Below are 60,948 nucleotides of genomic sequence, written 5' to 3'. Positions count from 1 at the left end.
CCTTCAAAGGTATGTGAACATTGCTTAGTTAGCAAACAATCTAGGACATCATTCAGTTCTTATACACCTGCTAGATCTAAAGCTGTGCTTGATGTGATATACTCTGATGTGTGTGGCCCTTTTGAAACTACATCAAAGGGTGGAAGTAGATATTTTGTGTCTTTTATTGATGAGTTCAGTAGGAAAATGTGGGTTTATCTGCTGAAAGCTAAGAGTGAAGTGTTCTCAACTTTTAAATTGTTTAAAATCATGGCTGAGAAACAAGCTGGGAGAAGTATTAAAGTGTTTAGAACTGATGGTGGTGGGGAATTTTGCTCAAATGAGATGGAAGATTTCTGCAAAGAGAATGGGATTGTACATGAAATTACAGCACCATACACACCACAACACAATGGTGTTGCTGAGAGAAGGAATAGAACTGTTCTGAATATGGTAAGGAGCATGCTTAAGGGTAAAAATTTACCACATAGCTTCTGGGGTGAAGCTGTTATGACAGCTGTGTATGTTTTAAATTTGTGCCCAACCAAGTTTCTTGGTTCACAAGTTCCTGAAGCTGTGTGGACTGGAAAGAAGCCCTCAGTTAAGCATCTCAGAGTTTTTGGATGTCTATGCCACAAACATATACCTGATCAGAAAAGAAAGAAATTGGATGATAAGAGTGAATCTATGGTGTTCATTGGATATAACTCAACTGGAGCTTATAAATTGTACAACCCAAGAACAGGAAAAGTTGAATTTAGCAGAGATGTTTTGTTTGAGGAAAACAGTGTCTGGAAGGGCAAAGAGATTGAAGTTTCTGCTGGACAGATGCAGAAATTGCAACTGGAATTGGGTCATTCAGATGCTGCAGATTCTGATATGGATGATGATCAAGGTTTACAGCAGTTAGAACCTCATGATCCACAGCTAGTTCAGAATTCCAGACCATTTAGAGTTAGAACTCTACCTGCACGGTTCAGTGACTATTTAATGCTTGCAGAACATGAGTTTGATAAAGAAGGAAACATTTTTCATATGGCTCTGCTAGCTGATTCAGATCCAGTGAGTTTTGAAGAGGCCATAAAGAATGAGACTTGGAGGATAGCCATGAAGGAAGAAATCAACTCAATTGAGAAGAATCAAACATGGGAACTGGTCAATTTACCAGTCAAGAAAACTCCTATTTCAGTGAAATGGGTGTTTAAAATCAAGCTTAATCCGGATGGCTCAATTTCTAAACATAAAGCCAGATTGGTTGCAAGGGGTTTTATGCAGAAGGCAGGTCTAGACTATTCTGAAGTCTTTGCTCCTGTTGCTAGAATGGAAACAGTCAGGTTGCTTGTTGCTTTGGCTAGTTGGAAAGGTTGGAATCTATGGCAGCTTGATGTCAAGTCTGCCTTCCTTAATGGCCCTTTGGAAGAAGAAGTTTATATCACCCAACCTCCTGGATTTGAAGTGAAAGGGAGTGAGCATAAAGTTCTCAAACTTAAGAAGGCACTCTATGGCTTAAAACAAGCTCCTCGAGCTTGGAATAGAAGGATTGATCAGTTCTTGTCTCACACTGGATTTCATAAATGTACAGTTGAGCATGGAGTCTATGTCAAATCTTTTCCTTCTGGTAGCTTGATTTTTTTGTGTCTCTATGTGGATGACTTACTCATCACTGGCAGTAGCTCTCAAGAAATTGAAGCTGTGAAAAAGAGCTTGAAAGGTGAATTTGAAATGACAGATTTGGGCAAACTGTCTTATTTCCTGGGAATTGAATTTGTTCAAACCAGTAAGGGAATTCTTATGCATCAGAGGAAGTATGCTTCAGAGGTTTTGAAGAGATTCAATTTGTTGAACTGTAATGCTTCAGAAACTCCAGTTGAGGGTAATTTGAAGTTGGGACTTTGTGAAACTGAGGCAGAAGTTGATAGCACACAGTTTAGACAATTGGTTGGTTGTCTAAGGTTTTTGTGTCACACTAGACCAGAGATTTCTTATGGTGTTGGCTTGGTCAGTAGGTTTATGAGCTGTCCTAGGCAGTCACATCTTGCTGCAGCCAAGAAAATTCTCAGATACCTAAAGGGAACACTTAATCACGGAGTCTTCTTTCCTAGACACTTGCCAGATCAGGAAGGGGATGGTAATCTGCATCTTGTAGCTTACACTGACTCTGATTGGTGTGGTGATCAAGTGGATAGGCGTAGCACAATGGGATATGTGTTTTACTTTGGGAAAGCACCAGTCTCATGGTCATCAAAGAAACAAGCTGTAGTTGCTTTATCAACTTGTGAAGCGGAATATATAGCAGCATGTAGTGCTGCATGTCAAGGTCTGTGGTTGCTGTCTTTGATTGAAGAATTAGGACTGAAGACTGATGAAGCTGTCCTTCTGAAGATTGACAACAAGTCAGCAATAGATCTTGCGAAGAATCCAGTTAGTCATGGTAGGTCCAAACATATAGAGACCAAATACCATTTTCTGAGAGATCAAGTCTGCAAAGGTCGGATTAAATTGCAGCATTGTGGTACAAATTTGCAGATAGCTGATGTTTTGGCAAAGGCCTTGAAGATTGACAAGTTCAAGTATATGAGAGAACAATTGAATGTCAAGAATTTCTGAATTGTGCAGCTGAACTAATTGTTGAACTGTTTTGTAGTTTTTTCCCTTTCATTAGGTTTTTCTGCAATATCTGGTTTAGCATTGTTGTGATAGTTTAGCTTTGTTACATGTTTTGTTGTAAGCTTCTTGGATTAGGAGGGGATGTTAAGTAATAATCCAAGTTAGCAGTAGTAGTTAGTTAGTGGGCCTGGTTAAATGTAAAAGCCTAGTGGAGTGTGAGCCCAAGTTATGGGTTGTATATAGCTGCATATTGCAGTGTTGTGTAACTAATAAATCAATAATCAGTTTTCATTTGTTATCTCTAATCTTCCAGCACTCTCTCTTTCTCTCTCGTTCTGTTATTCTTCTCTGAACTCCAACAGACTTTATATTTTTTTTTTAGAAAATTGGCAAAGAACTGCAGCTAGATCTGTCTATGAACTGGTAGTGAAAGGAATTAAGATGCCATGCTTTTTATATTTGTCCAGAAATCCTTACCTGCAAAGTTGTATGATTAACATTTAACACACTTGAGTTGGTGGGGTGGTGGTTAGACAAAACAAAATACCATATTTTTTTGTTTTGATTTGGAATCACGTAAAGAAGTTGAATACAACACTTCCAACTCAAGATTACTTGTGAAACTAATTATCTTGAGCGGATTCACGATCTTTTGATGAATCGTTTTTTCTCTGTTTTGACATTCATATCTTTCTAATTAATTAATCCAATTAGAAAAATAAGCATTGGGAAAAAAAGTTGTACATAGAGCTTAGACAAAGAAACTGAAAAACCAAAGCTAGCTACCGTTAGCGTCATTTGATATATAGCATGCAAATAATTTTTTTAATCCGTTATCTGTGAACAATTATGAAAAATTATTAGGTGCGTTTATAATTTTAAATTAGACGATTCCCAGCATACGAATATCAATCATGAAGGTTTTCAAAAAAAAATATCAATCATGAAGGGGAAGTTTTTTATTTTTTATTTTTTATTTTTCTGTAGAAAGGGGAAGTTGTTCGATGAATCATTGATAATACTTATAATGACGCATGAAAAATTTTGCATTAAATAACTCATCGTTCAATCAGATCGAAGATAAGTGGATTACAATTTATATATTTAATTTACTTATAAAAAATTATATTGGTTAATTTAGTTGTGGGTTCCTAAACCCACTTGGATTTCCTTTACACAACCCATATTGTGTATGTACTCAAAGAATATTGTGAGATTAAATGACAATTTATAGTTTTCTACCATATACAACACATCATAAATAAACACACGTATTAGTTCAAATTGAATGGGCCTATGTTAAGCATTTAACTTTGGGAAAAAACTAATATGCACAATTTTTAGGTGGTGTAAAATTACATCACCTACTTTGACTTGGTATAGTAGGTCAACACATTATATTTTTTAAGAAAAAACATCATTAAAAATTTATCATATATTAAATATCTTTAAAAAAATGTGTTAACCTGTTATAGTAGGTTAAAAAAAATTGTCTAAAATTAGACCACTTTAAAAGTGGCCCACACTAGGGGTCACATGCCAGTATTAGAATTCCCTTCGAAAAGTCTCTGAAATAATAACGGCTCACACTTACCATTTGAAATTAATTAAAAATTTAAAAGGAGTAATTTTTATTGATAATGTAAAGTTTTTCACACCGTCAATCAATTAGATTTTAATGAAATAAATTAATTGTGTTTTTTTATACATAAAAAAAAACTAATTAGATTTTAAAGATGTGAGAAAATTAATTTTTAATTAATTGACGTGACACATTTTTAAATTTGATAAATTAACCATATTAAAAAGAAACGTTAATTACACAATAAGTGCATATATCTTTTTCTCTTAGTTAAATACGTTGCATAAATCACTTAAAAATAATAACAAATGATCAACATTAAAATAAACAAATAAAAATGAGTGGAATAACACTTGTATAATTTCAGGGACATGGAAAAAGTCTCGAAAATTAAATATGAGATAAAATTGCTTTAATTTTAGGTAGTTAAATAATATTTTAACATGTGTTATAAACTAAAATACTATGTGTTAAAGATTTTTACAAATATTTTCTTAGGCTGATTTGGGGAAATGTTTTATTTTGTTAAGTTAACAAGTGTAATTCAATTGACAACTACACACTTGGTAGTTATGAAGGGATAAGGTTTTCAATTGGATTACATACACAAATGTGACTGTTAATATTGTTGTCTCGGATTGACATCCCACGTCACTGTCATTATTTAGCCATTGGACGCAACTTGTAAAATTGATTTATACAATCTTAAAAAAGGTAAGTAATTTGTTATTTTCCTATTTCTTTTAATCAAGACTCTTTTTTTCTAAAGATTTTTTAATCAAGACTTAACTTCAAATAATAGTTGGATAATTAATTGTAGACGTTGACTTTATGCATATTTTATGAGACTTTTTTTTGGTTTGATAGGTGTTACTTCTGTTGAAGAAACTATAGTTCCCCCCTCTCTCCATAAATCTCTCAAACTTGTGTTCTCACACATTTAAGGTCCAATTTATTTACCATCAATAACACATTATTGATATTAAGGGTTTAATTTTTTTAATTTTTCAATATAGTATCTCACAAGACTAATTTATCAATACTTTAAAATTATATTAAGTGAGTAAGTTTTTCTCAACAAATGTTTTTTTATACACATCACCCAAGGATGCAACCTTGGACAAGATGCATTAACATTTAATTTTGGTACATTATACTTATGGGCATACATAAAAAGTAGGGTTAATCCTCTAATTGGTCCCTGTAGTTGTGTGGCCGTCTGAAATTAGTCCCTCCCGTAAAATCTAAGTCCTCGCGTTTGAAAAAGTGTGTGTAGCAGGTCCTCGCCGGAGGGACTAATTTCCACACACTTTTCAAACGCGAGGACTTAGATTTTACGGGAGGGACTAATTTCAGACGGTCACACAACCACAGGGACCAATTAGAGGATTATCCCTAAAAAGTAGTTATGTTGCTTTTTATTTCAATTTAATTCAATTTAGTTTTTTGGCAACAATTTACAGTGTGGATAGACATGAAATCCATATTTAAAATCAACAGTTTCGATTTAAGAAATCTGTATCATTGTACACTGTACCACTTTAATATCTTGTCATTATCCATTCATCAAAATTCAATTAAAATTAATTATTATTGGATATAACAATCAACCAGTCACGGACGTTGACTATGTACCTTATAAATATGCATCATACGCATTTCCCCATTCTGAACTCACTGACAAAACTCAGAGAAAGAGAAGAAGAAGAAGACATAAATGGCTGGTGGAGGTATAGCAGATGGAGGACCTGGCAAAAGGGCTCATCTGTACGAGCACAGGTTCACTCCCTATTTCGCTTTCACTTGCTTCGTTGGAGCTCTTGGTGGCTCTCTTTTTGGCTATGATCTCGGAGTTTCAGGTCTGTTTTCTATGATCTCGGTTATGAATTTCTTTTTGACACTGTTTATCTGATTCAATTTTTTCCTTGTTTTCTTTTTAATTTCACAGTAATCTCTTTGTGATCATCATTGAGATCTACAACCTCTCTTAATTTTTTTATATTCAAACCAAATTCATGTGTTTGTCGTCATCATTGCTGTTGATGAGACCTTTTTGTATATGTTTATTATAATGAAAACCATAAATAAATAAACAAATAAAAAAGTATAAAGTATTAGATATTGATCGCTCTTTTGATGCTGACTCAGGATTTAATCACAATTAAGACTTTCTATACTTGGTTCAACCAGAGAGCTATTATTGCACACTCTATGTGTGTTGCTCACTAACTAAGCGGCCCTAGTGGGTAATGGAAACCATATAATAATACACCTTTGGTAATTGGTGTACTATATTGTATAGTCCTAGCCAGTTGATTTTCAATATTTGGACTTTTTGATGTTCTGTTCACATGGGATATTGAATGCCTGACCTGTGTGTTTTGGGAGAGTATATGAAAAGTCTAGCTATGACGTATATGAAGACAAATGAATTGATGATTACTTTTAGGCTCTGTACCTTGTTTGTTTTTGGGATATTCCATCCAATGTGTGCATTTTCCAATCTGCCCTGGAAAACTTGTGCCGGGGTTTGGAAATATTTTTTAAAGTTGATTTTAAAATAAAAAATCAAATCAATTATAGGAAAAAGTTTCTGCGAGTAGCATCTAGGTGCTGAATGAGTTTTGAGAAAGAAACTGATCCAAACATGCTAGAACCACATCCAGTTTCTTTTTGGTGCAAGAACCGAACCCTGTTTCTGCATTGTCTCTTTCTATTTATTTATATATTTACTGATTAATGGTTATTTTTTTTTTTTATTATTAGAAAATTCACCAAAAATCATTGCAGAAAGGGTTCCTGGTTCTAATATGGATCATAAGAGTTACCTGAATGAAAAATCAAATATATCGGCTAAAAAACATTGTGGATATTCAATGTAATTTGCTAATGCAGTAGCTTCAAATTCTAAGTTTGGTACTTTACCTGCATTTTTTCCGAATGCAGAATCTATGGACTTTTAATTTTAAAGGCTTCTTCTAATATAACTTACTTTACTTGTTGTGCTCATTTGTCAGGTGGAGTGACTTCAATGGATGATTTCCTCAAGGAATTCTTTCCAAAAGTCTACAGAAGGAAGCACACGCATCTGAAGGAGACTGATTATTGTAAATATGATGATCAAATTCTGACACTGTTTACATCATCTCTCTATATCTCAGCACTATTCATGACTTTCTTTGCCTCCTACTTAACAAGAAATAAGGGAAGAAAGGCCAGTATCATAGTGGGAGCACTTAGCTTCTTGCTTGGAGCACTCCTCAATGCATTTGCAAAGAACATTGAAATGTTGATCATTGGTAGGATCTTTCTTGGTGGAGGCATTGGATTTGACAACCAAGTAAGTGAATTGCTACAAAATACATAGATCATTAGCATTGACAAATTAATTAGTAGAATCCAAGATTAACATGTGTATGCTTGGTTCCTCACCTCAGAATCAACTTTCACCGAGTGAAATCACTTTTGGATTATATATGCATGTTTGAATATACGGTGGAAAACCAGTGAGGCCAAATGCATGGTGCACTGTTGCAAAAGCTAAGGAAAGTTGTTTATGTCAACGTTATTTTGACATGCACATAGAGGCTTGGGAGTCATCTTAGAGAATTGATTCCAGTCCTAGAAACAATTATTTGTAGAAGCTAAAGAGAGTAGCTTCTAAGTTAGATGTAATCAATTGTGAGATTTCACAATTGGATTTTACGACACGACCTTACTGAAATCACTTTTTTTAATGAATATATCCAAATAAATCACTTCACTCTGAACTCACTTTTACCAAAATCATTTTTATCCAAAATCTATTGTGAGAAAGCCTCTCCAAACAGGCACATATATATGTTGAAAAATCTTGTTACATATTTTCTTACTGACACATCTAATTGTGCAGGCTGTTCCCTTGTACCTATCTGAAATGGCTCCAGCTAAAACCCGTGGAGCAGTGAACCAATTGTTTCAGTTCACAACCTGTGCTGGAATTCTAATTGCAAACCTTGTGAATTATTTCACTGAAAAAATTCATCCCCATGGATGGAGAATATCACTGGGTTTGGCAGGTCTTCCAGCAGTTCTTATGCTTATTGGAGGTATTCTTTGTGCTGAGACACCTAACAGTCTTGTGGAGCAAGGAAGGTTAGAGGAAGCAAGGAGGGTATTGGAGAAAGTTAGAGGAACCAAGAATGTTGATGCTGAATTTGAAGATCTTAAAGATGCAAGTGAACAGGCAAGAGCCATCACTAGTCCATTTAGGACACTCCTTAAGAGGAAGTACAGGCCCCAACTAGTAATAGGTGCCTTGGCGATTCCAGCATTCCAGCAACTAACTGGGAACAACTCCATCCTCTTCTATGCCCCTGTCATTTTCCAGAGTTTGGGGTTTGGTAACAATGCATCTCTCATTTCATCTTTCATTACCAATGGAGCTCTCCTTGTTGCCACAGTGATCTCAATGTTTTTAGTTGACAAGTTTGGTAGAAGAAAATTCTTTCTGGAAGCTGGTTTTGAAATGATATGCAGCATGGTAACTAACTTGTTTTTGTCATTTATAGCATGTGCAGATCAACTTAATTTTTCTCACAAACAATTCTGTCCCACAAGCTACTTACTTATGACTTTAGAATCAATTGTACTGCATGTTTGGAAATTCTTATGCAGTTGATTCTGAAGTCAAAATCAATTCTAGATAGAAACTTCTGAGTGCTAGAATTGATTCTCATGAAAAAGAAGTTGATCCAAACATGCTAGTCTCATTGAACAAATGCAATACTAATCAGTGTTGATATTGAATTGTTTATTGGACTTTTTTTTTGTTGATTTGCAGATTTGTGTTGCTGTGGTTTTGGCTGTGAAGTTTGGACATGGCGAAGAGCTTTCTAAAGGTATCAGTGCCTTCCTTGTTGTGGCAATTTTCTTGTTTGTGTTGGCATATGGAAGATCTTGGGGTCCCTTAGGGTGGTTGGTTCCAAGTGAGTTGTTCCCATTGGAGATAAGATCAGCTGCGCAGAGTATTGTGGTCTGTGTCAACATGACCTTCACTGCTCTTGTTGCACAATTGTTCCTCATGTCACTCTGTAACCTCAAATATGGAATCTTCTTGCTATTTGGTGGCTTAATTGTGGTCATGAGTTGCTTCATCTTCTTCCTTTTGCCAGAAACAAAACAAGTTCCAATCGAGGAGATTTATCTTCTTTTTGAAAACCATTGGTTCTGGAAGAAAATTGTGAGGACAAACCAAGACTTTGAGGCATCAAACGGGAAGCCAGCAATTGTTTAAGATTCCCAACAAAATAGATTGAACATTTTTTGTTTTTGGTCAATTGTGTATGCTTTCTTTATAGGCATTTCTTATAAATATGGTTGTTTTTATGATTATTGAGACTCTTATCTTCAACAATGAGAATCTGTTAATAGTAAAACGACCATTTAATTAAGCTATTCTAAATTGAAAGAAAAATGAACAATGTAAAAAAATATTAGTTACGGAAATGCAAAAATCAGTTTTTGAAAGAAAAATAGTTGGGTCGTGAAGCCCAGTTTTTTCATAAGTTTTTGGATCTGAAGAAAGGCCAGGCCCTATGCATGCATATACATGATAACACAACATCAGAATTGTGAGCCTCTCTGATTTTACGTTGATTGAAGCATGACTCTCTTATTGACCAAAAAAAAAAAAAACATGACTCTCTTCTGTTAAACGTGTTAGACTCGCCTTTCTCTGATTGTGTAGTCCCTCTCACTATTCTTCTTCAATGATCACCTTTCTCTTCCTTTTTTTTCTGCTCTTATTTGTAAGTTGTAAGCTGTCTTTTGTGCAATTTTGGCATTAACCCAGCAAGAGATGCTCACCCCCAATGCAAGAAAATTTCTCATTTGAAAAAGGACGTGAGAGAAGGAAATAATCCCTTTTGTATATATTTTAAATTTCTTTTATTTGAAAGTTAGATTTTACATTAAAAGAAATTACAATACTAAGATGCATGTTAAATTTATATTTTTGGAATTTAACCTTGATTAACTAATTATTTTTTTCTTAACATTGATGAATCAAATAAAAAAGTGAAAATAAAAGAAAGAATATATAAATGTGCGTGTGTGAAATAAGTGATATGATAAAAAATAAAAAAATAAAGGAAAATGATTGTCGGAGGTAGTTGCCCGTGGTCTCTAATGAAATATTTAACAAAATCCAACAGGAATAAACCTCAAAAGTCAGTCTTTGGTTGACTTTTAATTCCTAAATCTTCAATTATGAACATAGTAATCATTATGATCATTATGTTAACAAATGATTACTGGCCAAGAAATCATATTAAGACAATACGTGAATAATACTGTGTAAAGTCAGTCACCTAAGTAATGCAAAGGACAGGGACATCAGAATAACATGCTATCATTATATGGTTAACAAATGCACTAGTATTATACAAATGAAAAGAATACACTCTGATGGCGTGGGAAATTCTGATAATTACAGCTAGTATCATGTTAAAAGTTTAGCAAGTTCATCAACTCCTAATGTTCCCTGTGGTACAATATTCAGTAATTGCTCATCAAAGTTATCTCTTCTTGGAATTTTAGAACTCTTCTCCCTTTTACCCTTTTGCATGCCAATTTTTGGAATTTTAGAGCTATTCTCCCATTTACCTATCTCCATGCCACTAGTTTTAGCTACAACAGTGGTAGTTTCTTTTGTCTCCAGAGTTGAACCTTGTCGCTTGTCACTTCTTTGCTCCGCAACCTTCCAATGTTTTGTGAAAATCGGTTCAGGTGGAGCTGATTTGGCAAGGGAAACTGTGGTTTGATAAATATTGTCGGCATCCAAAGAATCATTATCTAAGACAAGAGCACTGCCTTTCTCAACAGCTTGCTCCAACAGTAATGTAATTCTCTCCATACACGGGGCATCAGACCTTGATGGCCGACTAACATCTGAAGTACCTGAATTACCTAGCAGACTATCAGCATGAGGGTCTACCATGCCATTAATATCATTCTCACTAGATGATAGCATCCGATCTGATCCCGAAAATGAAGCAGAAAGACCATCACTGCAGCTGCTTTTGCTATCCATTATATCCTCAGTTCCATGGCTATGACTCGTAGCTTTTGAGGGGCGCTCAGCATGGCTATCATAGTATGATGTGGTCACACTTGGACTGGTACTACTGCAAGGTTCTGGCTCACCATAGGAACCCGTGGCATCATTTGTTGTTTCAGCTTCGGAGGTTTTTGTAAGTGAAGCATTAATAGTCACACACGCAGACTGCTCGCTCTTTTCGGTGGGATGTGGTACCTCAACCTTATCCAAAGTCACATCATTTGAAGTAGAGGAAATGCTAGTCTCAACCGATAAATTGCTCACATGCTCTGCTGGATTTTTCGGTGGACACGGTGCTGAGAATTCTGGGGATTCTGAAGGTAGTGTTTTGAAACTTCTACTGTCATTATCAATTTTATTATTGGATTCCCCACAGTCATCTCCAAGATCAGCTAAAGAGGACTTCCAATTTAGTCCTCTCCACATAAGTATGTGCTCATTTTCAAATGAAATCAATGTGCATGGAACAAGATCCTACAGTCAAATAATAGATGGGGAAAAAAGGTGTAAAAATAGCATCCTCATACCTCATTAACAAAAACAAAAAGACATGTGCCAATTCTATAACATAAAACCAAAACTAAACAAAAACTAAACTAAAAATTTTAATAAATTGGTTATACCCTTAGTTTTGCTCCAATCCTGCGATAGTCACTTCTATTTAGTCCTTGACAGTTTATACGCACTAGTTCACACTCTTCAAATGCCTCTCTGACATTATTTGCAAGGTTAAAATAAACACCATTTTTACCTGCAACAAGAAAAATAATCAGCCCATAAACAAGTATGTGCATCAGAAAAATGACAGACAGGATGAAGATAACTAGTACAACATATGTTTCTTTCATTGTTAAACTGTAATGAACATCCTTAAAAGATACCTAGCTTGCATATGGGAGTCAATGTCCTTCCCTTTTGACGCATTTCATATGCTTGTTCTGGTGTTAGACCTTCCGGAACTCGCGGAATTAGCCTGGGGTATACTGGAGGAACAGGTTTCCATAACATCAGAGGAAAATGCGGACGGGTTTTATAATTGTAGTTTCTGCCTCGGAAAAGGTACAGTATACCACCCATTCTGCGAATGACTTTCCCTCCTGTCTTTTCCTGGCAAAGCAGATAACATATGACAAAAGAACATAATAATAAAGGGCAAACATCGTTTGGATATCTTCATTTCCTCAGAGATCTAGCATTTCCCTGATCACCATCTCCCCTCGCCCCCCCCCCCTTTTGTTTCTCCCTCACTCCCTTACGTCATCACCAGCAATGGTGGTAATTGAGGGATGTAAGATATATGAGGAAATGAGTATATCCACCCAAAGAAACTTGCTCTACAAATAAACAAGATTGAGTTCTTTAAATCGAAGAATATCATGGAGCATAGCCAATGCACACAAGTAAATTATAGCAAAGTCAATCATCATGAAGAATAAGAAACAAAACCAAAGAAAGGAAGTTGCCAATGAAGAGTTTTCCAGGCATCAGCAAAAAAATCAAGATACCAATGGTCAAGGGTATCTCCAGTATGAGTATGACTAGCCGACCTATTATCATGAATGTATAGAAAGACAAGCAACAAAAAGTAAAATACTATGCAGAAACACACATTGGGAACCCGCTGAATTATTATCTCCAAAACTTCTTAGTTCTCAAGATAAATTGATTTAGCCTATTAAAGTAGTGGTTTTAAAAGAGTTTATTTGAGCTTATACTTTAGTGTAAGCGCCTACGCAAGTGTTTGTGTGAACTTATGAAAATGACTTATGACCTACCTATAAGCTTTTGAGTTTATTTTCATATGTTGTTCTGATGTTCATATTAGCTTATGAATAAGTACTAATGCAGTTATGCCTACATGTAAGCTATTTCGAGCTTATTTCAAAAAGATTCTCAAATAATCTTATGAATTAGTTATGCGATAAGTGTTTATTACCCCCAACCCAAACACTTAACTAAGCTGTTTCAAAACACACCTAGCTAATGAATAATCATCAGAGAATTAAAAGCAGAAGAAACTAACCTCTAACTGCTGGCACACATTATCCATGTCAACTGTGCACACTCCTATGCACTTTATCTTGCACACCCTCCGCCGCTTCCAATGAGCATGTATATTATCCAACATGTTATGCGTGAAACCATCCCTGCCTGAAGCAGAAAAACACAGAACCATGCATTCCATTAGCACCCTCAGTAAAGTGAATACAGAACTCTCAATTCAAAATTAGCACACAAAAGAATGAACAACAAGAAGAAGATAAAGAAAAAGTAGCAGACCCATATGGAGTATGCGGTCAGATTTCATGGAGCTTTTAACCAAGTCATTAACCTCCTCCTTCGTCAATGGCTCACCCAAAACCTCCTCCCTGGACCGCACGTACCTGGGGCTGCTCCCCGGAACAAATGGACCAGGCGACTGAACCGGCTTAACACCCTTCTTGTGCGGAGGCGGAAGCACGAAGGAATCGAACTCCTTCAGCTTCTTCTTGCTCGGAGGAAGCGGGGCACGGCCAGTCCACGGTCTGGGCATGGTGACCGGTCCGAACGGAACATATGGCGCTTCACGCATTTTGAGAGGCTTAACCTTGGGGGTTTCGGTGTAGCTATACTTGAACTCGAAGGGGGCACCGTCAACCACGTAGGAGAGTCCGTCGTCGCTGATCTTGATGTTTTCCGGTGCGGTGGTCAACGGTCTCGGTTTAGATTTGGGGATGTTCGAAAACCTAAACGCCGGGTGCGATTGCTGGTCGACGGTGGGGTTTCGTGGGTCTTTGCTGGTGGGGTGGGATGTTTGGCCGGCATTGTTGGCGGTGGCGGAGGTTGAGAGGGAGAATCGGAGCTCCGTGGATGGGTTCGGATTCGGGTTCGGGTAGAGTGGTGGCGGGAAGATGGAGAAACGAGTGGCGAGCTTCAGAGCCATGGAGAAGAAGATAATCAACTTCCCATTTCTCAGTTGAGTTATAGAGGGAAGTGTGAAAACGTTGTCGTTTTAAGCTAATCCACAACAAAAAGCAGTGTTTTTGGCGAACTGGTAGAGTGATGTCGATTCCACACTTCACATAAATACGTTTTTAGTCCTTATAAAACATGTGTCTTTCAGTTTTGGTCTCTCCATTTTCATTTCTTTGGTTAGTCTTTATTTACCAAGAAAGAAATATGTGGTTTTAGTCCATACCGTTAACGTCTGTTATAAAAAGAACTGAGATAGCTAATAGAGAGACATGTTGTCTTGACATTTCATCAGTTACTTCCTAATAGCACCCTACTTAGCTTTGTGGGAACTGTGTGACTCACCACGTAAAATGTTTCGTATCACGGTTAAAAGTCTCAAATGTTGAAAATTGCAATTCATGCAAAGTGAGGATTCAAACTCCCAACATGCAAGATATCAGGCCAAGCCATCACCACTTGCTCTATTTACGTGGTAGGATGATGTTTGGCTTGCGTGTTTATGTTGGTTCTTACTCATGCTCTTATTGACACAAGAATGAGGTTCATTGTGTTGCATGTGAGAGATATTCCTTGAGAAATCATGAGGATGAGTTGGTTGACACAGTTATCTTGGATTTTTTTGCGTATGAGTCGGATGTCATTGTTGTCTCAAATGACCCAATACGAGTTGACTGTCCTTGTTGTCTCAAATGTCCAATACGAGTGACTACCCTTGTTGTCTCGCATGTTATGTGTTGGAGTTGGCTTCCTTGTTTTCTCAAATCCTACAAGTATAAGTCATTTGTCCTCAGGGTCTCAGATGCTTTGCGTACGAGTCAATTTTCCTTAGTGTCTTGGTGCATTGGAGACGTGTAGCAATGTAATTCCCTAGTTTTGGCTAAAAATAACACAGTTGGTCAAAGCTAGATGAATTATTCCGAGCGAAAGGGATTTAGGACCTTCACGACACCACTAATAATTGATGAATTTTGGTTTTTAATGAGATATAATAAAATTATGGCTTAATTGCACTTTTGGTCCCCCAACTATTGTCTTCCTGCGAAAATCGTCCTCAAACTTCAAAATTAGCAAAAACGTCCTCCAAGTATACATGTCGTTGCACTTTTGGTTTGTTGTTTGCCTTCCGTGAGAAAACTAACGTGAGAAGCTGATGTGGCTCCCTCACGCGTGTCTCACATGACTTTCTTTCGAGAGCTTCATGACTGGACAAGTCACATGCTTCTCACGTGACTCTAAAAACCCCTCTTTTAAGGGATCCATGGTGAAGAATACGATGGAGGAGAGAGATGATTGTTGGAGTCTTTTAGAGTCACGTGAGAAGCAGGTGACTTGTCCAGTCATCAAGCTCTCTGAAGAAAGTCACGCGACACACGCATGAGGGAGTCACATCAACTTCTCACGTTAGTTTTGTCACGGAAGGCAAACGACAGACCAAAAGTGCAACGACATGTATACTTGGAGGACATTTTTTACTAATTTTGAAGTGTGGGGACAATTTTTGCAGGAAGGCAATACTTGGGGGACCAAAAGTGCAATTAAGCATGTCCTTCTTCTATAATTAAAGTCATAACATCATAATAAGTAAATCTATTTTATCCTTGCTGCGCCATCGATCAACATTCGATGCTATACATAAAGCCAGGAAACTCAAATAAACAATACCAAACTGGGTTAAGAATCTAAAACAAGGTGGGGCCCCAAAAATTCAACAAGTTAATGTTTTTGTCTGAATTATTGGATCATGACGTATGTAAAGTTAAATTAACAAGTTTTTTTAATTTTTTATTGCTAGTTGGAGCTCGCATCATACTAGTATTAGCAGTTTATTACTGGAGTAACATGTTTCTCTTTGAGATTCGTGCAAAGTTTGTAACTTTGATCTCCTCTGCTTGTTGGGTAGATAGCAAAACGGAAAAACAAGAAGCTTCAAGTACTACAACAGTACAACTCTTCATTCTTCCCTGCATTGAGGTTAGTACTGTGCTGTGCTGCTTCATGTTTGTCTCTATTCAAGTTGATTTAGATGAAGAATGATTCAAGTTAATTTGGTTTTATATGGGTAATCGGAGATTGCTTTTGTTGTTGGGGGTACTTGCTGTTATTTATTTACTGTTTCAGTCAATCTTGGTTCCATATGGAAATGGAAGAGCCCCATGGTCTTCACAAAAGCATTTTCCTAATTGGAATCATATCAAAGGCAATGCTTCAGAATTTTCTGAATCTTCTGGTTTCAATGCAATGGGGAAAAAAGTGCATACACCACCAATTATGGGAGATGAAACTGAGAAGGGTAATTGGATGAATGGAATGCACAGCAATGAGAAGAGGGTTTTAGTCTCTGTGAGAAACAGGTCTAATTATGTTTCTGAACTTGAGGCAAATAGAAACCGTGTTCATAGTTTACCAGAGAAGATAGGAAAAAGTTTTGGTTCCAAGAAAAGTTTTATAGAAGAGGATGGTAAGGTGGACTTTTCAGTGAAACAAAATGTGGAGAAAAAAGGGAGAATTTCTACAATTTCTCAGATGGTGAAAAATCAAAATATGGATTCAAGGGAACAACATGATAGAGCTGGTGTTGGTACCCCAGACAGAGTAACTCCATCTACTAATCTGAGCCATCCTGAAAATTCTCCCCAGAAAAATGGGCATTTTGCCTCAAATATCAGTAATGCAGTTAGTGTGACTAGAAGAAAGATGAGGTGTCTGATGCCACCCAAGTCAAGAACATTAATAGATGAGATGAATCGTATACTAGTTCGCCGCCGTGCTTCTTCTCGTGCAATGGTAATAATATCTCTTTCAATTATGAACTTGCTACCTGGACAAGTTATTGTGGTTGTTTCAATCTCGATTTCTACTCTTTGATTGCAGAGACCACGGTGGTCATCCAAACTTGACCTGGAAATTCTTGCTGCAAGGTCTGAGATTGAGCATGCTCCTATGATAACACATGACAAAGAACTTTATGCTCCTCTCTTTCGCAATCTTTCTATGTTCAAAAGGTAAGTATAATGTTGTTAAAGGAAATGTGAATTCTACTAAAGTAATACCTAGTTTTACATGCATTGGTTCAGTCACATTTTGTTCAGACCTGTTTCTCCAATTGATCCTTAAAAGGTTTGGCCTTGGCTGCTCCCCTTAGGGATTAAAAGGGGCTGGAAACAAAAAGATATTAACTTCTTGAATGACTCACTCTTTAAGTCCCTATGATTTTACTCATGCCATTGTATGCCATGTTTGGATAAGTTTCTCTTTAATCATAATCAATTTTGAAACTCAAAAGCTACTCACAGAAGTTTTTTTGCATAATTGATTATGCGTTCTGAGTCAACTGTACAAAGATTTCTTAACATGCACTTAGTACATTGAGATTCTGTAAATATGATGGGCTTCACTTGCTTGCTTCTACATGTCTTTTCTTTGTCCTTCCATATCTGTGTTATGTCTGAGCTACTATGACCTAAGTTCAAAGTCATTCAACTTTTTTATTGTTGCATTTTCAGGAGCTATGAACTCATGGAACGCACTCTCAAGGTTTACATATACAAGGAAGGAAATAAACCCATCTTTCATCAACCTATACTTAGGGGACTATATGCCTCAGAGGGTTGGTTTATGAAATTGATGGAGGAAAATAAGCATTTTGTTGTGAAGGATCCTGCAAAAGCTCACCTGTTTTATATGCCATTTAGTTCACGTATGTTACAGCACTCCCTTTATGTTCGTAACTCTCATAATCGGACAAATCTCCGTCAGTATTTGAAGGACTATACAGATACAATTTCAGCAAAATATAGATACTTTAACCGAACTGGTGGTGCAGACCATTTTCTTGCTGCTTGCCATGATTGGGTATGGTGTGTACTCTTTTTTGTTTTTTGTTTTTTGTTTTCCCCTTTATTCCACTTGAATGTTGACAATTTACTTTTCAATCCGGTTATATCATGGCCATTTTTTTTGGGACTTCATGTTCTAGAATTGACCATTTTTCGTGCATGTTTGGAAACCCTTCTACAATTGATTTTGGTGCCTGTATAAATTCTGAGAAGAAACTTCTGTGAATAGCTTCTGGATTTCATAATTGATTCCGGTGAAAGAGAAACTGATCCAAACATGCTATAAATATAAAGTGATCTGCTGGGGTGCATCTTATTTAGTTGTCTAGGACAGTTTGTACGTCATTTAATAAATTAGAAATTTGTGTAGCATCTTCATAAAACATACTTTTGTCTACACATAGCTAAAAGATTTGTAACTGGTTGTTGCAGGCTCCATATGAAACAAGGCACCACATGGAATACTGCATAAAGGCCCTCTGCATTGCTGATGTAACTCAAGGCTTTAAGATCGGAAGGGACGTTTCTCTTCCGGAAGCTCATGTCCGGTCAGCAAAAAACCCTCAGAGAGATATAGGAGGAAAGCCTCCTCATGAAAGATTCATTCTTGCTTTCTATGCCGGAAGCATGCATGGTTATTTGCGTCCCATACTACTTAAGCACTGGAAGGACAAAGACCCTGACATGAAGATATTTGGCCCAATGCCTCCTGGTGTTGCAAGCAAAATGAGCTACATGCAGCACATGAAGACTAGCAAGTACTGCATATGCCCTAAAGGGTATGAGGTCAATAGTCCAAGGATTGTTGAAGCCATGTTTTACGAGTGTGTGCCAGTGATAATATCTGACAACTTTGTGCCACCTTTTTTTGAGGTTTTAAATTGGGATGCGTTCTCAATAATCCTTGCAGAGAAAGATATTCCCAACTTGAGAAACATTCTTCTTTCAGTGCCTGAAGAGAAGTATCTGAAGTTGCAACTTGGGGTCAGAAGGGTTCAGAAGCATTTTTTGTGGCATAAAAATCCCTTGAAGCATGACCTCTTCCACATGACCCTTCACTCAATTTGGTATAATAGAGTGTTTCAAATCAAAGTGAGAAAATAATGCATGAGTCTTCTGAACTAGAAAGCAGAAGCACATATTGACAAAGAGCATATGAACAGAAACCAAGACTTAACCATGCGAGACACAACTGCTGAAGCTGTAGAGGGAGCTTTTGATTATGAGAACTTGAGAAAGAACATGGTTGGACTAGTAATTTGAATTCACTGTCCTAGTTTGTTGCGAGTCCCGAATGTATCAAAAAGAAAATGTTATCGGATCATGTTACATCTTAGTAATCTTACTCTTCATTTTCATTGATTATAAATGAGTGGGACTTCATCACAGATCTATGAAAATTTATAAAGTGAACCAACAAGATCATGAGCAATACTATAGAAGCATACTACCTTTGAAAATTAGAATAAAATCTTATTCATCAAGTGTTAAAGCTTACTTATCAAGTTGTATATATTTAGTTTCTTTAAGTAATATCTCGGGTTTGAGTTTTGTGTGAATTTGGATCTTCTGCTTCTGCAGGCTGCAGCCGACAAATAACCATAATTTTTTTAATTTAGACTGGTTTCCAACCATTAATTGTGAAAATCAATGGCTATGATTGTGCAGTAGAGAATATCTGCGGCAGAGGATTTAAATTCACCTTGTGTATTGGAAAACTCCACCAAAATATAAATGTTCTACTCGAACAAAATTACCTTCCGGAAAAGATGCTTATGGTTAAACTAAAAAGTTTAGTTAATCAACATGACAAGCAAGAATAGTTTGCTGATTACTATGTTTAGAAATAGCGTGTAGAACTTTTCTTATTCAGCATCATCTCTATGGTGCTTGCTTGCCACCTCATGTAAGAGAAAGCAGAGCTGAGATAAACATGTTATTCTCCTCCTCAAGAAAACTAGGGAAGATGAAATGTGCATGTCCACGAAGGCCATGCTCTTTTCCGATTTTGCTCCCATCACTGCACGTGTCCCCATCCAGCAAGCATCCCTGTCTTATCCACTCCACTGGGCTTATGTTATGAGATTTAGGTCCCACATCGATTTGACTAAACTTGCTTCATCTATAAATCTTGCACCTTTGGAGAAAGAAAGAAAAAAAGGCCCTTCTTGTGGTTCTTATGATCCACAAAGGCTTTTTCAAATATCTGCAAACTAACCCCTTGTCCATTAAGTGCGGTTTCTGAAGCTAGAATCAATTATAGTGAGAAGTTTATGCAAGTAGTCATTAGTTGATTCTGATGAAATAGAAACTGATTCAAACATGGTATAAATATTGTCATTTAGCAAGTAAGGAAGGTAAGTCAGTACTTATAATTAGCTTATGATTTATATATTTCTTTAGGCAATAGGGAGAAACTCTAATTAATGATAGTCATAGTGTTTAGCTCCTCTAGTTCCTTGTTAAATTTTGTCAGAGATCATAAGAATGAATTGCTTATAGCTTTAGCTTGATCATCAATCACTCAGAAGTTTATTTTTGCCACATACATTTAGGTGTAATTTTTGTAACATGACTCTCAAATCTGACATGGTTCCTCATTTCAGACACATGGAAATGATGTGATTGGATGATGATGATAATTCATGGATCAAATACTCACAAGTCTTTCAAGATTGACAAGTTATATTAGTAATAGATTTATACAATTTATAGGTGAGTTCTTGATTTGGTCTCTACATGCTTCTTTTCACCATAGCATATTACACAAATATATAAAGCTATGATTTTCCAATTATTATTTTCTACATGAAGTTTATTATTAAACATAACATCGCAATATTTTCCATGATGCCAATGCTGCAGAGGAACTAGTACTTAGAGATGCAATTAGGTGGACAGAGAGTTTGACGGGCACTCCGGTGTTCATCTCGGTAGAACTCAGTTCCGAAGGTTACACCGGAAACACATCCTGGCAGCCTCCTCAAGTTGGAAGTGAAAACCATGGCTGTGAAAGAAGAGACTTTAACAAGAGTAATGAACTGTATGTAGATACAAGATCTATAATCCCAAATGCAAGTTATATCTCAGAAGTTGTTCCTTCATTTTTATTAAAAAGGTAAATCCTTCATGCTTAACTACACTACAATGTAACAACAATACAATATGAATTGAAATTTGAGTCTAGATGTTCAAATTAGATGAAGTTAAATGATCTATTTGTTTATTTTTAATTTCAAACTTTTTTGCAAGAATTGTTCATTCTGTTTTAATTCTTTGAAAAATAACATTTTGCATCTATATAATTGCTATTGATTATCCTCATCTGTGTGCAGTTTGACACTCCCATTACTTGGTGTACAATATGCTTGGAGTTTGGGAATGGCCCCATGGAGATATTATTTCTCATGCATTAGATGTGCTTATGTTCACATTCATAGGTAACACAAGCAGATTTATGGAAACAAACTGATGAGGATGATTATTTGAAATTTCTTATTGCAGAATTCACTTAGTTCTTAGTCTAATGACAGCGTATTTTTCAAAAATCAATTTTAGCACCCAGAAGCTACTCACTAAAGCTTCTCCTCAGAATTGATTTTGGTTTTAGAGTAAATTTTAGAAAGATTTTCAAGTTCTGATTCACATCTCTTAACCAGAAAGAGTTTTTGAATAGATAGTTGATAATTATTAGCATTTCTCAGAACTGCAACTCGTCTGTTGAAAACCTTGCGCGGTTCTTCTGATGATATCGGGTGGTTGCAGCGTGATCCTGAAATGCCTCCTGTACAGGATGAAACTTCAAGATTCTTGGAATTGCTGTCAGACATAAGGTCCCCAATTTTTTTATAAGGTTTATATTCAAATGAACTAGACAACATATTTCTTTCTGTAATGCTAATTTTCCTTCTAAAGAACATCATTTTCTTGCTGATTCTTTCATATGTAACATTTGGTACTGTTGAACTTCAGATAGAACTTATTCCCAATTTCATATGACCATGTTGTCTACTTCTCTTTAAGTTTCACATTATCTAAGATCATGGTATTGCTTGTTTTGTTTCTTTTCATATAATCATATGACAGTTTTTTGAATCAGAGCTATAATTGAGATGTTTACTTTATTTTAAAATTATGCTTCCCATGAAGTCAAAATATAGTTGATTTCTTGTTCATTTTTCTTTAGGAGAATTTGTTACATAATGTTTTTGGGTTTTATTTTACAGGAATGGAAAGCACTCACTACCTGATTCATTTGTATATCTGCTGGTTCCAGGTATGACAATGATATGTTACCTATAGTGTGTGTTTGAATACCAAACAGACTTTCATCCAAATCTATAAGAAGAATTTCGCTTACTTTTTATCTTGCAGTGAGTGTTAACTTCCGTTTGTACGGATAACAACAAGTTTCTGAACATTGTCGTACATCTGCTGTTGAGATTAATGTAGATGTCCATTTTGTTAAGATCGGAACTTTCACATGTTACAGGTCTCTTTAGCAATCATGGACCCTTGTATTTTGTTGACACAAAGAAGTTCTTTTCAAAGATGGGTCTAGCCTGTCATATTGCAAAAGTTCATAGTGAGGTAATTGATCATTAGTTTATAGTTTATAGCTTCATATATATTAGATTATCAGTCAACCAATTTTAACCAATTCAAAAAAAAAATCCATTTTACATTTCAAAACATGACCCTATTCTTCTTCTTCTAAATTTCCAATATATATTTGTTTCTGTTTCAAGGCATCAGTAGAACACAATGCCTCAGAACTCAAGCTATATATTGAGGAGATATACTGGGGATCTGGCAAACCTGTCATGCTACTGGGACACAGTAAAGGTGGGATTGATGCTGCAGCTGCATTGTCTCTTTATTGGTCGGACCTGAAGGACAAAGTTGCTGGTTTGGCACTGGTTCAGAGTCCATACGGCGGCACCCCCATCGCTTCCGATATTCTCCGTGAAGGCCAGATCGGTGACAAAGAAACCCGCAGGATCTTGGAACTTTTAATATGCAAAATAATCAAGGTAATCATTTCCTCTGCTATAAAGTGAGCTTGTGTGTTTCACTTTAGATCATCATATCCTCAAGATTGTTAGGATCCAATTGCAATGTTCTGCCTTAATCCCACATTAAAAGTATGAAATTCTAGCATAAGTTTCATAACACCTTGGTGTGGGAATTTTGTCCCACATTGAAATTGAAAGTGCTATATTCTAGTTCTGGTGAGTTTTATTAGTCCTTTGGGATGGTTATTAGTCCCACATCGTAAGTGTAGTAGTCTAGCGTGGGTTTTATTAATTGTTCGGTGTGGGACTTGAGTCCCAGATTACTTATGAGATTCTATTTTGAACTTTGGTTTGGTTTCCTAATCTTTGTCAAGGATGAAATTTGATATTTATGAGGAACATTATTAGCCAATTGTATCTGATTTGATCATTTTGTGGACACACACATCCAAGTCCACATTGTTAAATTCTAATTGTGAGTTATGTATGTCAGGGTGACATGCAGGCATTGGAGGATCTCACATATGAGAAGAGGAAAGAGTTCATCATGAAGCACAAGCTCCCCTTGGATATTCCTCTACTCTCCTTCCATTCTGAAGCGAGCATTGCCCCTGCAGTTTTCGCAACAATGACTCAGATAGCTCATGCCGAAGTCCCACCACTCCTACCAAAATTCAGGACCACAGAGCCCGACTCGTTAGTTGAATCGCTACGAGTTCCGGTATTGGTGCCTATATCTGCTGCTATGGCTGTCTGTGCTCTCCACCTGCAGCTGAGATATGGAGAAAAAAGCGATGGCCTAGTGACATGCCGCGACGCTGAAGTTCCGGGATCAGTTGTTGTGAGGCCCAAAATGAAGCTTGATCATACCTGGATGGTGTACTCTTCAAAGAAGAAGAATCCTGATGAACCTGATGCTCGTGAAATGTGTGAAGCTCTATTGACTTTACTTGTAGAGCTTGGTAAAAATACCAAAAGGGAAGTGCATCAAGTTTCATAGTGAGATCTAATTCAATGCCTCTTAAACCCATGTTATCTAAAATTTTGTTCAGCTTAATTGTAAACATTTTTAATACTACACATTCATTTTGTCTGGAAATTTTATATAAGTAATGGTAAAGCAATAAATAAACAAAGGAAATAATTGACAACAATTTAACAATCTAACCAATTTAATTTTCATCCGAGTATTTTCTTATTTATTTTAACAACCCCAGCTCCAACAAAAAAATACAATGATTCTTAATGAAACATTTAATCCCAAGCAGTAAATTGAAAAAATAGTAAATTTTAGACTAGAATTGCGGTGTCCTTCAAAGAAGGACACCTCCAAAAATATAGGCGTATGCCGCTTAGCGTGACATGCACACGGTATTCTTTAGTAAAAGGCGAAAGAATAGTTCGCTCTGTGCATAACACACGGCGCCGTGCATTAACATTTCGTTAGCTTTATTTATTTATAATGAAGGAACTAGGCTACTGTAACTACTCTACCCGATGTGGGCTTTAATAGATAACACTTTTCTTTGCATAGTTGCTTCAGCGTTTTTCAGTCAGGACACTGAAGCGAATCTCCATTCTCACAAAGTGTTCCTATCGTATTATTTGCGTCTCTCACCTTTCTCTGCAATGTTGCTTCGTTCTTACTAAGTGGCGTAGTATTGTTGTTAGAACTTATAAGTAAACCAATGCTTTTCAATTATAATCATGTTTGATGATGCACCAGTAGACAAAAAAAAAAAAAACCTTCCAAAACTTCACTTCTGTTCTGTATGCTTCTAGTACGGGATGAAACTTCCGGGTTCTTGGAATTATAATCATGTTTGCTCCGTCAGCGCCTTCTTCGCTAACTCCAGCTTAGCGCGCAATGTTGCGAGCTCCGACTCCTTAGCAACCAGCATCTCACCTCTGGCGATCAGGTCCTTCTCAGCTTGCTCTTTTTCCTTCTTGCAAGCTTGAAGACTTGCGTCAAGATCATCCGCTTCTTCCTTCATCAGCACCAGCTGATCCTCCAGTTCGCCGATTTTAATCCCCGCTGTGCCAATCATCTTGTCGGCATAGACTTTGTCTTTTCCTGCCTGTGTCGCCAGTTTGTCGAAACGCTTTTCCCAAGCAGCGGCGGCTTCTTGATGCTTAGCACTCTCGACCTTCAACCGCTCAGCTTCAACGGCGGCGGCGTTGAACTTCTCAAACGCGTGGGCAAAGATGCACCCAGCACGTAAAAGACTGGCAAGGGTTTCCTCCTTAGTCTCGTTGATGCCTCGGCTCAACACTTCTTTTTCTATGGCGTCGTGGTTGAGGCCAGTGAGCAGGAATTCTGAGGGTTCGATGGCGTTAGGGAGCATATTGTAATAGCTTGAAGAGCCGCCCTCGGGAGCAGGAGCTTGCTCAATCCGGGCTGCTTCAGAGGTAATGGTGGCGCCAGGGCAGGATCTTTCCTCTTGATGAGGCGGGGAGAGCATGGAGCCCCCATCATTTGTTGGGGGTGGGCTAGGTGGTGCGTCCTGGTGGGTGGGAGATTTCGGTGTTTCATTTTCTTTTTCTTTCTCCCCAGCAGGAGTATCGGAAGACGCAGCAGCATTGGTGGCAGCGGGTTTCTCAGCAGCCGGAGATTGGGAAATGTTGGTGTTTGTGTCAGCGGAGGAGGCTATGGCACCGGAGGAGGCGATTGTGGCGCCAGCGGTGGACTCGGCGCCAGCAGTGGACTCGGCGGCGGCAGTGGCAGAAGTAGGAGCCGGGACGGTGGTTGTCTCGGTGACCGCGGCGACGGAGGCTTCAGCGACATTTTTGCCTTTAGGCGCAGCAGCAGTGGAGGTCTGAGCGCCAGGGTTGGAGGTGCCGGCGCCGGAGGAGGCTTTGACCAATTTTCTCCTCTTGGGAGCTTTGGCGCCCTCAGCTTGGTTCTCGGCACCGCCCCGCTTTTTCACGTCGCCCTCAGTGTTGAACTTTGGGGAAAAGCGAGCCATTCTCCTCTCGCGGGCTTTCAGGAGCTCGGCGTTCGTGAAATTCATATCCTCTGCAACAATAAAAAACATCAGTGACAACTCAGAAGACGAGAAAAGAAGGTGTCGATAAGAAAACCAAGCTATGGACAACCTAGGTATTTGGGAGTCCTTGAGTGGTCAGCGCCCTCAAGGACTGTTGAGCAGTCAAGGATGGGGAGCGGGGCAAGGAGATTCAGAAAAGCTTTGTCGTTGGGGGACAAGGATTCCTCTGAGGGATCAGTAATCCCATTAGGCTTCTCCGTCCAGTAAAGAGGGAAAAGGGCGGTCCCATCCCTAAGGGTAAAGGCCTCTGGATAGGCAGGGTGAACCGCCACGCGAAAGTACTTCCGCGCGAAGGAGGACTTCACGTTACTTTTGTGGGGATTCAAGCACTTCCGGCCGGCTCGGGCCTTTAAGGAAATCCATCCTCTGTTTTTGATGGACTTGGGGTCAACATCGTAGAGGTAGAAGAAACTTGTGGGAGAGGGGGCGATGCCAACTGCGGCGCATAAGATTTCAAAACACCGAATGAAGGCCCAGGCGTTGGGGTGGAGTTGGCAGGGAGCCGCGTTGATGTCGCGGAGGACGGTTTGGACGAAGGGCGAGAAAGGAAGCCTGATGTCAAGCTCGCTAAACATGTATTCATACGCAAAGAAAAAGTGGGATCTCTTTACGTCGCCGTTTGGCTTATGAAGCCAGGGGCGATCCCCGGGACTGCAAATCCAGATCCTGAGTTTGGCGTTAAACTCATCGTCATTGGACAAGCCACCCAGGGAGTTCACGAATTGCACAATGAGATCGCTATCTTGAAAGATGGAGGGTTGGTCTATAGCCTCGTGTTTGGGGGCTACTTGGACTGGAAGGGGCAGAGTGGCGTAGGTTTTTAGTCGGTAAGCAGGGATCTCCGGAACCTCTAAACGGAGGCCGTCGGCGGCGGTGGAATCAGGGTCGCTTTTGGAGGAGGAAGAGGAGTGATTAGGGGAGGTAGGGTTTGAAGCCATTTTTAGAAGGCAGCGAAGTGAAAGAAAGGAAAAGATGAGTATGTGTATGATGCAGAGATAAGGACAGTGGGACTCACCGGAGTAAGATGTGAAGAGTGGGTAGCGGAAGGGGTGATAAGCGATGGCTCCGGAACGGAAGTTGGCAGAAGGAGTCTGGTAAGCGATTAGGGAGGTGAAGAGGGGTTTCGGAAAGGGGTGATGGTAGGAAAGAAGGGTTTTTATAGGGAAAGGAGGGAGTCTGGAAGGGTGACGCGTGTTGGACGCGTGTGGAAGGTTGGAAGTCATGATGGTTTTGGGAAGGTGGGTCGCGTGTAATGGGGAGTTACTGCGCACGATGGGACGGTTATGAAAAGGTGAAGTGACGGTTCCGGAGAAAGAGGGAAATTGATGTAACTGACACATCACGTGGGGCAGTCACGTGGGGCAGTTAGGGATTTGAAAGAGTTTTGAAATAAGGGAAAGCGCGAAAGGCCTCGCCACTGAAGAAACCAAACGCTATCGCCTGACAGGTGATACTAGCAACAAAGTTTAGTCGCTCCGGAATGATGCCCGCCGGCGAACGATCATGTACCTGCTCCAGCTAATCGCCAGCACGGAGCAATCGCTCTCGCCGCTTGTGGACTTGTGGACTTGCCGGCTCGGGTTGCTCGCCAAGTCAGTGGACTGGGTGGCTAAAGATGTTAGTTCCCTTTTGCTCACGCCATGTTGGCGATATAGTTTACCACACTTTTCTCAAGTCATGTTGACAGCTTAGATCCCAGTGTACAATAGGACGCATGTAAAGGCATTTAAAAGACACACTTAGCTCTCATACTTCGAGCTCGGTGTCTTGTGGACTAGTGGACTGGACGAGCCCCTAGAGGGCAACGCCCAGCATGTAGCCCGCCCTGTGGCGGGGCCCTGGCCTTAAAATTGGGCCTTGATCTCGGAGGCCCAATTGGCCCAATAGGTAGTACCCAAGCTCTATAAATAGGAGGTAGTTACCAATTGGAAGGGACTTTTGCTCATTTGATAAAATCATACATGAAATTCAGCATTCTCTCTCTAGCGCAATTCTCCACTCTCTAGGTACTATACCTTTCATCAATGTTCATTGCAAGAACATGTTCCTATCGTATTATTTGCGTCTCTCACCTTTCTCTGCAATGTTGCTTCGTTCTTACTAAGTGGCGTAGTATTGTTGTTAGAACTTATAAGTAAACCAATGCTTTTCAATTATAATCATGTTTGATGATGCACCAGTAGACAAAAAAAAAAAAAAAACCTTCCAAAACTTCACTTCTGTTCTGTATGCTTCTAGTACGGGATGAAACTTCCGGGTGTAGGTTTCTAACAAATAAGGATTTGTTCCTAACATGCTTTTCTACCCATATAGAAAATAGGAGCATAATCCTAAACCACACTTGATTAACCCATACCCGAAAAACATAATGAAGATCTAGAGCGGAAGCGTACCTGAATGAGCCATGGGAATCGCTGAAGGATCTGGGGTTGTGATCTTCCAATTGTAGATCACCCTTAGGGTTTCCTGATGTTTTCCTCTGATGGGGATGAAGAGAAACTTTTCACGTTACTGTGTTGTTGTCTACAATTGGGGACCATAACCCTATAAGTAACTGCATCAGTTACAATTCTGTTTTCAATATTTCTAATTTGGCCCCTCATCAAATTAGAATATTGCCTTATGGTATCTGCACAATACCTTTTCATAACACATATGCCCTTAGCCATAAGATCAATATTAAATAGACCACTTTAGTTTTGGCTAATTAAATAATGGCCCTAACACAATTAGAAGTTACATTTGTGACCCAAAATTCTAACAATCTCCCACTGGTCACATATGTAACTCTACACATGTGTTAGACTTTATGAGCTCAAAAATGCCATTATATACCTTGAGCATATCCAAATAATCTCGTCCATTAGCCATGCCAGTACATAGAACCAAAGTGATTTTCGTTATATCAATCATAACTAAACCCATCAATGATTACTAGTACTGACATAACTAAATGACATAGATTCATTATGAAATGTGCAGCATGAAAATCACAAGAAGGTGGCCTGTACTTGTCAATTTTCAACTGGTCCTACTTTACTTTAGTGAGATCATTCAATAACCTTATTGTACAAAGCATAAATAACAGAATATCAAACTTTATAATTAACCAAAAAATATCCAAATACTAGAGTATGCATGCATAATACCAAACATAGAACACAAAATTTATATATGAGTAACTCCCACTAAACTAAGCATTCCTCACACTGCAAAACACCCATGTGAGCAGTGTGCTCATGAAAGACCTTAGGCGGAAGACCTTTTGTAAGAGGATCCGCTATCATGGAGTTTGTCCCTATGTGTTCTATAGAAATCTGTCCACTTTGTACCCTTTCCTTAACAACTAGGAACTTGATGTCAATATGTTTTGACTTGGTCGAGCTCCTATTATTGTTGGAAAATAAGACGGCTGATTTATTGTCACAGTATAACTTAAGCGGTCTTTCAATTCCTTCCACAATTCGCAGCCCAGTGACAAGATTCCTCAGCCAAATCCCATGGTTAGATGCCTCAAAACAAGCTACAAATTCTGCTGCCATGGTGGATGAAGCTATGAGAGTTTGCTTGGCACTACGCCAAGAAACTGCACCACCAGCCAACATGTAGATATAGCCTGAAGTGGATCTCTTACTATCTTGGCATCCAGCAAAATCAGAGTCAGAATATCCAATGATCTCCAATTGGTCTGACCTCCTATATGTGAGTATATAATCTTTTGTTCTCTGTAAATACCTCATAGCCCTTTTGGCTGCTTTCCAATGATCCATTCCTGGATTGCTCAAATATCTGCCTAACATCCCAACTATGAACGCTATATCTGGACGCGTACAAACTTGGGCATACATAAGACTCCCTACAGCTGATGCATAAGGAATCTTTTGCATTTCCTGAATTTCTAAGTTTCCTTCTGGGCATTGACTGAGACTAAATTTGTCTCCCTTAGCAACTGGAGTATCCCCTGATGTACAATTCTGCATGCCAAACCTTTTAAGTACCTTTTCGATATAGCTCCTTTGTGACAATCCCAGAATACCCCGAGATCGGTCTCGGTGTATCTGAATTCCTAATACAAAGGAAGCGTCACCAAGATCTTTCATTTCAAATTTTCTTGATAGAAATCTCTTGGTTTCGTGCAACATGCCTATATCATTAGTGGCAAGCAGTATGTCATCAACATACAGAACCAGGAAAATATATTTGCTCCCACTGAATTTGTGATACACACAATCTTCAACAACATTCACCTCAAAACCGAATGAGAGAATTACTTCATGAAATTTGTGGTACCACTGACGAGATGCCTGCTTTAGTCCATAAATGGATTTTGTCAATTTGCAAACCGTATTCTTTGGGTCTCCTGACACAAAGTTTTCTGGTTGTACCATATAGATTGTCTCATCAATGTTTCCATTGAGAAACGCTGTCTTGACATCCATTTGATGGAGTTCCAAATCATAATGTGCAACAAGAGCCATGATTGTCCTAAAAGAGTCTTTCGATGAAACTGGAGAGAAAGTCTCTTTAAAGTCAATCCCTTCCTTTTGAGTATAACCCTTAGCCACAAGACGAGCCTTATACCTCTCCACATTACCATTAGAATCCCGCTTGGTCTTAAATATCCATTTGCAACCAATGGGTTTCACACCTTCCGGTAATGGGACAAGTTCCCAAACCTTATTGTCTTGCATGGACTTATACTCTTCCTTCATTGCTTCAATCCACTTTTCAGAGTTGGAATCCTGCATGGCTTGCTGGAAGTTGATTGGATCAGCTTCCATCATACCATTATTTTCCTCATGTTCTTGGAGAAAGACTATGTAATCATCTGGAATAGCATTTCTCTTTTCTCTAGTGGATCTCCGCAAAGGTATTGGTTCTTGTAACACTTGTTCTTGAGGATCTTGAGTTTGTTCTTCATGAACCACCATATCATCTTGAGTAGGAGGAGATTCAACAACAATGTCTTGTAGAGGTTCCGTACTTGCTTCATCAGAAGCAACTGTATGAATCAGTTTTGGAATTGTTACCGACTCTTCCTCTAAAGCAAAGTCCCTAATCTTGTTCTCCCCTCCAAACTCAATTTCCTCAAAGAACATGGCTGTTCCCGTCTCAAAAATTGTCTTTAATTTGGGATCATAAAATTTATAGCCCCTGGATCTTTCAGAATAACCAATAAAGTAGCTGCTCACTGTTCGGGATTCCAATTTCTTTTCATTTGGCCTATAAGGCCTTGCCTCAGATGGACATCCCCATACATGAAAATGTTTCAAACTAGGCTTTCGCCCAGTCCAAAGCTCATAAGGTGTTTTGGCAGCTGCTTTAGTTGGCACTCTATTTAGAATGTAAGCTGCAGTCTTTAGTGCCTCTCCCCAGAGTGACTCTGGCAAAGTAGAATGACAAATCATACTCCTTACCATATCCTTAAGAGTCCGGTTTCGTCTTTCAGCCACACCATTCATGCTAGGTGACCCTGGCATGGTGTACTGTGGGTCGATTCCACATTCCTCTAGGTATTTGGCAAAAGGCCCTGGACGTTGTTCACCTGAACCATCATATCTACCGTAATATTCACCACCACGGTCAGATTTGATACTCTTAATTCTTTTGTTGAGTTGGTTCTCAACTTCAGCCTTAAATGATTTGAACACATCCAGTGATTGAGATTTTTCATGTATAAGAAATAAGTATGCATATCTCGAATAATCATCTATGAATGATATAAAATATTGTTGACCATTCCAAGAAGGTGTTGGAAATGGTCCACAAATATCCGTATGTATCAATTCCAAGACGCCTGTAGCTCTATATGCACCAAATTTCTTTGTTTTGGTCTGTTTACCTTTAACGCATTCAACACAAACATCAAAGTTTGTGAAGTCAATGGAATCCAAAATTCCATCTGACACTAGCCGCTCAACTCTATTTTTAGAGATGTGACCTAGGCGCTTGTGCCATAATGCTCCTGAATTGTTATTATCAATTTTACGCTTAGTACCACGTGATTCCACATTCAGGGATTCACTATAGGTGGCTACAGTGCTCAGCAAATACAGATTATCATATCCAATAAGTGAACCGGTTCCAACAATATTTGAATTAAAAGACAACTCGGCTTTACTGTTTCCAAATGAACATGAATAACCTGATTTGTCCAAATTAGAAACTGAAATTAAATTCCGTCTAAATGACGGTACCACAAAAGTGTCTTTCAAATCCAAATAAAATCCAGTACACAATAATAATCTAAAATGCCCTATAGCTTCCACCTCCACCGTCTTGCCATCTCCAACATAGATGTATCTTTCAACATCATTTGGCTTCCGGTAGCTTAGGCAACCCTGCATTGAAACACTGATGTTAGTAGTTGCACCAGAGTCTAACCACCAAGTGTTTCTAGGTACTGAAGCTAAATTGACCTCAGAACAGACCAAAGCAAAAAATGTACCTTTCCTTGCACACCAAGCGTGATATTTAGTACATTTCTTTTTCATATGCCCAGACACATTGCAAAAGTAACAGGTATCATCCTCTTTCTGTTTCTTTTGTGCTGGAGCATCTGCAGCTTCATTCTTGGGCTCAACAGTTTTCTTTCTTTTGCCCTTGTCTTTAGAGGTGCTAACAAAATGAGCACTTTCTTTCCTTTCTTGCTTCAACCTTTCCTCTTCTTGCACACAAAATGAAATGAGCTCGTTAAGAGACCATTTCTCCTTTTGACAGTTATAAGATATCTTAAACTGACTGAATTGTGCAGGAAGAGAAAGCAATACTAAATGAATGAGCAAGTCATCCGACAGCTCAAGCTTTAGCGCCTTAAGTTTTGAAGCAATATTTGACATGCCCATAATGTATTCCCTTATATTTCCTTTGCCCTGATATTTCATGGAAATCAAGTTCTGAAGAAGAGTACTTGTTTCCGCCTTATCGCTTTTTGCAAAGCGCTTTTCAATTTCAGCAAGGAAATCTTTGGCACCTTTTATCTCTTCCGAGATAGTACCCCTAAAGACCTCAGGAATGCCGCGCTTAATGATCATAAGACTCATGCGATTGGAGCGATCCCACTTCTCATAATCTTTCCTCTGTTCAGAGGTACTAGATTCCGTAGGAGAAGCGGGTTTCTCCACCCTTAGTGCAAGGTCAAGATCCATGCAGCCAAGAACAATTTCCATGTTCTCTTTCCAATCCTTAAAATTTGTTCCATCAAGGATCGGAACCGAATTCAGATTAGCAGATATCGAACCAATAGTTGCTAAAAGTAGAACAAAAACAAATGCTGTAAATATACTCACATTAAGAAAAATTGAATCATTAATATGTTCAAATAATGGCATAACCCATCTCAAGATACCTAGTGCACCATCAATATCATGTCTTTTGACAGTAATACTAATTGCTAGTGGTACTCTTGTTGTAATGATCAAACATTGATAATAAATCATGTCAAATAACAAATCCTTCTTTGGATTGATTTATCATTCACATGTAAGCCTTTAAAATTATCACATGTTTATCATCACAGGTGTGTATGAAATCCGGCCAAGCATTAACTTTTCCTTTGGGGTCCATTAATACTCGCATGGATAAACATATACACGCACAAACTTTTAATATTTCTTATGAGTAATCTCAATAAAAAGAGGTCACTTTTGTGACTTTCTTATTTTAATTGACTCATTTAAAATATTAAACAATTGTATAAAAAATATATACCAAGCCAAAATTTTGAACACACACTGAATTTTCCATATATTCAAACGAGTATATGTAACTGAATTATCAACCAAACAGCTTTTGATCAATAACATGATTCACAATTGTGTTATCTCTTTTATATATATATAAGAATAAAACAAAAGAATTCATGATTCACATGAACCCAGAAAATAGAATTTTTCATACTAAAACCAGCATATATGATTCGTGAATTTCAAAAAAAAAAAAACGAATTATATATGATCAATAACAAATCCAGCATGTATAGTTCGTGAGTATCCAAATCGAAAAATTCAACAAAGATCTGGTTTAGAAAATACATTCATCCAACAGTTTCGTTTTACATTCATTCAACAACGTGAATATCAAAATCTTGACACACATGGATAACCGATAAATAATTCACCGATAACGGCAATCACGAAATTATAACCCAATATTTATTCAAAAACGAAACTGAAAACCTGAATCAATAACCCAATAAACTCAAAAACAGAAACCCTAATATTTCAAGAACTACCCAATTTCATACATGAATCAGGTATGGGTGGCTCTGATACCACTTGTAGGTTTCTAACAAATAAGGATTTGTTCCTAACCACATGCTTTTCTACCCATATAGAAAATAGGAGCATAATCCGAAACCACACTTGATTAACCCATACCCGAAAAACATGATGATGATCTAGAGCGGAAGCGTACCTGAATGAGCCATGAGAATCGTTGAAGGATCTGGGGTTGTGATCTTCCAATTGTAGATCACCCTTAGGGTTTCCTGATGTTCTTCTCTGATGGGGATGAGGAGAAACTTTTCACGTTACTGTGTTGCTGTCTACAATTGGGGACCATAACCCTATAAGTAACTGCATCAGTTACAATTCTGTTTTCAATATTTCTAATTTGGCCCCTCATCAAATTAGAATATTGCCTTATGGTATCTGCACAATACCTTTTCATAACACATATGCCCTTAGCCATAAGATCAATATTAAATAGACCACTTTAGTTTTGGCTAATTAAATAATGGCCCTAACACAATTAAAAGTTACATTTGTGACCCAAAATTCTAACACCGGGTTCTTGGAATTTCTTTCAGACATAAGGTCCCTATTTTACCATAGGTTCAAATCCATGATTTTCTCGGTGATACTTTCACATGTCACATTTGATACTGTTGAACTTGAGATAGAACTTATTCCCAATTTTATGTTACTATGTTATCCTACTTCTCTTAAGTTTTTCATTATCTAACTTCATGGTATTGCTTGTTATGTTACTATGTAATATTACTTTCATCTGGTTCTGTCGTTGATGTTTGCTGCAATTCATTTAGATTTTAGTAATTTAGTTCTACGGTTATGCACTTTTGCCAACTTGCCCTGCACTAAGATTGCCCAGTGTGGTGCGGCATCAAGCAAGGGTGCATGAATCAACAATTATAACCTTTAATGAGAGGGTTTTCTAGGAAGCGGCCCAATTTAATTCGTGGGATGGGAAAGAGGACATCATACGGTGCAAATAATTTTAATCTAAACAATAGCAATATGGCTTAATTGCAACTTTGGTCCCCCACTTATACATTTCTTACGATTTATGGTCCACGCCAAAAATAAAACACATATGCACATGACAAAGCAAATGGCATAGATCGGGTAATTAGTTGAGAGGGGCCTTTCCTCCCATAGTCTTTAGTCTATTTAGTCTACTTAAGTGGTGCTGTCACTCTGTCGAGGAACTTTTTGCATGAATCATCTCCTTTCCATTATGGAGATTCAGATGGACTTGGCGGCCACTTATCATCCTCTTCAAAGTCACCCTGCATACAAAATTTCAAAATCAAATGGCTTAAATACTCTGTAGGTCCCTGAAATTGTACCCCGTATCAAAATAAGTCCCTGAAATTTTTTTTTCCGATTCCGGGTCCCTAGAAAAATTTGTTTGATCAAAATAAGTCCCTACGCCGGAGAAGATAGTGGTTGCCTCCTCATTGTTTCCACAAACCATGAAATAACATGTTTAAAACACTCCTAGACCTTCATATATCTGATCTGGGCGAAGAAATCGCAAGAAACAAAGCTAAAACGAAGAAACCGAGAAGCTCCATAAATTCCGGCGAGAAGAAATCAACTTGCGACTGACCTTTTCTCTTCAACTGTGACGACCCAGCCCACGAGACCACCACCACTGAGTTCCTGAGGACGAGACGAAGCCGGCCCAACACCCTGGTCGTAGCGCCGCCATGACCGCCGTCGTCAACCACCGTCTTCTCCGGCGTAGGGACTTATTCTGATTAAAAAAACAATTCCAGGGATCCGGAATCGGAAAAAAAAATTTCAGGACTTATTTTGATACGGGGTACAATTTCAGGGACCCCTAGAGTATTTAAGCCTAATCAAATTCAATATTCAAGCATGTCCCTTTTGCTTTGCTTCTTAGTAAGGAAAAGACAACACAGTCAATCTTAGAGGGAAGGCTGGCTCCATTTATTGTTTTAGTAATTAAGAGCTATCCAAAAATTTCAAACTATTGCTCTCAATATATAATATACCTCTATCACCATTTTCCCTTCCAGAGCATCTTTTAATCCTCGTTGAATAAAGATTTCTTCGGTCATCTCACCCTCACGGATTTGCCTCAAAAATTCTTTTTTGCTTTCAGTGTAATTAGGATCGTCCTCTTCTTCAGCATCTTGTACCCACAATGCATACGATGAAGCAGCAGCCCTGTGAATGAAACGAATGAATCATATATGTTGTGAAAAATGCGACAATACAGTAGAAATAAAACAAACTAAATGACTCACTTTCTTATACCTTGTGTCAACTCTGCCAATCGTTCCTACAATACAAATAACAGAATAGTATCATTGAGAACATGAACCAAAACAACAATCACATTGATTGAAATTAAACATACCTTCTCACGAGTCTTGATCAATTTCTTTAAACGAGTGAGAAAAAGAGAGACACGACGCTGCAGATTCATAATTTGTTTTGCTTTTCGAGGATCTCTCTTCGACTTGGGAACCTCGTCGGTGATGGTGGCGGCGGCGAGTTGGTCCGTCGGCGGAGAAGAAGGGTCTGCCATTGTTAGCGCCGGCGAGAATAAACCCTAAAAATTGTGTGTTGGAAATGTAACTGTAATGTTACTTAGTGTCGTTACCTTTTTAATAGTGGAGTGAAAGAATAATTACTGGTAGTAATTAACGCAAATCACCGTTTTTCGTTATGCTCTGCATTTAGTAACAGTTAGCCTAACAGTTAATCTATATAATGTCCTTGAAATTAACAGCATGTCCATCGCTTTCATCATAAATCTAAGTGTAATCAATCAGACACATTTTCATATTCATTAATGTGTATTTAGAGGGATTTAGACTTGACAAAGAGTTGATTATGTGGATGTTTGTACACACATTGGAATGGTGAAGCCAAAGTCAAGGTTAACAGAACTAAATTCCCTTAGCTTTTGTGTCTGCCCACCATGATTTTTGCCTCACCATGGTTAATTTTTCACTGTGTTACTGTGTATCCAAACATGCACTATAAGTACCTAATGAGGTAAGAAGGATCTCATCTTCCCATCCTCTATCCTGAGACTGAACTTTGGCAATATTCAAGACTAGCTTAGTTTTCTCAGATTTTTGTGTGAACATTTCTATTTTATCTGGCACTTGAATTCCTAAGAAATTATGATCAAATACAATGCACATGTATAGGGGCAACTCTCAGCAAGGGGTTTGCTCTTGGAGTGGCAGAGTCATCAGTAATGGCTGGAGAATGGGAAGAACTTATAATTATTATCAGCATCTTCATTACAGGTTCCAATTTCACAATGATTTTTCTTTCATTGTATTCATGTCCATGTCTTTCTGGCTCATCCGTAGTTCTCTAATTACCTCTGTGATTGACAGGATTTTGTGCAGTACCCGACTTTGAAGCCTTATGAATATGGGTTCCGTGTGTTCTTGATCACATATTGCTTCATCACAGTATCTGGGTATCGAACAGGGGAATTTTTGAATACAGCTATACATAGATTTTTGCTTATTGCACTTGGTGCTGCTGTGTCTTTGGGAGTAAACATCTTTATATTCCCAATCTGGGCTGGTGAGGATCTGCACAATCTCGTGGCAAAAAATTTCATGGGTGTTGCTACATCTTTGGAAGGTTCTCTCTAACATTTTGTTCACCATCACATTTTGTGCATGTTGGTTGGATACACGGTAGAAAACCACAGCGAGCCAAAATCACGGTGTACAGAAGCAACTTCCCTTAGCTTTTATGACTGTTCAATGTCCATTGTGATTTTAACTTCACTTTGATTTTATACCTGTATCTAAACATACACTTAACTTGTAGTTGTTATCCCACTTAGTTTGTTGCTTCTCAAATTCTGTTTCCAACAAGTTACAACTCTGTTGAACCTCTTTTTCAGGAGTTGTCAATCACTACCTCAATTGTGTTGAATATTTTGTTGATTGTTCTGTATTAGAACATTCCTTGGGGATTGTAAAATTCTTGTAAGTTTGGTTTTCTCACTCTAACTTACTTTTTCTACGCTCTTTTTAAAGTGTGAAGAGAACATTATGCTCAATGTTAATAACTTAATATACTATTATTTTTTTGAAATATTAAGAAGCTCCAATTTATAAATAATCAAAACAATTTAACTAGTCTGATCTAAAAGCCGGTTTAAATATAGCAAAAGAAATGCTAATTAAAGCTATAAATATGCTCTAACTAGTATTTCCTTGCCACATCCAGACAAAATTTTAGAGTGATAGGCTCAGAATCCACTGAATATCTCACTACTCTGCAAAACTCTTAAACTATTAGTTTGGTAGAGAGAAACTCTACCAAGTAAAATCAAAGGAAGAAAATCAAAAGAAAACTAAGAAAAGAAGATAAAATAAAACTTTGTCAATTTTCTTGTTAATCTTTCATAATGGAATCCATACAACTTATACTAACTATCCACTCTAAGGGATGAAAGGTGACCTTACATGTGGCACCATCATAGAAAGTAGAATATTCTAGAACATGATCTAAATAATAAACTAGAAATAAACATAGAAATAATAATAACTAATTATAATTGGCATAGTAACTTGAGGCCCATAAATGATGTAGCTATAGAAGCCCATTGAGAATGCAACCCTCTACCATTACCATCCCCTTGAAAACATCCTTGTCCTCAAGGATGGAAAAGTGAGCTAGCCATGCAACAAGAAAGATCCATGCTAGGAGAGTAATGTCAATGAGGCCAAGTCCAGGAAAAGAAGTAACTGTCATGTTAAATGAAAGCACCAAGGTAGCATGAAGGGCCAATAGAGTGACTTGATGTGGTGTGTAGCAACAAAAAATGCCTTGTGTGCTGTCCCATGAAGCAAGAAGTTCACGCCATTTAATTTCATGGCCAATGGGGAAGCCTAGCCACGCTATTAAGCTTTGTTGGAAAGACAATTCAAATGGTGGACATAGGGAAGTCTTGTAAGACCAGTCCAATATAAGCAAGACCCCGTGGAAAGAATGTTGAGTGTGGTGAGCAAGCTTCGTTTGACCACTTGTGTACACAGTACTACGCAAGGCTTGTGGGTTCATGCGGAAACAACTGGACAGTGAGCAAAATTCCATTGGTCCTTGGTCCACTTGAAAATAATTCAATGATGGGGAAATTGATAGACAATGGGGATCTGTAGGACCATAAAGAAGCACCAAAGTAACAATTAATTGTGCAAGTTTAAAATTCCCCAAGTAGGTGTGTACTGCTGGTTGGGAGAACCCCAATGCAGCTTTGGTGGATTCCAAAATGGAATGAAAGTTAGTTGAGAAGGGGTCTGAGTTGCTAACCCAAGCAGTTAAAGCGCGCTTCTCATCAGAGGTTCGCGTTGGCTTATGCAATGGGTTTGAGCACTTGGCTTGAGGCTCATAAACAACTGTGTCAAAGACCCAAGGTATCTGCCATCCCTCTTCAGGCTTTGTGTGTGTCAGTTGAACATGTGAGAAAAAATAACCCTCTTGTGAATGTCGAACCAGTTCCCACTCCCTTAAGCATTTCTTGCCTTTCTCTTCAACCACCCTGTCATATGCAACCCTTCCTTCTGTCCCAAAAATATGACCTGCATGTTGTTCAAACATGGATCGCTCCGGAGCCGAGAGAGGAGAGGAAACACAATCTTCTTCACAGCCTTCCTTTGTCTTCAAAGTTTTATCTAGCCCCAAAGTATCTTTAAGAGCCTTAGAAAAAATAGAGTCTTCACTTTCCTGTCCCTTCTTCATATGCTTTTCTAGTTGTGTTTTCTTACACAGTTTGTCATGATCTGTCTTGGCTAACAGTATAATTGCCCTTTTGGTTCCTCCAGGGTGCCAGCAATGTTTGATTAAGATGGATGAGGGAAAAACCTGGGCTGGAGACTTGAACAATGTGAGCACCAAAGCCTCAACCCCAAAGGTACAGTCATTCGACATGACAGCTAAGAGTGTAGATAATGTGTTGTCTGGGTGAGCTTGGATAGAAACAATAGCATACTGATTATCATAGCTCAAAATAATAGGGCTATAGTGAATATTATCAAATATGAATAATACACCCTTGTCTAGCATAGAAATCCCAGCAAGAATTCCAGGATCAATCAATTTGTTGGCAAATCCTAGCATATCAGGTTTTGCAACTTTGTATGCATGCAGGGATTTAAACATTTGTCCATCAACAGTGCCAGAAATGATAAATTTTATTGGCAACTTGTGAACATAATCATGAACATGGTTTAGCAATTGAGCCTCATTATTTTGCTGCATAAACTTCTTCTCAAGTATTTTCTCAAACAGGTTGGGTGTGATAAGAGTAGGTCCAGAAATCACCTGAGTCGCACTAGGGACCTTCTCAGCTTGACTGGCTCTATTGAAAGAGTCCACCCGAAACTCTTCCTTTGTTGCTACAAAACAGGTATCAACTTGGTGGGAAGAGCCATTCACATCCACTATGGCAGGCGCCGCTGTTGCCTCAGTGTCGTGAACATGTACAGGTTCAAGTAACACATGCGTGATGGCTTGGTCTCCAGGATCAAACACATGGTGTGGTTCTTGAGAAATCATGACAGTAGCATAGGATTTTAGCAGCATCTGGGCACACACCTTGAGACTGTGATGTGGGCAGTTCATTATTCTTGAGAGATTAGTGTTGTGTGAGTCACCAGTCAGGTTGATTGTTCTTGGGTGTGCCCCAATTGAACTCACAATTGCTTGCTTAGAAATAGTAACTTCTGGAATGGTAGAGTCCTTTGTAACATGACCTTGGTAACGTAAACATGAATCTTTCATAGGATACTTAGAAGAGGTACCATAGGCTAGAATTGAAGTAGCAGCTAAAATACCAGGATCAAAAGGTTTAATTGCAGTTCCATAGAATTCAAACTGGACAATATTTGATTGTAAAATAAGGTGGCTCACAATCTTCCAGTCTTGTAAACTTATGTTGAAATTTGTCTCAAGCAATTTGTGAAAATGAGCAACAGCACAGTTCTGCATATTCTTTGAGTCATGCATTTTCTCAAACACTTGGTGACATGTAGATATAGAAGTTGTTTTTACTGTAGAATGACCAGTTGTAGGAGGTAAATCTAGTGTAGAACAATCTGACCTCATCTTTCTAGGAGAGGAATGCACCTCAACTGCTATTTGAACTTGATCTTCAGAGTCAAATGGAATTCCAGAGCTGAAAAGTGGTGCATCCACTACTGATGTAGTCACGCCCAAATTAACCATGTGGGTGGCTTCCTGTGCCGAGCTGGGCGGGGTTGCAACCTTGGATGGAATCCCTATCTGTGATTTCCCCAAACATGTGGAAAAGTGTGCATAATTTGTTGCGCCGAATTGCAATTTAAACACCTCCAGGAATTTCTCCCAAGAGTCAAGCTGGTGGCGCCATAATTTGAACCATGTAAGAGCGAATCCCTCTAGATGTAGGGCAATAAAAGCAAATCGAAGTTGCAGCTCCCATGGATGCATTAGGAAAAACGTTTCTGTGTTTAAGAGCCACATGGTTGGGTCAGATCCATTGAACACTGTGATTTTAAGCTTAGGCTGTGATTTGGCTCGTGGGGAAGAGAATGAAAGCTGTGTATCATGAGGTGGCGAAGAATGGGGGTAAATGTAGGGATAATAGTGTTGACTAGAGACGTTGGGTTGAGGGATGTAGGGTTGTGAAGGGGAATAGTAATCAGGGGCAGGCTGTGGGTAAGAGGAAGTGAATGAATATGTGAATGGTGGGGGTTGTGGTGGAATGTCACGAAGGTGGCAATTTAGAGACGAGACCTGATCAATGAGTCCTGAGATAGTAGAAATTTTAGACTCAAAGTCGATCTGTAACTTGGTGGCCATGGAAGCAAGCTTGGCGTCAATGGCATCAAGCACAGTGGGCAGAACCGGTGAATCTCGAACAGGAGGCATAGAGATCATGAATGAAAGCACCAAATTGGTAGAGAGAAACTCTACCAAGTAAAATCAAAGGAAGAAAATCAAAAGAAAACTAAGAAAAGAAGATAAAATAAAACTTTATCAATTTTCTTGTTAATCTTTCATAATGGAATCCATACAACTTATACTAACTATCACTATCCACTCTAAGGGATGAAAGGTGACCTTACATGTGGCACCATCATCATCATAGAAAGTAGAATATTCTAGAACATGATCTAAATAATAAACTAGAAATAAACATAGAAATAATAATAACTAATTATAATTGGCATAGTAACTTAAGGCCCATAAATGATAAATGATGTAGCTATAGAAGCCCATTAAGAATGAAACCCTTGCACATTGAGAATGCAACCCTCTACCAAAGTTCTATTTATTTATAGTGAAGGAACTAAGTAGCTATAACTACTCTATCCGATGTGGGCTTTAAATGATAACACCTTTCTATGCATAGTTGCTTCAGCGTTTTTCAGTCAGGACTCTGAAACAAATCTGAAATTTCTTTACGGTGTTTCTGTCTCTGGCTTGCGTCTATCTTTGTTCTTACTCACATAGTATCGTTGTTAGAACTGATAAGTAAACCAATATTTTTCAACTTTTATCATGTTTGATGATGCACCTGTAGGCAAATAAAAACCTTTGAAAACTTCAATTCTGTATGCCGCATCTAGTACAGGATGAAACTTCATTTCTGGAATTGCTTTCAGACATAAGGTCCACCTATTTTGTTATAAGGTTTATGTTGAAATAAACTACGGATTTCTCTGTTTTGCTAAGTTTCCTCCTGAAATCCATGATTTTCTCGCTGATACTTTCACATGTCACATTTGATACTGTTGAACTTGAGATAGAACTTATTCCAAATTTTATGTTACTATGCTATCCTACTTCTCATTAAGGTTCCCATTATCTAACTTTGTCGTATTGCAGGCTTATTATGTTACTATGTAATATTACTTTCATCTGGTTCTGTCGTTGATTTTTGCTGCAATTCATTTAGATTTTAGTAATTTAGTTCTACGGTTATGCACTTTTGCCAACTTGCCCTGCACTAAGATTGCCCAATCTCTTTCTTTGTTTCTGTTTTACAGCATCAGTAGAACATAATGCCCCAGAACTGAAGCTATATATTTAGGAGATTTACTTGGGATCTGGAAAGCCTGTCATGCTTATGGGTCACAGCAAGTGTGGGATTGATGCTGCACCTGCATTGTCTAATTGCAATACAGCTTATGCTGTTTCACTCTAGATCATCATATATATATCTTCAGGATTGTTAGGATCCAATTGCAATATTGAAGTCCCACATGGGAAGTATAAAATTTTAGTGTGGATTTTATAGCGGCTTAGGTACTGGACCTGAGCCTCACAAATTCAGGTGCTTTTTATTAGTCCTTGAGATGCGACTTGAGTCTCACATCATAAAAAATATAGAATGCTAGTGTGGTTTTATGACTACTTGATAATCAAGGATGAATTTGATGCTCTGATAAAAATGTAATGAACTGCTTAACAAGAACAAACAATGATACAATAAGAATTTTCCCAAACACAAAAGGAGGATAAAATGAACATTGAACTAAGAATTGTAGGGCTTTACCCCTCAGGGAGCCCTTCCAGAAATTCTCGAAGGCCAGGGGTGAACCCAGGCCTAAGAGGGGGTTTGGAAATAGTTTTCAACCAGCAATAGACGCGCCTCAGTTAGTACCTCATAAGCTGCGTCATTGCCCCAAGCGCAAAGATACTTTAACCGATGTTTGAGACCTGTTTTTATATACACCTCTCAGTTTTGCACTTTGCTAAACTAACGATGTGGGACTCAAATAGCAGTTCAGTTAGCAATTTTCACACATGAACTTATACTTATATGAACAATAGTCCTTCTACATTAACAACTTCAAATTAATTCTTCATTATTTCAACACTATTGTGATAGAAACTGTGATTTTTAACAGATCTGAGCATGCTCCCTATCAAATTCAAAATTGCATAGCAGTCGACGGGCGAGCAAGTATATATTTCGTTTAAATTTTGGATGCATGGTTAACACTTGTTTATATTTCATTCATCTTAATCAGAAGTACTTGTTTATGGATACAATAAATTCAACAAGAACTCACGTTGCAGCTGGATTAACCTCCCAATGGTAGTTAATTAACAGTACTTGTCTTAGACAGAAAAAAGAAAACAAACAAACAAACATACTCGATGTCGATGGAGTTCCTTGCAGTTTAGAGCTCAAAGACGAGAGTGGGCTGATTTTGCTGCCGTAATCAATGTGAACTAAGATTTCTCGTGTGCCTGTTGGGCCTTCTTAAGCCTTTTTTAATATAACAACTTTCTAAAGCATTTTTTGTTTTTGAACCCTAAAGCCTTTGTTAATCTTTACCGAATAGTTGAAAAAAAAATATCAGATACCGAATAAAAATTGGTCATAATTTAATGATTTTTTTTACAGATCATAATTTCATGATTTAGACTTATATGCAGACGCCAGACGGGATGGGGGGGGGGGTCATTGTGAATTTATGATTTATGAGACCGCCAAGTTGGATGGAAAATGGAATTTGCAGACAATTATTTATTGTGAGCACGTACATGTGGCAGTACTTAAGAATAGACAAACAATAAATGCACTGCTAATTTATTTTACCAATAAATTGCTCGAAAATTTATGGGGATAGAATCATTGAATTATTATTTTATTTTATATTTTACATTGCAAATATGAATTACACTCTCTAAAAATTGATCACTAGATCTCTCACTCAACGCATATGTTACCTAACTCTTACCACTTGAGCTATAATTTAGAGAATAATAATATAATTTAATCATGTTGTCAAAACAATAAATATCACATGATTAAGAAAATTAAACTCAATTAAGATAATTGTCATTTACAATTTTAAAAAATAGAGTATAAATTAGCCATCTTAGCCAATCAAGTAGAAAATTAATACTCTTAGTTTCTTTTCAAAAAATTGTATATCGTCATTCAACCATCCATATCTCGTCCTTGAGAAATGAGGTTGTTGTTGCAGTCGTAGTCTCAATCTCATAGAGGTCAACAAAGAGCGACTTTCATCTTCGATGTCGTCGATCGAACTCTTGGTTGATGTTGGAGGAGTGACATCGATGTTAGGAGATTCGACCATAGTAACATATGAGTTGGAGAAGGTTTTGCTTCTTTAAAGTGATGAAAAATTCAATTGATGAATTTGTCGCTAATTTTGTCGTCACATGTAACGACAAGGTATAAGAGAGATATGAAAATTGGTCGCTATTCTATTTAATAACCGAATTTGTTCATTCAACGGCTGAACTTTTGGTCACTATCGAACAATTTCCTCGTAGTATTTTTACTTTTTACCTTACTCTCCTATAGGGTTTTTGAGTTTTGTATTGTTGATTAGATGGTTTGAAATGGTTTACTAATTTGCTGTAAATTTCCCCCTTTCTCGTTTGATTCTAGTTGGAGAAGGCCAAGATGATTAATTTATGGTTTGATTATGATATGTGATGATTTATAGTTTGCAGATTTACTATTCAGATTTGAAAACAACCAGAACTTATTTCCAACCGAACCGACTCGTGTACACCCTATGGGTGGTACCTGAATGGCATGTGAATGAGACAGGTACAATAAGATATATTACAATATTATATGCATCGAAATCAAATTAGAAGAGAAGAGAGTAACAGCAACACATGTTGATCTGTACCAAGTAGTAACGAGCCATTATTTTCACTATCGTCCTCATTGAATTAGTTCCATGTGAATAGATGGAAATAATCATCTTCAAGAACAAAAATTGAATGCCTTCACTCACTTAATACATCAAATGTTTAATTAGAAATTTTTAAGGGATTAAACTTAAATGCTTATACCATGTCAAAAGAAAACTCTCTAAAATGTATGAGTCAGAAAAACAAACAAAAAACTCAATAGTGACTACAATGGAATGACATCGTTTCTCAACCATTTTACTTTTAAATTCAATGACAGATATGGCTTGATACCCTAACCAAACCAGACATGTTAAATATAAAACTTATGCAACCATATTTAGTCAAGACATGTTAATGATAAAACTTATCCAAAATCATCATTACTTTGCTCATTATTAATGATATCAGCAGCTCCTCAATTAGAAACTTTTTCCCTTTTCCTTGATGTAATGCTAGAAAATTCGCTTTGCCTAAACTGATGTTGGTTTCTGATAGGTTATAGAACACCTTTTGATTATTCATTCAAAGGTTCATAATTTCTACACTCACAAAGGTAAGTAGATGCCAAATTAATATTCAAATTTGGATTTTATCTCTGCAGAGAACCATGTTTAATTATTGGATTTTTCCAATGCTGGGACCAATTGTTTTATAGTAGCTCTGTTTCTAGATTATCCCAAATTCAGAAGTCTATTAATTAAAACGATGGAAACAAACTGAAGATTTTGTTCTTGCACCGTCATGCTTTCTTTTTCCCAAGAAAAATAGATAAACAAATTAAACCCAAGCCTCAATGTACATGAACAACACAAGACAACAAAAGAAAAAATTAAACACCAATTTATCTTCCCAGGCTCACTGAAAATCGTTTGCTGAAAATGTGAATGTCACAGTAGTCTTAGCCTTAAAAATAGTTCTTTCAGCTTTATTTTGCAAGGTGACAAAATGAAGGTAATTATATACCGGCCGGAAACAGAGACTAGAAAAACCACATGGTCAAGAGGGCAAGTTAGTCACATTGACAGCGTTAAGAAAAAAAGTAGAAAGAGCACGGGACAAGAATAGTATTCTTTTTGTCCCTACAATGCACAGGCACAAAGCAACAAAGGCAAAGGAATTATTAATTGTTGGTGTGGATAGAGTTATAGTCAAATTCACAAGTAAGTATACACTAATTTAGTTTGAGCAGATGCAAACACAAAATATGATTTCATGTATTTTAATGTATTATATAAAATAAGTTAGAATTTACTGTGTTGAGTTTAATGTGGATTAGAATGAACATGATTCTAAGACGTTGAGTTCATGCGTATCCACGTTAAATTCAACATAAATTTAAACACACTCTAAGTACATGCTTTAAAGCTACAAAATAATATGTGAACATGTAAGAAATTGATGACCCCCGATAAATATCTGATTTAACAATGGTTTTTATAACCTCCACAGACATTTACAATGGTTAAAAACCATGACTAACACATATGTCAGAATGTTAACACTTTTCATATATTCCCACGAACACAAAACCTATTAGGTTTTTATAGTTGAAGGGAATTTGATTTTAAAAGGGGCTTAATAGTTATATTGAAAGGAAAAAAGTTATATCCAAACATGTTATTAAGAGCATGAACTAACCCAACTATGAAGAGAGAAGTTAATATGTTAATTATTACTTGAGTTTATTTTATGAAAATCTACTTATTTGCCATGAACGTTTGTAAATTTACATAAAAGAATAAATATACTAACATGACTTTTATGTAAGGAAGCCATAAATGTGAGAGGATATATAGGGGAGTGTATCCAAGTAAGTAAAAACATGGCATGCCCAGCCCAGGCATATTATTAACCCAACCCACATGTCAGCATGAAAATTTCCCATCCTTCCAACCTTCATCACTCTCCTCGCCAGCTGTGTCATGACTCTTCTGCCGGCTATGATCAGTCAAGCATTTAAGGGTCTCTGGCCCTCGTTTATTTTCCTCACCACCTTCCAATACTCTCCTTTGGTTCATGCCTCATATGTAATGAAATGACCCATCTAAAATGAGAAAAGAGCCAAACAAAATCTATTTTCATTTATTTTAACTACATGTATCCTGCACCTGAAATTGCAAATTCCCTCAATGCAAATTAATAAAAGTCTTAACTCTTAAAGTGATACACAACTGCCCAAACTCAATACACAAAAAGTATTAGTGTTGTTGTGGTAAATATTTATAACAACTTTATAACACATATTTTTCACTCACTCTGCTGGATCTCCATGTGAGACTTGGATAGATATTTATTTTATATATTTATTTAACACAACTGCACTTACAAAGACTCAAATATGAGATCTCTACTTAAAGTAAAACAATTTCATACAATTTAATAAACACCCTCATAGATCTTTATAGATGTGCATGTACATATTAATTGTGCTAGCCCCATATGATCATATGCATATTCATTAATGTCAAATACAAAATATGAGGTAATAGTTAGCTTATGTTGTCCCTTAACTATGAGGTCGAGGTTCGATTTTCGCCCATAAAAATATAGCCCACATCATGGTAAGTCATTTATCATTTAGTGCGAATATTCACGATGAGAGAATAACTATTGTTATCGATAATGGATACCTTAAGCTTTGAAAAAAAAATCATTAAAGCCATGACGTGGTTTGTATGCAAAGCCATTCGTGTGGGGGTCCAACTCACTTACAATAATAAGCCCCACTTCTTCTCTTTTAAATCTTTGGTCCTTCACTCCCTCCCCCCTCTAACTCTATAACCCCCAACCCCTCCCTTCTCCAAACTTCAATGCTCCAAACTTTTAACATCCTTCATCACTTGACTCTCTCACACACTTCACTTCTCATTCTCATTCTGCTCCAAGTACATACTCCTTTTAGAACAACACCATAGAGTATTACTACAAAGTGGAAAACTAACCAGTGTTGTCGAGTCTTAGCTTCTGAGTAAACGTGTCTTGATTTCTGTGCAAAACAGTGAAATCAAACCCTCAGTTTTAAGAGAAAACAGTGGAGGAGTATAGTTAGAAACTGAGTGAAGCCAATGGGTGAACAACCCAGCTCAGAAACAGAGAAAATCACTGACATTCCTAAACGTTCATTATCGGAGCCCCGGTCACCCGACCCGAATGAGAAAAGAACCAAGCGGCCCAGAGAAAGCAACGGGAAGCACCCGGTTTACAGAGGGGTCCGAATGCGGGCATGGGGCAAATGGGTATCCGAAATCCGCGAACCCCGCAAGAAGAACCGGGTCTGGCTCGGCACATTCGCCACCGCGGAGATGGCGGCGCGTGCTCACGACGTCGCTGCTCTCGCCATCAAAGGAAGCTCCGCCATACTCAACTTCCCTGACCTCGCAGGTTCATTGCCCCGACCCGAGTCCAAATCGCCCAGAGATGTCCAGGCCGCAGCAGCCAAAGCAGCTTCCATGGCGGTTTCCGATTCCAAAACGGCGTCGCATTGCTCTTATTCATCGTCGTCGTCGGAGGAGCTGGGTGAAATAGTGGAGCTGCCGAGGCTGGGAACGAGTTTTGAAATACCCGACCCGGGAAGCGAGTTGGTGTTTTCCGACCCGGTTGATGGGTGGCCTTATTCACACACTTGGTATCATGAGGGGCAGGGCATTTATGATGATAGGGACTGTGGAGGGTATTATATTGGGGATCAGATTTCAATGCAGGACTCTGAAAGTTTGATTCTTTGTGGCTTTGAGGCTTCATTGTGGCAGTGGCAACATTAATGTCACCCATTGCTGTGTGCTTTCTTTTTCTTTTCTTCTATGAAACCTTCTTTTGTCCTTTTCTAAGTTATAGCCCTTTTGCATTTTTTTCACTTGAAGGGCTAAAACTAAATTGTACTTGTTGCTAGTAGTGAGTGTTTATCACTTTTAGCTTGTTTGGATTACATTTTGATGAGAAGCTATTCATTGAAAGTTCTTTCTATCATGTTTGATTTCATGGTAAAATAGTCACTTTTGGTTATAAGCTAGTACAAGTTTTAAGAATACCAATATGGAGCATGTTTGGAAAGCATAATCAATTCGATATTCGATCTTTGAATCAATTATACTTATTAGGTGAAATGATGTTTGATTGTACAAGTAAAATATTATCATTTTATGGAATTAATTATACTTTAGTAGTTGCTTCTGCGTTTAAATTAACTAATTATAATATCTTATGATTGAATTTCATCATTTTACCGATATGATCACAATAACTTATTCAATCGGGTATGACCGTTGCTAGCAATCCGGTTTCAAAGACTTAATTGGATGCGGAATCTACTCCATGAGGAGCGGTACGAATGTAGATGATATCTCTCCTAGAAGTTCAGTTTTTTCTTATAAAGGTTCAAATATTAATCATGTCATTTTAACTCTTGTAAAAAAAAAACCTCATATTCAACTATATATGTTAATGCCGATCCAAACAGATCTTGTATAAAGTATGAAACCAATCTTCCACTTGATCATTTCTCTGTTTTGTTGGTGGGACTTCATGGTCAAAATTGAATATTATTGAGTTTTATGCCGTGCATATGAATTGATGTATACATGTACGTAGAAACCGTTTTAGATCATGGATGATATGTTATTCTACTTTTGATGGACAGGGCTAAAATAAAGTTTAAAGCAGATTCTTTATTACTAGTCTTATTTTCCACACAGCTAACTTTATTTTTTTAATAATTGACCTACGTTTCTTAAGGAAGTTGGGTCCATAAATATCATTTTCAATACTATATTACATGTGGGACTTCAATTTAATTTTAAGATGGTATAGTCCCTGGATCCCATGTTATGTGTGATATTTAAGGTTATGCTATACATGAACTTCTCAAGTGGTAATAAAACCTATCATGGCAGTATGATTCAATGAAGTGATAAGTACACTTTAGACTTGTATTTTATTTATAAAGTGAAAGAAGCTTATATAGAATAATCAATAATAGTATTGACCAATATTGCACGTAAAACTGGAATTTCAGTTGTTATAATTTTTTATGGCCCCATCCACCTCGAGAAATTGTTTTGAGGTAGAAATTGAAAGTTAGTAGTAGTATTTATTGTTCTACTCATATAATGAAATTGTTACCTCCTTTGTTTGTGGGGTACAAATATAATAGCTCTTTCTAGCGAGTTGTTACGGTTTGCCATTTGCATTTCAACACATAGTGTGGTGTTACGACATGTGTACTTACATAAGCATTATGCGATTACTGAACTTGATATATGGAATGTGGTCAAAGACTGAAAATCTTATAAACTTGGGCACAATAAAATGGTCAGAAAATTTATGATCATTGAATGACATTGAAAACTTGGGTTGGGCTGATTATTATCGCAGTGTGTAATTTTAGTAGACCCCATACATGTTCTCCTTAAGTCGTTTTAATTTAATTTCCATACATGGTCAATGTGAGGAGCCAAGCTTCATGACATGTTACTATATGTTAGCAATGGGTGCAGTGATAGTAATAAAAAATGAGCAGCTAGCACACAAATTCAGGATCCTATATCGAGTATATACAACTTTGATGAGACTCGACAACAACAGTTGCAGCCTACCCTAGTTACCCACCAAGAAGCGCGTTTGTTTAAAGAGAGCAATAACTATAGTTTTGTGTTTGGAAACTCAACACATGGGAGGACTAGAGTATATTTTTTAGGCTTAAAGGGTCAAAAGGCCCCCGAGATTACAAAGGGAATTAAATCCATGATTTAGAAAATTATTTCATCAAATTGGGCTACTAATTTTTTTTTAATTCAATTAAGGTCAAATGTTGCCACAGCTCAATTTTGTCATAGTCACCTTTACCACGTGGCTTTTTTTTTATTAGAAAAATTAATTAAAAATTATTTTAAAATCCAACTCAATTATACAAGCAGAAAAAAATTAAAAAACTTAATAAAATCTCTAATCTAAATAAATCCCTGAACTAAATTCAAACTAAACACATAATCTTCATCACTCTTTTTCAATCTCCATCTCAAGAACAAAACCCAAATAAAATGGTCTTCATCTTCTTCACTAATCTTCAGTCTCTTCTTCTTCTTTTCTTAACCCCAACATCTTCTTCCCCCACATTGCCATTCTTCACCACCACAGCACCACCAACACGAGAAAACAAGAAAAGAAAAAAAAACAGAGGAAACAACCCCAGATGAGTTCCAAAAAAAAAAAAACAACCCCAAATATTAGATTACCCAAAACCAGCAAGAAGCACCCATAATACACCCAATTTACCCAGCCACATTGATGCTTAAATCCTAAATCAAGAAGTGTGAAAACAAGGTACATATTCTCAACATGCACAACATGAGTCTCTGCACACAATTCAAGCACAGGTCTGCTCTATTTTCCCATCAAAATTTGTGGAATCCAAATCATCTTTGTTGGCCATGATCTTTCTTCCATGTTTTCTCAACACGCACAACATGGAGAAGGCACCATTTTCCACTTCAAAATCCCATGGTCATAATTTATGACCCACTTGCATTATAATTCTACTCACCTGCAGGTTGTTTTTGCTCTGCAGGCTTCACTTGAAATGCAGTGGGCTAGAAGAGCCCCGTCGTTGCTGCGCTTGCTCAGATGCACAATGATCAGCAGAATGGGAATCACCCAGATCCAAACAGGACCCAATAACCTAAGAAGAAGGAGCAGTCGTGATTCCATGGAGAGGCAATGGTTGTTTGGCAGCGAGAGAGTTAGCGGCGTGGCGACGGCACGGTGGTGCACAACGGTAAAGGTGGTCCAAAACAGAAATCGATTGAGGGCTTTTGTTCTCCTTGTGGCAAGGATCATCGTGGTCCAACTCGTTTTCCCATTGGTGGTCGGATTTGGCCGGAAAACGCCCTTGAAAGCGGCGATTGTGGCGGTCAATGGCGACGGAACGAGGATCCGAAGCATGGGTTTTGTTGTGGAACTCACCAAGACCCCAATAGTGGTGGACTTGCTGCGGACAGAGGTCGGAGCATGTCGGAACTGAGAAGAGAGGGTGGTGGCGGTGACACTTCATTCTTTGCATGGTGGCTGCCATTTGGAGAGAAAGAAAGAAGATGATCTTAAATTTAGGGTTTAGTTTAGGTTAGAGATTAATTAGATTAGGGATTTTATTTAAATTAGTTTTTGTTTAGGTTATTATTAGATTAGGGATTTTATTATGTTTTTTTTTCTATTTAAATAAATGATTTGTAATTAAAAAATTAATTAATTAATTTTTCTAATTAAAAAAAATAAAAAAGTCACGTGGTAAAGGTGACTAGGACAAATTTGATCTCTGACACACTTTGGCCTTAATTGAATTAAAAAAAAAAACTAGGATGCAAAAAATTTCTAGGTCCTGGATTTGATTCCCTTGTAATTTCAGGGGCCTTTGGACCCTTTAAGCCTATTTTTTAGGAAGGCCAGAGTCATGAATCTAAACTAGTAGTCTACATATATATAGGGGTGTGGCGATGCGGCCATACTCAACCTGCGTAAAGCGGGCAATGTCGAGTTGATATGCCAAAGAAATGAAGAATGCACGTTGAAAAAACCTACTCGCTTCGCTTAATGGTAAATTTGTGGCAATTAAAAAATAATACTCATTCCATTCATATTGGCTTACTGATAGGAAAGAGAAGAAATATTAATTTGTGCAATTAATTTTTTTAAAAATATTATAAATTTTCTTTTCTTACCCTTCATAACCCCATAACGTAGAACGTGGAGGGAATGATGTCCTTGAACCAAGGGTTTGGGGCACAAAAAATTGGGCACAAATGCATAAGCGAAATGCAAAATTTCTTAAGTTCATACTTCATTTTCGCCCAATGAATATTTAATAGGCCCACCTCACTATACCATGTTCAATCTATTTTTCATCTACCATTCTGTCCATTCATCACATTAAACACCAGGGGTCTCTTTGTGATGTAATATTTGTGAGATATTCTTAAATGACAGAAGCATAACTTTTGTAATAGTTTTTTCCAAAGTATGTAATTTTAATATGAGCAGTGTATATATAAGTACAATTGATAAAAAAAGAGTATAATATTAAAATAATTAAAGATTAAGTCAAACCCTCTGATGAAATTATTTAATGTTATCTTAAGGTCTTGAATGATTCTTTTTATAAATACTATACTCACAAGTTCAAGAAATATTTTACATGAGTTAACTTAATACAATAGTAGTACTACTAAACTAACTTTGACAAAGACTTATGTTATCTACTTATCTTTCAGGTTTAATTGTATTTTTATCTAATCTATCATGATTGTTCGATTAGTGTTTCTAATGTCACTTTTGAAGTGTTATTGAATGATAACTCAAGTGGTAAGAACTGTGAGATATATAGATTGGGCGGGGGAGGTTCAGGGGAGTCAATTTCTGGCGGATGCAATTTATCTTTCCAATTTACCAAAAAATTACTCCCTCCGTTTCTATATATAAGTCACAAATAACTAATTCTCTTAGATTAAGAAAAATAGTTACTAGTAATAAATTTGTAAAAAAAATGATTTACTTTCCTAGATTACCCTTATTTACTTTCCTATGATTTTCTCTCTCCAAGTTAATACTTCTAAAGTTTATCATCTCTTTCATATTAAATATGAGGGTGAACTTGGAAAAAATTATTTAATGCTTTCTAGATATTAGAAAGTGACTAATATTTTGTAACAAATTTTTTTCAAAAAATGTGACTTATAATAGGGAACGGAGGGAGTACTTTTGAAGTCAAATAGCACAATCGCGATAAATAAAGACGAAATGTGCAATTAAAACCTATATTTTATTATCATTTTAGAGTAAAATACACTTACCCCCTTCAGGTTTGCCATAAAAACACTTAATCCCATTCTTTTTTAAAATATACACTCCACCCCACTTGTTAACCACACTTTAACCCTGATTGAGTTTGCCCCATTTTCAAAAAAAAAAAAAAAAGAGTTTGCCCCCAAAGTGAACCTCCTCTTCCCCACGCTCCTCTTTCTCCCCTATTTTTCCCCATTCGACGAAACAGTTCCAACTCCTAGAATTAGATGTGCAGCGACTATGTTTTCATTTTCTACTTGGATAGATCTGTTATATTAGCATGTTTGATTACATTTTATATTCATCTTATCCCTGACCAAGAGGACCAAAATTTTGCAATGGACAAATAAACATTAAAAAAAAGAAGTAGAAAATCAGAAAACTATGAAACTCATAAGGAAGAACAAAGTTGATTTCCGTGAGGATATGTTGATCCCACAAGAATTGGTGGACAGAGAAAAGACACCCAGGAATTCAAGAATTCAACCAAAAATAATTCTCCAGCAAACAAATTATGCGTATACCTCTTGATGAGTATGCAGGTGGTATATTTTTGGTTTAAATAAGAAGAAAGACGGGAAAAAACAGGGAAATAAAAGATTGAAAGTGAAGCAAAAGTTGGGGAAGAAAAGGAAAAGCTCTGAGAAATTGAAAATACATTGGGACATATTTTTATCCAAAATTTACACTTGGTTTTTTATTTTTTATATTAATTATGTGTGAATTTTTGATTGGTTGTGTTCAAAGGTGAGGTTTGGATTTGTGCTCACCCAAGATTAATTCATTGGAGAAATTTTAATCAGGGTTAAAATGTGGTTAACAAGTGGGGTGGAGTGTATATTTTAGAAAAGAATGGGGTTAAGTGTTTTTATGGTAAACCTGAAGGGGGTAAGTGTATTTTACTCATCATTTTATTATAACTATTACTTCAATTGAGTTAGAATAGAATATCATATTAAAATAACTCAACATTATATTATTGAGAGAAAACCAATGATAGGTGGAGACTATACTCTAGAGTCACACCATTCATTACAAAGAGCTATATATGTTCCAATAAGGCAATAATTGAGCAGGAAGCCTACACCGCTTTCTTGTCCTTGTTCACTTCACAATTGGTCTTTCAAGTTCCAATGGGTTCACTTCTAAATCAATACCAAAAGCTATAGATGCATGCTGCATATTGTTTGATACGTACCATTTAAAAATTTTAAATTGATATAAAAAATGTTTAGTAAAATTCATTATTTCAATTTTCAAATATGAATTGAACTAAAAAACCATACAATTTATAGCATGCAACGAAGTACGAATATTGCTATATGCTTTGTCCATCGGTTGGTATGAAAGTTAAAACTTCGACCCCATTACATAGCTGTAATGCAAAGGAGTGAAAGGACCCATCTCTAATTTCTTACCTCTTTTTGTATTCTAGTGCAGACATGGATGTACTATTTCCTTTTTTTTAAGTGGTTGGAAATGGCATGATCTTAAAGTAATGAGAGTGATCTTGAATTAATCTGTTTTAATTTCTTTTACTTAATTCCTTTCCTGATATGCGTGTCTAAGACTAATTGGCCAAACAAAAGCATGAACATGCAATAAAGTGCACAATCAATGTCTAAAATGCTGGATATGGATTGGTCGAATAGAGAATGTTAGATTATCGTATATGATAAGTTGCAGATTTGAATCTATACGCATACTACTGGAATGAGGTGAGTGTAAGTCTATAAGTGCTTTTTGAGTCTGCAACTTTCTTTGCCTTAGAGTGATTGTAGTACATTCAGTCACTCAATTAACCATTCATTAATAGTAATTCTTCATCAAATCAGGATTAATATTCATTTTCGTTTCTTCCAAAGGAAGAGATGAAGTAACTTGATTATGATAGATGAAGTGGATGCTAAATTAGTAGGATTCCATGGTCACATGCTTCTGCATACCGTTGCAGGCGCTCCAAAATACCAAGTCTGCGGTTTGCTTCTATTAGCAGCAAATTTAATTGTATATCTTTAATACTTGCAACAGAGAACAGACTGGTTTTAGTTTCTAGGATCCTGAGTGGCCTTTCCAATTGTAAACTAGAAACTGGTCATTATTTAAATATCAACACAGAATCTGCAGAAAGTATTATTTACTTTCATTAGTTTTTGGTTCTATGGATGTGATTCTATGAGAGTCAGCCTTATAATAATGTCATTACTCAAATAAGTTGTATCAACTCAATCTTGGGCACTATTTGTCTGCAATGTGATGTAATATCTGCTCTCAAGAATCATTGTAGAAGAAGGAAAAGATTGTCACAAACACAACTATACAAGTAAATGAAAATTCCCCAAAGTAAGTGAATTTTTTTAGAACATATTGACTTCAGTCTCAACAACCTCATAGCCTCAATACATTCACACTCCCTAAAGTAAACATAAGTATTTGAATTATATCTCACAATACCTTAAACAATGAAAAAACAGAAAAAGAAGAAATTCAAATGAAATGCTTTTAGCTAGTGAAACGAAGAACTTAGGTTAACATATATAGTCCATGTCATGCCTTATAGGTAATGTGAGATTTCTCCAAGAGTTTTCTTAACCTCATTCTTCCTCTATTCTATTGAGCGATGTAGGACTTGTTTCACCATTATTATCAAACTCAACTAGACAATGTAAGACTTTTTCAAGAGGTTCGTTAACCTCCATCTTCATTTATTGCACTAGACAATATGTAAAACTTGTTCCACCATTACAATTAATTTAATCACGTATCCAATTGGATGTCTAAAAAAAAAAATTATTGTTATGGATACCATTCATGGTGTCATGCATATATAGAGAGTAGCTGCAGTTTACCATCTGGAGGTAGTTGAGGTGATTTGATGGCAATGGGAGTACCCAAATTAAAGGCCTGAGAACCATGTCTCCTAAAAGTTTTTGTCTGATGAGGACGGCTATGCAGTCTTATTCCCTAAGGACAAGTCTTGTACTACTGCAATAGGTGAATCAAGATTTGGGCCCTTAAAATGGTGGATAAGACAAATGAGGCTACAGTGGTACTCCTGGTTATAATGGAAGTGTTATCAGACTCGGACCGGACCGGCCGGTTGAACCAGTCCGACCGTGAACCGGTAGCATGGCCGGTTCGAGTCACTGATCAGATCGGGCATGCAATCGAACCGTTACGAACCGGAGTGAACCGGCCGGTTTTACGAAAAACCGGTGACTCGGCCGGATTTGAATGAACCGGATTTAATGAGGAAAAGAAGAGGATTTTTTTGAAAGTTGAAAAGAAGAAGATGAAAAACTTGATTCTTTATCCCCATTCACATCAGATGAGAAGAAAAAATGAAGAAATTGGATTTTTTTCTCCTTATTCACATCGTTTCTCAGTTCATACGTTTGTAGGAATTATTCTCTCTCTGTACTGTATGTAATGAAGAAGAAGGAAAAAGTGAGATCTGAATCTGGAACAACAGATCAAGAAAAGAGTTGTAGAGAAACATATTTTCAGATCTATTTTTCTGAGATTGTGAAGAGAGAGAGAGGGAGATGCACGTTTGCCAAAATGTGGCAGTAATATGTGGAGATTATGCTTTACAGCTATAATGGCCGGTTCAAATTCAAGTTTTCATTGAATATAATATCACTAACAAACAAAGGACCAGTTATGTCAACAACACATTCTAATTGGGCCAAAGTATACAAAATGAGACTTGGGCCTGTTACCATCTTCATGCTATTAGGATTGTTTAAAAAAGAAATCTTGGACCAGCAACATATACGAAGAAACCAATAATATATAATACAAATATATAATAAAAAATCATAATACTTTATTCATAAATTATAAAAAATATATTTTTTATACTAATAAATTCGATTGTTATTTGGATAAAATATTCAATTTTATAGAGTATGAATTTATTCAATAATATTATCTTATTATATTATACATTTTGAATATTTTGTAATGTACACCGAGTCAAACGGTTCAACCAGTGACCCAGTGGTTGAACCATTGACTCATTGACCCAGTGCCTCGACCGAGTCGATCACCGGTCCGAGTCTGATAACACTGTGAATGGAAATGCATGATTTTGTTTTGTTTTCTTTTTATTTTTTGGTTGTATTTGAAGGTAGCACTTAAGCCAAGATATGAGTGAAGATTGAATATATGTATAATGCTCTGCATCTTATGATTCTATTGTCCTGTTATCCGTTGAGTTAAATGACAGTGTTGTGTCATTGTCAACATGCATATAGCTTGAAAATTGAGAAGTCTTAGAGGATGATTTTGAAGTAAATGATGTCAATTAGTATTATAATTCTAAACGTGTGCAACAATAAAGGGTGTTCCCTTTTTCTTATTGAACTGTAACATGATAAAATTCATACTAACACTTGGGAATTTGTTCTATTTGTCTAAATTAATGTGACATGGTATCAGACTAGACTATTAGGTGAATATATTCATAAGCCAGCAGACTTGGAGACAAGAATCAAATTAAGTCAATCGTGCTTCTATTCACATTGAACTCAACACAGCGAATTATAGTTTTTCTTATTCACTTCCATCTTCTCCATTGATATTTTGAGATGTGTATAATTAGGTTTGTGCACCAAACGCCAAAACCAGCGTACAATTGAGGTAGGTAGTACCATCAATATATCCTCATTCCTGAACACCATTTAACTCCTCAGCAGCTTATTTTGATTATAGGACAAGAAAGAAGACCTGCGTGTCTGTTTTTGTGGCCCATAATTGATATGGTGAGAAGTTAGTCTTGGAAGAAAATGGGCAAAATTTTACATTTAAAACAAACATTATTAGATTAGATTTTTTTTATTTTGTAATGAAAGAAATAAAATGAGAAATCATGTAGCATTTCAATAATTACTCCCTCCTGTCTTATTTATAAGCATGAAAGAGAAGAAAAATCTTGGTCCTTTTTATAAGAACCAAATAAAAGTTTGAGCTATATTAATTAGTAATTTTTTCCAATGATAATGCCCTTATTAATTCTAACTTGTAAAATGTGTCTCATTAATTATTCTCTCTCTTTCCCACTTTCCAACACTAATAACAAAGGGTAATTTTGGAAGTTTATTTTGATTTAAGACAAATTTAATGTATTTTATCTAGTTTAACTACATTTCTTAAACTATGTGAATTTTTTTTTGTTGCTTATAAATAGGACCGGAGGGAGTAATACACAAAGAATATCAATTGGAGGCACCTGTCCTAGGAGAGTAGTAACTGTGAACTTCATGGAATAGAAAGCATTATTATACACACAAACACTAATATAATTGTGATTATGATTTGTGACCAAACTGCATCGTTTCGCCCACAAATCATAATAATGACTTATGTGCCAAATACGATGGATGACAAAAAATCACATAAAATGATAGCCACATCTTAATTACTAGGATATGATTATCTTTTGTTTGAATCTATTTGTAGGAGCATATGAGATACCAAAGGAGAAAAAGCTTTATCTTTTTTGGGATAGCAGAAAATCATTCGCACTAATTAGTGGGATGATGAAAGGGAAACAATTACTACGTTGTAGTCAAATCATAAATCAAAGACGTGTCACTATTCTAAGAGGACAGCGTTATACTAGTCCATATGTTTATGATAATGAATGTTAATGCTCATTTGTTCACACTGATAGTAACGAGTATCTAAACACATATAGTGACTAGTTTACTGAGACGTGGACTGAAAACATAGATCCCACTAACTTTTATAATCACTTGGTGAATGGTGAAGCATGTCTGAGGTGCATGTGGACCAATATAGCTGCAGCTAGTAGATAACTTTTTTTTACCCGTTTTATATAACTTGTTGGTACTCTTCTTGAGTTCTTCAATTGATCAATGGAACAAGTTGCAAATTAAGTCAACCCCTTCTTGATAATGCTTAATAATAGGGAGGGTGAGAAACATGCAAGATGCCAAGATAGCATGAACATGACGACTTATGCAATGAAAGGCAAGAAAGAAGCCACGGCAGGCGTCGGCGATGTGGGATTCACTGTTAAATTAATTCAGTGGCTAGTCAACCTTTTA

The 60,948-nt window shown here is 37.2% G+C and overlaps 6 protein-coding genes and 2 non-coding genes across 10 annotated transcripts; 4 read left to right on the top strand and 4 right to left on the bottom strand.

Moving 5' to 3' along the window:
* The first annotated feature begins 5,831 nt into the window (after nucleotides 1-5,831).
* Nucleotides 5,832-9,541, top strand: LOC130712702 (sugar transport protein 14-like). The gene is made up of 4 exons (XM_057562523.1): nucleotides 5,832-6,027; nucleotides 7,186-7,508; nucleotides 8,061-8,690; nucleotides 8,991-9,541. Exons 1-4 carry the CDS (start codon nucleotides 5,886-5,888, stop codon nucleotides 9,441-9,443), a joined length of 1,548 nt encoding a protein of 515 aa, XP_057418506.1. The 5' UTR covers nucleotides 5,832-5,885; the 3' UTR covers nucleotides 9,444-9,541.
* A 998-nt stretch (nucleotides 9,542-10,539) lies between these two features.
* On the bottom strand, nucleotides 10,540-14,245 carry LOC130712071 (CRS2-associated factor 1, chloroplastic-like). The gene is made up of 5 exons (XM_057561907.1): nucleotides 13,548-14,245; nucleotides 13,291-13,418; nucleotides 12,149-12,374; nucleotides 11,891-12,018; nucleotides 10,540-11,741 (listed from the first exon to the last, which is right to left on the bottom strand). The coding sequence occupies exons 1-5, from the start codon at nucleotides 14,188-14,190 to the stop codon at nucleotides 10,650-10,652; spliced, it is 2,217 nt and encodes a 738-aa protein (XP_057417890.1). The 5' UTR covers nucleotides 14,191-14,245; the 3' UTR covers nucleotides 10,540-10,649.
* A 1,814-nt stretch (nucleotides 14,246-16,059) lies between these two features.
* Nucleotides 16,060-19,446, top strand: LOC130713714 (probable glycosyltransferase At3g07620). Its single transcript, XM_057563513.1, has 4 exons — nucleotides 16,060-17,006; nucleotides 17,094-17,224; nucleotides 17,726-18,074; nucleotides 18,491-19,446. The coding sequence occupies exons 1-4, from the start codon at nucleotides 16,278-16,280 to the stop codon at nucleotides 19,160-19,162; spliced, it is 1,881 nt and encodes a 626-aa protein (XP_057419496.1). The 5' UTR covers nucleotides 16,060-16,277; the 3' UTR covers nucleotides 19,163-19,446.
* A 504-nt stretch (nucleotides 19,447-19,950) lies between these two features.
* Nucleotides 19,951-24,172, top strand: LOC130715859 (uncharacterized). Of its 3 annotated transcripts, none has more exons than XM_057566008.1 (9): nucleotides 19,951-20,148; nucleotides 20,665-20,773; nucleotides 20,924-21,176; nucleotides 21,394-21,498; nucleotides 21,763-21,891; nucleotides 22,285-22,334; nucleotides 22,551-22,648; nucleotides 22,807-23,091; nucleotides 23,567-24,172. In XM_057566008.1, exons 2-9 carry the CDS (start codon nucleotides 20,704-20,706, stop codon nucleotides 24,071-24,073), a joined length of 1,497 nt encoding a protein of 498 aa, XP_057421991.1. In that variant the 5' UTR covers nucleotides 19,951-20,148; nucleotides 20,665-20,703; the 3' UTR covers nucleotides 24,074-24,172. The 3 variants fall into 3 exon arrangements, with proteins under 3 accessions (XP_057421991.1, XP_057421990.1, XP_057421992.1); XM_057566007.1 differs by lacking the exon at nucleotides 19,951-20,148 and adding an exon at nucleotides 20,164-20,415; XM_057566009.1 differs by lacking the exons at nucleotides 19,951-20,148; nucleotides 21,763-21,891 and adding an exon at nucleotides 20,164-20,415.
* A 207-nt stretch (nucleotides 24,173-24,379) lies between these two features.
* Nucleotides 24,380-24,499, bottom strand: LOC130716391 (U5 spliceosomal RNA). Its single transcript, XR_009012007.1, has one exon. It is a non-coding gene; the product is annotated as a U5 spliceosomal RNA (small nuclear RNA).
* An 11,096-nt stretch (nucleotides 24,500-35,595) lies between these two features.
* On the bottom strand, nucleotides 35,596-37,227 carry LOC130713457 (uncharacterized). The gene is made up of 4 exons (XM_057563221.1): nucleotides 36,750-37,227; nucleotides 36,637-36,671; nucleotides 36,382-36,556; nucleotides 35,596-35,649 (listed from the first exon to the last, which is right to left on the bottom strand). The coding sequence occupies exons 1-4, from the start codon at nucleotides 36,918-36,920 to the stop codon at nucleotides 35,596-35,598; spliced, it is 435 nt and encodes a 144-aa protein (XP_057419204.1). The 5' UTR covers nucleotides 36,921-37,227.
* A 6,678-nt stretch (nucleotides 37,228-43,905) lies between these two features.
* Nucleotides 43,906-44,056, bottom strand: LOC130716322 (U4 spliceosomal RNA). The gene has a single exon (XR_009011941.1). It is a non-coding gene; the product is annotated as a U4 spliceosomal RNA (small nuclear RNA).
* Nucleotides 44,057-48,802: 4,746 nt separating this feature from the next.
* On the top strand, nucleotides 48,803-49,975 carry LOC130715783 (ethylene-responsive transcription factor TINY-like). Its single transcript, XM_057565902.1, has one exon. The coding sequence runs from the start codon at nucleotides 49,111-49,113 to the stop codon at nucleotides 49,804-49,806; it is 696 nt and encodes a 231-aa protein (XP_057421885.1). The 5' UTR covers nucleotides 48,803-49,110; the 3' UTR covers nucleotides 49,807-49,975.
* Nucleotides 49,976-60,948: the final 10,973 nt, after the last annotated feature.

Source organism: Lotus japonicus, chromosome 4 (assembly GCF_012489685.1).
Source record: "Lotus japonicus ecotype B-129 chromosome 4, LjGifu_v1.2".
Lineage (NCBI taxonomy): Eukaryota > Viridiplantae > Streptophyta > Magnoliopsida > Fabales > Fabaceae > Lotus > Lotus japonicus.
This window is presented reverse-complemented; position numbering and strand designations above follow the sequence as displayed.

Excerpts from the sequence above, each read along its gene's own strand:
- LOC130712702 (XM_057562523.1), top strand. The coding sequence starts at position 5,886 with ATGGCTGGTGGAGGTATAGCAGATGGAGGACCTGGCAAAAGGGCTCAT. Across the intron at positions 6,028-7,185 it reads CTATGATCTCGGAGTTTCAG|GTGGAGTGACTTCAATGGAT; the intron begins GTCTGTTTTCTA and ends CTCATTTGTCAG. Across the intron at positions 7,509-8,060 it reads GCATTGGATTTGACAACCAA|GCTGTTCCCTTGTACCTATC; the intron begins GTAAGTGAATTG and ends CTAATTGTGCAG.
- LOC130712071 (XM_057561907.1), bottom strand. The coding sequence starts at position 14,190 with ATGGCTCTGAAGCTCGCCACTCGTTTCTCCATCTTCCCGCCACCACTC. Across the intron at positions 12,375-13,290 it reads ATGTGTGCCAGCAGTTAGAG|GAAAAGACAGGAGGGAAAGT; the intron begins GTTAGTTTCTTC and ends CTGCTTTGCCAG. Across the intron at positions 11,742-11,890 it reads GGATTGGAGCAAAACTAAGG|GATCTTGTTCCATGCACATT; the intron begins GTATAACCAATT and ends ATTTGACTGTAG.
- LOC130713714 (XM_057563513.1), top strand. The coding sequence starts at position 16,278 with ATGGGTAATCGGAGATTGCTTTTGTTGTTGGGGGTACTTGCTGTTATT. Across the intron at positions 17,007-17,093 it reads GTGCTTCTTCTCGTGCAATG|AGACCACGGTGGTCATCCAA; the intron begins GTAATAATATCT and ends CTTTGATTGCAG. Across the intron at positions 17,225-17,725 it reads AATCTTTCTATGTTCAAAAG|GAGCTATGAACTCATGGAAC; the intron begins GTAAGTATAATG and ends TTGCATTTTCAG.
- LOC130715859 (XM_057566008.1), top strand. The coding sequence starts at position 20,704 with ATGGATCAAATACTCACAAGTCTTTCAAGATTGACAAGTTATATTAGT. Across the intron at positions 21,892-22,284 it reads GAATTGCTGTCAGACATAAG|GAATGGAAAGCACTCACTAC; the intron begins GTCCCCAATTTT and ends TTTATTTTACAG. Across the intron at positions 23,092-23,566 it reads TAATATGCAAAATAATCAAG|GGTGACATGCAGGCATTGGA; the intron begins GTAATCATTTCC and ends TATGTATGTCAG.
- LOC130713457 (XM_057563221.1), bottom strand. The coding sequence starts at position 36,920 with ATGGCAGACCCTTCTTCTCCGCCGACGGACCAACTCGCCGCCGCCACC. Across the intron at positions 36,672-36,749 it reads TGATCAAGACTCGTGAGAAG|GAACGATTGGCAGAGTTGAC; the intron begins GTATGTTTAATT and ends TTTGTATTGTAG. Across the intron at positions 36,557-36,636 it reads TTGACACAAGGTATAAGAAA|GGCTGCTGCTTCATCGTATG; the intron begins GTGAGTCATTTA and ends TTTCATTCACAG.
- LOC130715783 (XM_057565902.1), top strand. The coding sequence starts at position 49,111 with ATGGGTGAACAACCCAGCTCAGAAACAGAGAAAATCACTGACATTCCT.